Source organism: Sus scrofa, chromosome 2 (assembly GCF_054392235.1).
Source record: "Sus scrofa isolate SSC_HxYL_T2T_F1_AM1 chromosome 2, Sscrofa_HxYL_maternal_Yorkshire_Landrace_v2.0, whole genome shotgun sequence".
Classification (NCBI taxonomy): domain Eukaryota; kingdom Metazoa; phylum Chordata; class Mammalia; order Artiodactyla; family Suidae; genus Sus; species Sus scrofa.
The window spans coordinates 106,299,774-106,371,862 of NC_139384.1; the positions used below are offsets into that span (position 1 = coordinate 106,299,774).

The window sequence follows — 72,089 nt, forward strand, 5'->3', positions numbered from 1 at the left end:
TATCCATCACTAATTCAAACCAAAAGTCTATGTCAATTATCTAAATTTCTCTCAAGTATCTTAAAATGCAGGAAGTATTCTATCAGTTTCATCCTCCATTCTGAGTTTCTTTTTATGGAAATCTTTCTTGAACCCTTCCAACTTTTTTCCTTCTGAGTGTGTGGCTTTCCCAATGCTGCATTATGGTTGTTTGGGATCTTCCCTTACCCAATTTTGGGATTCCTTTTGCCTTATTCCTCTGCTAATTCTCCTCTATTCTCTTTTCTCTTTTTGATGGAGCAAATTTGCAGACCTTTTTCTGAGAAAAGGTACATCAGAAATAATTGAGATCTTACAGGTTGAAAATATCTTTATTCTCTCCTGAAGCTAAACTGACAGTTTTCTAACTATAGGATTCAAGTGTAGAAATCATTTTGCTTCCTAATTTTGAAGGCATTTTCCATTACCTTTGAATTTTAAGTAGGTTCTCTTTAGAGACTTAATGCTATTTTCAACTCTGATCTTCTGTTTGTAACATGCTCCTCAGTGGAAGCTTATCAGATCTTTCTGTGGTTCACTGTTTTCTGAAAGACTGACAAGGTCTATCTGTATCTTTATGCTGGCATTCAGTGATTTCTTCCGGTCTGCAAAATCATGTGTTTTAAGCCTCAATAACTGTCTTATATTCTATTTTTAATGATTCTTTTCTCTCCTGTGGTAGGCAGAATTCTAAGGTGGCTCCCATGAAGGGAGCCTATGTGCCCCCACAGAATCTCTTCCCCTGAAGTGAGGATAGGAATTCTCTTTTTCTGGTTGCACCTGCAGTATGCAGAAGTTCCTAGGCCAGGGATCAAACCTGTACGACAGCAGTGACCCAAGTCATAGCAGTGACAACAGCAGGATCCTCAACACCCTGAGCTACCAAGGAATCCTAGATATGACTTTCAATATGATTCTAACCAAAAGAATATGGCAAAAAGAATAAAATATTACCCCCACAATTATTTAATGTTATATGGCAAAAGTGAAGGGATTTTGCAAATGTGATACAGATCCCTAATCAGTTGCCTCTAAGTAAATCAAAAGAAATCATCCGAGTGAGACTGACCTGGTAGGTAAGCCTTTTAAAAGAGGATTTAGACCATAAACATGAAGAAAAGACAACCCACAGAATGGGAGAAAATATTTGCAAATGAAGCAACTGAAAAGGGATTAATCTCCAAAATATACAAATACCTCATGCAGCTGAACATCAAAAAATCAAATAACCAAATCAAAAGTGGACAGAATATAGAAATAGACGTTTCTCTAAAAAAGACATACAGATGGCCACAAATCACATAAAAAGATGCTCAACACTGCTAATTATTAGAGAAATGCAAATCAAAAAACTGCAATGAGCCATCACTTCACACTAGTCAGAATGGCCATCATCAAAAAGTCTACACACAGTAAATGCTGGAGAAGGTATGGAGAAAAGGGAACTCTCCTACACTGTTGGTAGGAATGTAAATTGGTGAAATCATTACGGAAAACAGTATGGAAGTTCCTTTAAAAACTACATATAGAACTACAATATGAGCCAGCAATCCCAGTTCTGGGCATCTATTCAGAGAAAACCATAATTTGAAAAGATAGATGCACCCCAGTGTTCACTGCAGCACTAATTAAAATAGCCCAAACACGGAAGCAACCTAAATATCCATCAAAAGAGAAGCGGATACATATATACAATGGAATATTACTCAGCCATAAAAAAGAATGCAACAATGCCATTTGCAGCAACATGGAAGAATCTAGAGATTATCATACTAAGTAAAGTAAGACAGTGAAAGACAAACATTATATGATATTACTTATATATGTAATCTAAAAAAAATTATTTGCAGAACAGAAACAGACTCACAGATTTTGAAACCAAACTTACAGTTACCAAAGGGAAAAACATGATGGATGGGAGGATAAATTAGGAGTTTGGGATTAATATACACACTACTACATATAAAATAAATAATCAAAAAGGACCTACTGTATAGCACAGGGAACTGTACTAAATATTCTGCAATAACCTATATGGGAAAAGAATCTCAACAACAAAGGTTGTATTTTATATGTAAAACTAAATCACTTTGCTTTGCACCTGAAACTGATACACCATTGTAAATCAACCGTACTTCAATATAAATAAAAAATTAAATTAAAAAATGTGTTTCTGGCTTTAGATATAATTCTCTAACATTATTCTGATCAACAATGAAGCAGGTCATCCTAATTCAACAGAAGCAATAATATTCATTTGGATACACAAACTCTATAAATGTTCACTTAAAATTAAACAAACATTTATTTTAAACCTGTTTTTTTTAAAATATTTAGAGGTAAAAGTTGGTTTTTCTTGCTGTCCTTGAAAAAGCAAGCTACCATGAGTTCTAGAGCTATAAAGAAATGAATTCTGCCCCCAAAATGCATGAGATTTAGAAGAAGATTCTGAGCTTCTGACGAGATCCCAGCCCTAGCTGGCTCACTCACTGCAGCCTAAGAGTACTGGACTCCTGGCCCATGAAAATTTTGTGATAATCAAAGTACAGTGTCTTAAGGTGCTATGTTTGTGGTCCGTTGATATGCAGCAACAGAAAACAAAAACATCTCCTTCCTCCCCCACCCCTATTTATTTTTTCTGTTCTCTATTTTATTGGATTTTGGATCTCCTGGGATAGACAGCTTTTTATTTTCACCTGTTTGTCTGTTCTACTTTCTGGGAAATTCCTCAGAAATTTTTATCTTTCAGTTCTAATAATCCCTTCTTCATATCTGCTAATCTATAAATATATATACATATATATATGTATGTATGTATATGTATATATTAAGTTCTGATACCTTGTTTTGTTCTCTGAATGTTCTGACTTACTATAGTATCCTATTCTTGTTTCATGGTGGCCATATCTTTTTTTTTTTTAACCCTTCTGAGGATATTAATGATGTGTTTTATGTTTTATTTTGCTTTTGGATTTTCTTCTTTATGTAGAACATGTGTTTCCTCCAATTTATTATTATCTGTTGCTTTATTTTGGTATCTTTACCTTTCAAATAAAAGATTTCTCTCCAGTGATAAAGACAGTAGCCATCTGGGTGCATTTGCATGTGTGTAGGGGTGTTGAGCTGGAAGTAAGGAAGTGGCTTATCCAGCAGTGTTACTTTACTCTTTTGATTTGGTTTGGCTGTTTAGTTGGGGGACCTAGAATATTGGTTTCTTTAAACTTTTTTTGAGCTAGTCAGACCATGTGGGTAAAGATTTTCTCATCTCCTGGCTGAGCGTAAAAGTCTGTCAGCTACTGTTCTGAAGGTGAGTAGATAAACAGGGTTAAGGTTTTCAGGATTTAGCAAGCATATTTCTGTTTATTTCCCCTGCCTCATCTTCACTCCCTATGCAGCCAAGAGACTGTATCCTACCTTCCCCAAAGACTAGATCTCCAGTCCTCTGACAGGGTTGGGGGGTAAGTGGGAGGGCTATGTTTGGAAAGGAGGTCTGTGGTTGCCTAGATGCTAGGAACTGGGCTGTCATTGAGGGATCTGACTGCTTTTTAGACTTACAGCAGATCCTTCTATTTTACCCACCTCTCCATCTCCCCTTCAGTCCCATTTCCAGAGACATCTAATGCTGCCAAACTCTGCTGTAAAATTGAGTGAGTGAGCCTACAGATTTCCTCTTTGCTGGCTTCAGGATCTGTATTCTCAGGTCCATTAAGTTCTCTTTACCACTCATTCACTTGCTTTCTAGCCTCTAGGTTGTTTGTTTGCTTGCCTGTTTTGTTCAGCTTTTCTGCGCTTTCTGTCCTTATTTGTTTGTGCTTCCTAAAAATGTCTCTCACTGCCATTTCTGGGATTTGGGACAGAAGTAAAAGTAGATTTATGTATTCTAAGTACCATATTTACCAGTAAGCCTATTTATATTTTGCTGGAGAAATTTTATAGTTTTGTGGGGAAAAGATATTCCAGTTAATAACTCTACTGAAAAACAAACATAGTGAAGACCCACCTGCCTTATCTTTTCTGAGATCTACCTGAGAAAGTACCTTTGCTTTTTTCCCCTCGAAGTTTAGACTCATGTCAGTAAATTGATTAAACAATTTTAGAGAATAGTCCTTTTCTCTGGGGAGATAAAGAACATTTATTTGTCAATAAATATATGGACTCTGAAAGAAGTAAATGCCTTTTCATTGATAATTAATTTTTCATGCTCACATAAAACTGACCAACTTCCACCTGCAGATAGATTCTTCTGGAACACCATTGCTGGAAGTTGAGGTTTCTTTCTATTAGTACTGCCTTTATTCCACTGCTGACAGCCTACTCCATCAAACCAGAAGAGCTTCTGACAAAGTGATGAAGAACCAGCGTTATCTCTATCTTCTGTGTTTTGTTTTTAGTACTTGTTCATGTAACAGCTATCCAAAACAAAAGTTAAGCCACTCCATAGTTATAGAAAAATGTTCATAATGTAATGAATTTTCTCCCTAAAAAGGTAGCCACGTGTATTTGACATGTTTAAGGATGAGAACATCAGCACAAAGACGAAATCAATAAGCACTTAAAAACTTTGTCTCTAGGGGCAGAACTTACTCAATTCTCCCAACATCCCTAACCTCGGCAAAGACAGTCCTGCTATATTTGTTTTTATTTTAAGAACCTTTATGAAATTCACTTCCTTAAGCAAAGTGTCCCAATAGTGTACTCAAGGGATTTTCTCTAAGTCGTAAATCGCCTCTATCTCTGAGTAATGTCACCTCCTCAGAGAAGCCTTTCCTGCCCACCCTATCCAAAATAGTCCTTTGCCTGCACCCTGTAACTCCCGATTTTATTTTACTTATAACACCTATCACCCTCTGAAATTATGTTACTCATTATTTGCCTACATTTAACTATCTAAATACTCCCACCAGAGAGGTAAACTCCACCAGAACAGGGACCGTGTTTGTCTTGCTCTCTCCAGGGCCCCCAGTTCCTTACTGTGGCCTTTGCACTTCCTTCTTCAGCCTCAGCTTTCCCCAGGCTGTTCATATTACTTGTTCCTTCACATTCTTCCTGCCCCACTTCAAGTGTCACCTTTGCTGAGAGACCTCACTGACTTTTTGGTCTCTTCTAATTATTATTTCCATCAGAGCCTACGGTTGCAAGTAATCAAAGGTGACTCTGGTTGGCTAAGCAGAAAAGTAGTCTAATAAAAGGATATTTTGTGGCTTGCCGAATAGTTGAAAGGGCTGGAGAGTTTGGCTTGAGTTAAGCTTTCAAATTAGTGAAGGGGTTTAGAACAAGTCACCCCCAAATGTGTCACTTTGGAATATGGATTACTTTGAACTGAAGTCAATGAAGGCCCAGACGACTCAGGAAGAATTTTTTTTTAACCTTCTCAACTGCCTAAAAGAGTTTAGACAGAGGGCCTGGTCCAGGAAGAGAACTATACAGAGATAATTACAAAAAGTGTGGGCTGGGAGTGGTAAGCTGGGGAACCTAGCAGGGCCTATTTATTCAAAGCCCTCTCTGAGTCTCATAGTCTCTGCATGGCAAACATGTATGTTCCAAACATTTGCTCTTCCCATCTTCCTGTGAATTGTCTTCCTCCTCTTTGAAGCCCTAGACCTCCTTTTTAGCTCAGAATGGCATATTAGCCTCAGTTGCCTCTCTGCCAAGGAGTATCTCTTTGTCTTTGCAGGGCTTCCATATGTATGTACTTCAACTTGTTTTTCTCCTATCAGTCTTATGCCAATTTAATTAATGGACCAACCAAAAGAATCTACAAGGGTAAAGGAAAAATTTTCCTCCCCTCTACTAGCACCCAAAACTGTGATATAGAACAGATTTGCTAAAGGAACAACTCTAGATGCTAAGGACAAGTTGGTTCCTTTGTGCCACATATCTATTACCTTGTAGCCTCAGCTACTATTACTAGGAGAGAGGGAAAGACAGAGAGGTGAGAGGAAGAGAAACTTCCAAACAGGTCTTTTTTGCATCACAGCAGCTGATTCAAATACCAGCATGGGTGTATCAAATTAGTGGAACCCAGGTCATCTGCCTGTGTTCTAGTCTTGATGCAAAGGAGATGGATTAAAAAACTATGTGGGGAGCTAGCCTTTACCTAACACCAAATCTTACCCAGCGGTGCTTTCTTAAAGCACTGAAATATTGAAAAGCTTTTAGATGTGTCCATTATAGTCTGTATTATGTTACTTCATTTTCATCACAGCCTCATTAGAATATCTAAACAGCCTATTGAATATTTTTATTGTGTCACATTGTATTTAATCATATTACCAGAAGGTAAGCACAAAGAGGACAGAGAGTTTATTAGTTTCCTAGTACTGTTCTGACAAACTACCATAGATTTGCTGGGGTAAAACAATACAAAATTTACTATCTTACCATTCTGGAGAACAGGAATCTGACAGGTTTCATTGGGTAAAATCAAGGTATCAGCAGGGCTCTATTCCCTTCTGGAGGGAATATATTCCTATTCTTACCTTTTCCTGCTTCTTGAAGCCATCTGCACTCATTAGTTCATGGCCTCTTCTTTCATCTTCCAAGCCAGAAACACCAGTTCAGTCCCTCACACATTTAGAGTATTTCTTCTCCTGGCTCACTTTACTTCCGGCCAGAAAGGTTCTCAGGTTTTTTAAAGACTAGTGATTAGGTTAGGTCCACCTGGATAATCTGAATGAGTCTCCCATCTGCAGGTCTGTACATTTTTTTTTTTCTGTTTTTTGGCCTCAGCACGAGGAAGTTCCCAGCCTGTGCCACAGCAATGACCCAAATCACAGCAGTGACAGCACTGGATCCTTAACCACTGAGCCACCAGGGAACTCCCTGTAGGTCTGAAACTTCAATCACATCTGCAAAGTCTCTTTTGCCATGTAAAGTAATATAAATACAGGGTCTGGGAAAGTAGGGTGTGGACATCTTTGGGGACCAGTATGCTACTTACTATTATGACATACACACACACACACACACACACACGCACACACACACACACATATATATATATATATCTCCTCCAAGTGTCAAATGATGTCTGCCACATACTTAATAAATATCAATGGGCTGAGGACCGTAGATAATGGCTGAGTTGAATCAAATTTTCCCTATTGTGTCATACACATCCCACTTTGTCTGGTAGTAGAGAAAGAAGTGTCGGATGGCAAAACTCTGCCAACAGCTTATAATGGAACTAGCTGGCAAGGATGCTTCATTCAGACTCATTTCCACACCTGCCCAGGGTGTCATGCTGTCTTTTTGATCCAGAAGCCTGGACCCCATATTTTCCCCCTATCCTAACCATCTGAACCCGTATTGCTGGCAGTTAGATGTATATCATGGAAAATTCTTGGAAACTTGGAGTCCCAGAAACTGATAGGAATCCTGAGTCAGATAATAAACCTTACAAGATGATTCAACAAATTAAACTAAATGATGGCGTTGTGACCTCTGAGACAACTTAAAACTTGCATTTAGTGTCCTTGTCAATGAAACCCTCTAGACATACCCATGAGCATGTGGGCATGTGCCAGCAGCCTGAAACCCACACAGTCATCACAACACTTCTTCCCAGAGAGTCTGTTTTACTCACAGCAAAAACATTGTTTAAGGCACTGTTTTCTTGTAAAATAAACATGGCCCTCTTATGGGGTAGTTTATAAAAATCTCTTAAATTTTCAAGGAAAACACATGTTTTTAATATTTAAAGACATTTTAGACTTGCTGCATTGGGTTACCCACAGCAGTACCCAGTTCCCTGCCATCACTAGTTTAATTTTGTTGATGTAATTTCACCACCTCAAACTTCTACCTCTACCACTACTTAAGGGATACTTTGGTGGAAAATGTCAGAAAAAATGCTTAAAACCTACCTCAAATATAAATTAAATTATCTGGCTTTTGATATAGTCTGTATAAGGGCATATAAGAGCCTTCTTTTTTTTTTTTTTTTTTTTTTTAATCTTTCTGAACTTGGAACTACCACCATGAAAGATGACCAAAAGGTACTATTTTGTAGATATCCCTCAAGGTTGATAAAATACAGAATTCTCTAATAATGTTTATAAAGTCACAGAGTTCTGGATCAAGAAATCGCTACCAAAACCCGTAGGAGACAAGACTCTATTTGGTCACCCTCCTACCTATTTTCCTCTGGATACCAAGAACCTAAGGTAGCCACAAACTTTCTACTGTGGTATCATATTCTTGTATGCCCTCCCCAAATTCTCCATTCTCTAAAATTGTCTCTCACTTCTTTATTGTTTTTCCTCTGTTTACTGCCCTGAATCCTCCCCATAAACAATAAAACTGACATATTGCTAATTAATATCCTCCTAGAACAAAGAATCAAGGAAACTAATTATTCATCTAAAGTAAATCATACTGAAATATGAATGGCTGATAAGTAAATTGCTTATACTTCGAAATCACCCAAATTAGTTTATTCAGCAGGGTGGGGCTTATGCCAGTTTTGTTCACTCACAGGACTCTACTGCAGTGCCTAGCAGGAAAGGGGTACTCAATATTTGTTGACAAGGAAAATACTTGGAGATGGCTGCTTTGAGTAAGGAAATCATTTTAGCGCCCATATTTTTCTTCAACTATCTATGTCCTTACATATTTTGACAGGCAGAAAAACAAGGCAAATGTTTTTTGGATTTGTTGTTTCTTTACTTCTTATAGCTAAAGATTTTCTTGAGCCTCATCTATGTGATTGCATAATAACAAATAGATGGTAGGGTTGTTTGTTTTGGGATTTGGGATTTTTCGACTTAGAATTTCTCTTCCTCCAAAAGATGTTTTAAAAATGTCCTTCTAGAACTGTTTGGGACATGCCCAAGTAGAAGAATAAGCCCATGAGCAAGGAATTCCTATGCAATCCTCTATAGCACTTAGCACTGACTGAATCGAATTTGGGAGCATTGTGTAGGGGGCAGAGTCTAGAATAAAATCCAGCATTCTAATTCAAACTCAGCCAGTTGTGTGAGTCCATGTGAGCCATTTAATTGCTTTAATCCCCCCCCCACTATTTCCACATCTTACCTCAAGCCTGCTAACCTATGAGGTTTAAGATCTTCCATTAACATGGGGCTAAATTGTTTTCAAACAAAATCAAAATGTCAGCAATGATACAGCTTATACAGATTACAACTCTGTTACATTTCCAGAAGGATGTTTAAGATGCAATATATAAAATATTAGTTACGTGGTTGCAATGAACAATGCTAGAATTTCATCCGGTTATACTTTTAAGTCAGTTCATCCATGTTCCAGGTAAAAGCTAAACACAGAAAATAGCACGGCCTCATGCTTAAGGGGAAATGCATAATAATGCCCACCGGGGAAATGGAACAACCCAGATGTGGCTTTAACAGTGATCCTGCTTACCAGGCCTCTCTAACCCACCTTCTTCTTCCTTTTGTCATCCTCTTCTTCTGGGGGTACACCCTCACTGGCAAGGAGTATAAAAAGCTATTACAAAAAGAAACTGGTAAAGTGATAAAGTATTGACCCAGTGGGCAAGGAAATGAATTATATAACTATAGAATGGTGTGTGGGAAAATATGTACCGACAGGAGATGAATAAAAAGAGGCACTGTGCATGTTATTAACTTGGACAGGAATAAAAGAAAAAAATCTTATCATCTCACTTTTTCTCTGCCCTATTTTTCTGGATAGATTTGACAGCTCCGAATTCCTCAGTGACTCTCCCGTCATTATTGCACATTTTCTTAGTTCATCTTTCTTCTTCCCCTCTTTCCACAGTTTTCAAGCCCCCATCTCAAACTCCAAAAAAAAAAAAGAAAAAGAAAAAAAAAATAAGAGGGGGAGAAAGAATCACAGGGCTGGGGCTTGCACATAACTCTGCATGACTCGGAGGAGTCTCAATTTCTCTGCACTTGTGTTTCTGCATCTGGAAAGTGGGCATAATAATTTTGTCCCAGCCCTGAAACAGGAACATGCAACTAGCAAGGGGGAGGGCATGTGTACATGTTAACCTCTATGGTGTCATCGCCACTTTTTCTCTTCTCAACTCTTTGATTCACTAGGAACCTTGGTGGCTGTGAGCTTCCAAGGTTCCATGACTTTTCACCCATAGCCACAACTCTTACTTGCCCACCCCTGTAAAATGAGTTAATTTGTCCATTGCAGCATCCAGTTTTAGTCTTTCTGCTCTTATTTTTAGTTCAAATGAACTAACAGTTCATCAATATCTATAATCTATTCATCTATTTTTTTTTTTTTTTGTCTTTTTGCCTTTTCTAGGGCCGCTCACATGGCATATGGACGTTCACAAGCTAGGGGTCAAATCGGAGCTGTAGCCTCTGGCCTACACCAAAGCCACAGCAACGCGGGATCCGAGCAGTGTCTGTGACCTACACCACAGCTCAAGGCAACACCAGATCCTTAACCCACTGAGCAAGGTCAGGGATCGAACCCACAACCTCATGGTTCTTAGTTGGATTTGTTAAGCACTGAGCCACAATGGGAACTCCCAATTCATCTATGACTTTTAAAAACGGCATAAAATCCCATTCCCATGTGAGATGAAAATTCCAATTCCTTCTTAAATTGGAATCATGTGACATTTTCTTTAAAGCCTATTAATCATACTTACAAAAAAAGAAGGCTCAATTTTTCTTTCTTTCTTTTTTTTTTTTTTTTTTTTTGGCCACATCTACAGTATATGGAAGCTGCCTGGTCCAGGGTTGAATCTGAGGTGCAGCTACAATCTATGTCACAGTTATGGCAATGCCAGATCCTTAACCCCCAGCATGAACTCCAGAAGGCTTAATTTTAATAAAATTTATATTTGTTACAGTTATTGATTTCTTTTTTATTATTATTATTATTTTTAGGATTGCACCTGTAGCATGTGCAAGTTCCCGGGCTGGGCATCAAATTGGAACACAACTGTAAGCTCTTGGCCTATGCCACAGCCACAGCAATGCTAGATCCGAGCTGCATCTTCGACCTATGCCACAGCTTGCAGAAACGCCAGATCCTTACCCCACTGAAGGATGCCAGGGATTGACCCCGCATCTTCATGGATACTATGTTGGGTCTTTGATCCACTGAGCCACAACAGGAACTCTTGATTTGTTTTTGCTGTCTCTGATCTCTTCTGAAACTTTCCTTTAAAAACTCCTCTTAGTGTTTGTAGGAATCGAGTAAGTAGGACAAATCCCAAAAACTCCCAATAATTTTTGTGGGAAACAAATTTTCTTGACACTATCTATACCAATTCAATACCACGAAAACCTTGTTTTCTTTCATCTCTACACTCTGACCAGAAAGTAAATAAATAAAAAGTTTGATTTCCACATTATTTCAAGAACATACATTTTTTTTGTGTGTGTGGGATGTGGAATTCTGTAACACTTCCTACAATAGAGTCCATATTCTTCCTTGTTTCATTCTTTACAATTATTATTTTTAGATGTGCAAATTAAACCAAAGCCATGGTGATATTGGACTAGAAGAGCTCTCTGATGCAAAATTATAGATCTCAGACGGTCTTTTAAATATGCCTTTCCTAGTTGCTATTTATCATCAAACATACCCAAATGTTTGTAGTTTGTGAATATTTTAAAACAAACCTATCACAATGTCTGAGTATAGCGTTAAGTCAATAGTTTCCAAACACCTCTTTGCTTCCTTATAAGCATTTAGCTACTGATATATCTTTTTCAATGAATGAAGGAGACCTGAGCACATACAATAAAGGAAAGCAAAAATTACCAGGTTTGGACTTCACTTCACAGCGAGAAAGATTCTGTTGAGTCTGCCAGCAGGGGATCTTGCGTATGAATACCCTACCTGGAAGAGCTGACACGTTGAAAATGAGATTAACACCATCCTGTTTTACATTAACTAAGGCTAAAGTGTCATTTGCCTTATCAGGAGGAAAAATTCAATGCTGAAATGATAGGGTTGCCAACAAGGTATGGTTTTAAGAAAACGTTAAAATATTAAGTAGGATTTTGTGTGTGTGTGGTGTTGGTGGTGGTGGTGAGTCTCTGAAGATAAATATGTTGTGCAAATAAAAGCCAAAATAATCAGGATGCTTCAAGAGCTGAATCCAAACACAAGTAACACAGCAACTCCTTTTCAGGCCCATGCTAATTGACGTTTGGCTCACAGTAAACAACTTGTCAGAGCACTAAAAAAATAATAAATTAATGAATACACTGTGTCAAAAAGTACTGATGCCATGGTATTTGTTGCCAATTCCAGACCAGCCTGGAAACAGAAGAGCTAATATAAATGATTTATTCGTTCAGATATCAGATAGCACTTTTTAATTCCCTCACTTCACAATCCATCTAGTTATGTATTTACTAAAGATGAGCATTTAGATGAAAAATTATTAAAAATCCTAATGCAGGAAAGTCTCAAAATCACTGTCAAATATAAGTGGCATTGGGGCAGGAGGAGTGGGCCAGGAGAGGTCTGATATCTGACCCAGAGGAACTCCAAACAGGACTTGGTGGGCTTCTCTCAGTCTTGAAGGCCAGGAGGTCACCCACACTTCATCCTCAGGTGACAGGGTCCCTCCGCTGTACCAGGCACCCTCCTAGCAGAGGCACAGGGTCCCAAAAGGAGGATCTAAGTTCTTTGTCCTCCACCTCATAATCTAGTTGTGTAGACATACATCAACAACAGCTGGATTTCAAAGCAGACTCCAATCAGAGCAAAGGCATAAATACCCCCAATGGGAGTCAGGAGGGAAGGAGAGGTATACTCCTGGGAGGATTCGGACAATTGCCTAAAAGAGATTTGACTGTGAGCTGGATCCTGCAGAAAAGGTAAGATCTTAACAGATGGGAAGGGAAAAATGGTGGAGAGGGCTTTCCCAAAAATATGGACCAATTCATTATATTTTGACACCATGATCACATAGAGCATTATAGTTAAATAGACACATAAAATACATCAATGGGAAACATGTTATTGAAAAAAATACTGTCAGCAATCCACTTAAAAATAAACTATTTACCCATGTACACTGAATATACAAATGGTAAAAGGGAAAAAAAAGAGACTTTATTCTGCCTGCTAAATGTCTATTCAAATCTTAAGAATAAAACATACCAGCAGCTACTGTTCCTATTCATTCCAGAGCTTCTAATTGCTGCTATCTTATGGGGTCTCAATGAGATGGGGTCTCAATGAGAAGGAAGGAGAAGAAGGGAATGAAAATGCAGGAGAGTTTCAGGAATGCCGACAATGTGAAGTTGGAACCCCACTCTAACTACTTTCATTCATTGTTCTGAAGATGACACTGGTCCTTGTGTTCAAAGAGAGCTGGAGGAGGACAAGCAGTTTTAAGGTAGCACAAAGGAAGGCAACTTAATGCCTCCCTAAGGAAAAGCTGTGCTAGTGAAGAATGATAATAACAATAAAAGAAAAAAAAGTGGGAGGGGTAGGGTGGGGTGGGGAGGAGTCCTGATAACTTGGGATAAGGAGGAAGGACAAGGTGGAGGTAACCTTTGCAGGTGATCAAGGAGGATTTGTAAGCAATGCAAACACAGAGACAACAGAAGCTGTGAGGCAGTTTGTAGGACCAGATTCAGGGAGCTCCCAGGAATAATGGAGAGCACACGTTGCATCATCAGGATCACTGAGACCGGAATCCTCTGGGGAAGTCATGTCTTTTTTTGTACAAAATGTTTTGAAGCTGAGCTTGGGGGTGGAGTAAAAGAGGAGGGGAAAATCACTAGGAAAAATTAAGCAGTCTGAAAGGAGTGTAAGATTATGAAGATAAATGTTTACCTCTCTGCTGCATTGTATCTCTTGAAATGAAACTGTTTTTGAATAGTGCTGCATCGGCGCTGCAAGAATGTGGGCATTGTGAACAAATTGACTGTCTCAGATGATTTGACACATTTTGATTTCTGCTTAGGAAAATATCTGTTAATCCTATTAGAAGGAGAAGGAGAGGGTCCTGAGCAGGCATGTAGGAGATCAAATCCCTTCACCATCTTGACCACACTCTCCCAATGCCAAGGTCTTCAAGCCTCAGCCATTTCTGCAAGACCTGATGCCTCATCCCTATCCTGCTTGGCACCCCCTGGAAACCCCCTCCTCTCCACCTCCCCCCATCCTCACCTCGGGCGCTCGCGAGGATCAAGGCAGGACTGGACGTCTGCCCTCTCCCTGGCAAGCTAAAGCAGAAAAGAGATCTTATTTTATGCTTTCTCTTCATTTACTTTTCCTTCTGTCCTTCCTATTCTCCTTTTCTTCCTTCTCCCTCCCTCCCTCCCTCTGTCTTCTTTATGTGGTTTGCTGTTTGCTAATATCCAACTCCAGACCATTCTTTGTGTTTGGCACAGGAAGCAGGTTTATTGTCTGGTAACTCCAGGGGGGATATGGTGTCTATGACGTTGTCCAGGCCGAGCCTCCCCCAGGAAGGTTAACTACCTCTGGCCTACTCTCCAAGGGGGAAGGATGGCAGACACACACTTGAGCACCAACTACCCTCTTCGGCGAGAAAGCAGCTCCGTCCCAGCCCAGAAGGACCTTTGCTTCCCACGATGGTGTGTCTCAATGTCACCAGGCCACTTATTGGGAACAGTTATCCAGGATCCAAATCAACAGAGTGCAAGTTAGGAATAGGGAAACAGAAGACATATTTTTTCCCCCAACTACTTTCTCAAAAATGTTCTTCTCTGAGCGACACCCAAGTCTGATCAAAGGGTCTGTTCATCCGTCTCAAGAGCCAACGCTAGAGCCCAGCATGTAGCTAAAAATATGCACTCACAGTCCTAGAAAATTGTATTCATTAAACTCTACCTACAGGTCCTCACCCAGAATCTGCTCTATGCCAAAGCAGCATGTTGCTGTTAATCCTCCTTTATAGATTAGGCAGTAAAATAAAGAGGGTGGAGCAGAAATGCAGGGGAAGCCTGCACACGTGTTTGGAAAAGAAGAAAAGGAAAAGCACAGGGATTTCTTGTTCTCTCCTTCATGTTCCGAGTTGCCAGGGGTGTCCAGACACCACTGAGAGATGCGGGGCTTTTTCGAGTTCACAGTATTTTCACTTCCACAGGGTAAGTGCTACATGTAAAATGGGAATTTAGAGACAGATGAAACAAATGCCTTTCAAACTGTAGCACATGACTGTTTCTGGATCCCTCTTCCCCCCTTCTTCGTATGTTAAGGAGGAAATAGTAATAATCACAGCTGACATTATTGAGCACTTACTATGTGCCAAGCACTGTGGCAAGTATGCTATGTACATAATCTCAGTTCCATCTAAGATCCCTATGAGGTACTTGTGTCACCACCATTTCACAGAGGATGACATGAAGGTTGTAGAAAGGTAAATTAACTCGAGCTAGTAAGTGACAAAGCTGGGATTTGAACCCTAAGCTTCCAACACCTTCCTTTAATGTCTATGCCATAATGCCAACTTGAAATAGTTCCTGTAAAAATATGTTCTGTGGTTTTTCATTTAAGATCTTGGTGACTGTGCCTTAATAAGAATTCTGTTATTATCTTAATCTTCACAATTTTCTGCAATCAAATAGTAGGGTTCCTGGAAGGCAAGGACTGTGTCTCCCTCACCTTTGCAGCCCCTGCAGCCCTTGAAACAAAGTATCTTGCACAGAATAGGAGTTAAAGAATTATTTGCTGAAATGCACTTTACATTATCTCTGTATCTAAATAAAGCCCATCTAAACAAGTCCATTTCCCAAACACTGGGTTTTTTCCTCTTCTTTGTAGCCATCCTCTTCTTCCTGTTTTGTTTTCAAAAGGTTGATTTTGAACTGGAGGGACATTGCAGTTGTCTTGTCACTTAGCGTGATTTGAAAGTGAGAGTCTGTGTAGTGCTTTAGCCTGCCCTCAGCAATCAGGCCTCACACTCGCAAGGCTCTGATTGTAGGAGTTGCCTTATTTGCATTGATGAGGATGAGCCAGCTGCTAGAGCATACAGAACTGCACCTGACACAATCACCGAGTTCAGGATTAGCGTGGGGAATCAGGAATCCACTGCGCTGCGTGGCAATCTCAGCCCTACATTAGAGTCACTCATGCAAAATGACCCAAATTTGCAATGAGCACAATTAGCAATCCAAAGATGCATGTTAATTTGGGGGCTGGAGATTTTCCTACATTTCCCTAAATTAAAAATAATAAATATACACTTTCCTAGACAAGTCTGGGAATGGAAATGATTCAGGGGATTCTGAGTTGGAAAGAAAAAAATGGGCAAACCCCAGAAAACGTGGATTTCTTTTAGTAATTCCCCCCCCCCCATACACATACCCAAGGTATTAAGTTTGGCATCAAATACGGTAAGGGCTTTGTCATGTCATGTTCCTTTTTGAATCAGTAGAGAATGGCTATTTATAAGGATAAAAATAATAAGAATAACAATAGCTATAATATGTAGAAAAGGATAATTTAAGCTTTAAAAAGGGATTTGATATTTCATATTCTGTATTAATATTTCTGAGACTATTTTGGGTCATACATCACCCAGATACACCCAATGATTTCAGGATTTCCTAAAAGTGTAAGAGATTATGTTGAATTTTTATTAAACAGAGTTTATAAATCAAATGGAACATTCACAAGCCCTGGGCTGTGTTTCCATGTGTCTGCAGTTTATAGGTATTGAAATGCTCACCTATACTTTAAGAAAAAAAAAAAAAAAAACACAACATTTTGCAAAAATTGAATAAATGATCATTCGAAGCAAAAGCATGCAGTTCAAAAGCTAAACCTCCCATTGGAGAACAGAAAATTTAATGAGCTTTTAATGGAATGCAATGCTCAGAGTAGTAAATTATTTGTTAGTTGACGATGCAATCAGCATGCTGATTAAGGTTGCTTGGTTTTTTACTAAACATTAACTGAATGAAAACGGGTAGTCCTTGTTCTGCTTGGGGGGCTTTAAGGAAGCAAATGGACTTTCAGAACAGAGATTGTCAATAAAGGTGAGTGCACTCCAGGTGTCATTTGAATATGATGATAAAATACTTCTGATAAATATTTAAAAGCATTTTAAATCCACAATGTTCGCCTAGTGTATTGTGGACTCTGTTTAAAGAAACAGTGGGCCTTAGCAGGCCTAACAACAATCCCTCTATCTCTCTCTAGAAAGAAATACCTAGATCTGCTTTCTTTTATTGCAAAAGGGAAAAAAGGGGGTGGTAGGCTTTGAAAATATAAGCCAGCATGGACTCTGGGATCAGGAACTGTTTGGGAGTTTGGAATAGAAGCCTAAGAAACGACAAAAAAGGACAAAAATCAAAACAAAGGAAAATATTCTGACAGCAAATAAAGGAAGAGACATCTGTTTCTCTGGATAGATTAAGATAAAAATTTAATTAAGCAGTTTTGATATTTCGATGCTTTAAAATAATTGCTATTAGAATACATATTTTTTTAAATTTATAAATGATGGCATTCTGAGAGCAAGAAGTATTGTGCTATCGGAGTGATAGTCTGTCTAACTTAGGAGGTCTGAAAGGGGAGTAAAAGAAAAAGAACAAAAATTGGAAATAAATTATGTGATGCTTATTTTTGTTGTTAGATTGTTAATACAGAATTTATAAGGTATATCATTCACCATATATTAATCAATATGTACATTAGCTATAAATTACTGTTTGATATTTTGTTACTAAATCTGTTTAAATTGCGAGATTTATTTTCCCCCCAAAAGAGGGGATTTTTGTTTATTTGTTTTTCTCCCTACCAATTGAAGAATTATGGGTTTGTAGGTTAATTCTCTTTGAAAAGCTACAAAGTTCTTTTTCTATAAATCCTAATTAGTTTCATCATCGGCGATTCTCTGGCAATGATCAGGTACCCTTAAAATCCGATAAATAACTACCTCTCACTTTTAACTATTCCTGTTTATGACCCAAGAGGTTAAAAGCCTTTGACTGGCATTTGACTTCTGACCTCATATAAATGTTATCTTATCAGTTCCTGCTTGTTAACTTGTATTGAGTGCTTGTCCCTGATGGCTTTTAGATAAAGGGTTGTGGGTTTTTTTCTTTTTAATATATTTCCTATAGGAACTAAACCATTTGCTTTGTTCTATGCCTAGTGCACTCCAGTCTACATAGCAACCTGCTATAAAGCCGTTATAAATCCCCAAATATACTTTTATTTATTCTCAGCATTATTTTAGTTTAGCTTTATGGGTGGGATTTTATTATTGAGAATATATATTTATTATAATTAATAGGAGTAATTACTAGTGCTCTTATTCCTTTAACATGTTAGGAAGCTGGTTGGCATAGCAGGCTGTCCTTTTTTAAAATGCAAAAAATTAAAAAAAAAAAACAATTTTAGCCTTGCATTTTGCACCAGCATGAGATGAGTTAGAGAGATAATTTATGGAAATCTTGTCTCCCCAGACTTCAGAAGTCCGCCTAATGAGAGAGTCATCAGTAAGATATATCTTTTTTAAAAAATCGGATCCAGACCATGAACAGTGCATTTTTGAACCTTTGGGGAGGAAGGTGGTGGCCTGGCACCCTCCTTTGCCCTTCTGTCCTAAGAATTAAGGAGGATTTCAGCCTTTTATTCCTTTTACAGCTGTGTGTGTTGTTCACACATTCAAGTGTGTATGTGTGTGAGTCCAGTCACTGTACAAATCTAAATACATTTGAATGTTTGCATTTTAATCTCCCTCCATACCTCAATGGCATCATGAGAGTGTTCTAGGCAGATGTTGGTGCCTCAGAGACTGCCTCATTTACAAACGACCTACAGTGTGATTTCCAAACAAAATATTACATTAATTTCTATGTGGAAAACAGGCAGTGAGGAGGGGGAAGAAGGAAGAGGCAGCCATCTTGGAGGCATTTTGCCTTTTAGCCTCCTTCTTTCTCCTCCCAAGGCTCACTAGTTAGAATATTATCTTTATTTTTAATTGGCCTTCAGCAAAATGCAGGAGGCATGTACAAGAGACCTTTGTATCCGTGTTTGGAGTAGAAAAAAGTTGTACCCTCTTTGGACTTTAAATAATAACTGCGACTATAGACAAAGTATACCTATTATTCTCTATCCTTCTAAATAAATATACATATAAATGAAGCATATGCCACAGCTTGTAAGAGACCTGTACAAAACCTATTAAGGGAAACAAATGTCTATCTGGACCATTCATTTACTGCTATCTAAAGAATTAATATGTCAGTAAAGTTATCTGCCCTTCCTCCTCCCCCATTCTTTCTTTTCTCCCCAAACACACACTCACATGCACATACACAAACACACATTCAGATACCCCCACTATGCAGCAATGGCAACCCTAGAAACTTGTTTTTGTTTTTTTTTTTAAAACAGGAATTCCCTTTCTCTTAGATCTTAAGTATTTAAGGAAGAATGGAAAAGACCAGCTTTTATTTATTTTTTATTTTATTTTAATTTTTCTGTGTGTCGAGAGCTGCTCTGGCTCTGTAATGTCCCAACACTGCTTTCATCATGCTCATATTCTGGCAACACACAGGTTTAACGCAATTTGTCCCAACTTTTCATTTCAACCATTGCTTTTCTCAAAGTGGCCAGAGTTTAAAGACTCAAAAGCAAAGGGAAAAGAAATACCACGGCAGGGGGAAAAACAAACCAACCCCCAAACTGGTGCTGGTATTCACAGCATTGACACATTCTCAAATGTTTTCTCTGTAGTTATAACACAAAAGCGCTTTCTTCCCTGTTTTGATGTGTTAAAGACGGGAAAGAGAGAGGACGCTTGGAAGTGGTAAAATAAGTATTTGGAAGCATAGGGAAGGTGTTCCTCCTTTGAATGTCCAGCATGTATCAATAACATGCAGATACTTACAGTTTAATATTAAATTTTTTAAAATGGAAAGGGGATGAAAGGTTAAATTTAAGCAAGTTGTGTCGAAATTGTTGAACTTTTAGTTATCAGTGTTGCCTTCATTTTTGTGTAATTAGATGTGTATCGGAAGCCAATCATTCTGTTATCTCTGAAATAAAGGTAACCAGGATTCTAAGTCCCTCTGAAAAGGGTGTGAGGGCATCAATAATGAAATCTCATTGCCTAATTCTGGTATTTGGCAGAAGAAACCACAAACTTTTACTCCTTCAGTGTCGGTAAACTGAACTAATTTTTTTCTAGCCAATATTATTAGCAGATTGTTGTACTGGGCAAAATAAATAAGGATTTAAAAGACAAATAATGATCTGATTCCTAAATACTCTCCTATTCTGACGGCTAAATTCTCTGAGTTGAATCCCAGAGTCCTTTACCATTGTATGTTGTATCCTGGCTTTAAAAAAAAAAAATAAGATTTAAACATGTGAGTTTGATTATTTCAAAACTGGTGCAAATTACACCACCATTCTTATTTATATTTAATTAATGTTTTAACATATAGTTGTAAGTCTTAGTTTACCTAGGGCAGAAAAAAGTGTTTACTTAAATCAGTTTCTGTACCAATGAAATGAACTCCCCCAACCATTTTTGATGTAATATTTTAAAATCATTGTAGTTAGTAATACTTATAAATCATTGTGAGAAGAAGAAGAAGATAAAGGGTAATTAAGGCCCTTCTTTTTCTGTATTATCAAACTTTATAAAGTTATCTAATGGTGTATTAAAATAGATTGCTTCTATATATTTATATGTTTATAAACTTAACCTAAGAATATATTATGAAGTACAGTCCATTTGATTTTTTTCTATTCCTTGCCAAAAAAATCAAACCTTCTCTATTTAGAAAAACCAGAGACTTCTGTGATATCATGGACCATTTTGTATTTCAGTAAAGAAGTTGAGGACAGGGAGTCAGAAATACCAACATTTTTAGGATCCAAGTTATTACTGTATATGTTTTATCTCTCCCTTTGTAAAGAGTGATCCAGATGGATGTCTAATTTCCCTTGGTCTCTGCCCCCTCTTTTTTGTGTGTTCTTTATTTGTATAAATTAGCTTTGTCATGTCTTACTAGATTGTTTAATTTGGGCACACTCTCCCAGATAGGTTCTCATTCTCACTCCTCCCAACTTGTCTGGGTTTTAGGATGGGGAGTGGTCATCCTTACTTAAAAAGCTTTGTAATTCAGACAAAGAGAGCCTGGACCTTTTTTTTTCTATCCATCTGGACATACTCAAAGGTCACACCCAAGATCATAAGCCATGTTTGTATCCTTCTTATGGGCAAATGATAAAATAATATCCACAGGCATTTGATACCAGGGGCATGGCCTGAACACACACCTTGCCCTCTTCCCCTTGGCCTCTCCTGCCCTGAAGAATGAATATATCCATCTCCAAAGTTGATGCTTCGAAGTGACCAGTCAGATGCTAGCAGGTCAGCTGGCCATCCCCTTGGACAGGGGTTCATAAATCAGAGAAATGTTGGTGAGCTTGAAAGAAGAAGGTAGCCCAGCCTGAGGGAAGCCACGTAAATCTCTCCCGGAGCATTGTTCCCAGTAGGGAGTGGGGGTGAGAGTTAGGGTAGCTCCTAGGGTCTCGGCTGTTATTAATGCCCCAGGCCCTCCTGCAGTGGGTGCTAACTTGTTGTGCAGGAGAGCTGCCACCACCCTTCCCAAACATCGGCCGCTTGGAAAAGTCAAGCACTGCTGAGCCCTGATTTTCATTTAATAGTCAAAACCAAGATGCATTTGGGCTATGATGATAGGACAGCTCCCTTGAAAAGATTATTTGAACTACAAAGGCATTCATTTAGGGCTAGCGATGTTGCAAAAGGGCCTGCTAGAAATTAGCAGCCTGTCCTGGTATTTGGAGAGCAAGAGTGACAACTTATTGGAAGTTCTCAAGGAATCATTTATATTTCACACTCCACTAGGCAGCTGATTTGAGATTGTCTGTTAGCATAACAAAGGCTCTGAGCCTGTGAACTTCAGAAACCTTTCGACCTCTTAGCTGCTGGCATGAATAGCCCCCAGTCCTGCCTATAGAGATCTCCCAAAGCTCCCCTGTTCGTGGCTAAATTGTTAATCAGGGTAATTTAATATAGTTTTCAATATGCCTCATCTCTTATTGGGAAAGGTATTCACAGCTCCCCTACCCCTGAAAAAAAAAGTTCTTTTATTCAAGTGTGAGAGGGGCAGCTGCAGACAGACCCCCATCCCTTGCTGCTCCCCCTAAACCCCCTCTGTAGCAGCAATAATGTTCTGAGCAGCAACCATGGTGAAGGGCCAGAAAAAGAAATTCAGAATGACAACGATTCCCCTGCATGCACTCCAACCTGAACCTGAAATTCCAGTCTGTTTATGCCCAGAACGGACAAAACAAAAACCCAAGGCTCAGCCATAACTGAAACCGCCGTGCCCACACACACACACACACACACACACACACACACGCGCCACACCTCCTTCTCCACCCTCTCTTTACCCCCAGTCTTCTCCTCCCTCCTCATCTCCCAACCCAGCTTCTCATCTGGCTCCCAACAAGACAAAACGCAGAGACCCCAGGGCCTGCTTATTTTCATTTCTCTCCCTCTTTGGAGGCAGCCCACACCAGCCTGCACGCTCCTTCACAGTCACCCTGAGCCTGGAGCCCGCATCCTCTCCCAGTCTCACACATACTTGCTCTCACCCGCTCCCTCGCACACTAACAATTCACATGCACATTAGTTAGCTGAAAAGAGCCAGAGCACAAATATATTCATTTTAATCCAGTTAAGACCTAAGAGGTCTCATAGGATATTCTTCAATAGTTTGGAAACCAAGTATAAAACTCAGATTTTGCTACACTGTTTCATCTCAAAGAGGCCTACAGCAGGCCTTTCTTTCACTTTCTACCAGCCCATCTTGTAAAAAAATAAATAAATAAATAAAGTGAATAAAAAACAATCACAAGCAAACCACCCAGCTTCAGGCAGACACTGCTCCAATATTATTATGTTGTCTTTTTTAATGACTGTGTTTTTTTGTACCCACATGCAAAGTCAGAAGAACAGTTTCATATGAGGAAGGGAAAAATAGAAAAATCACTATTTTTTTAAATTAAAAATGTAAGGCTACAATGTCTTAATCTCATTTTTCCACATTAAAGATATTTATCATCTTTCAGCTTTCGTTCCCACGTGAGAATTTTAAAACATCTCTAAACCTATCTGAATATTTCCTGATCCCTTTGGTGGTGATTTTCTGTGCAATTGTGCTCTGTCTTTGTGCTGGTTGAGGCCCTGTGCCTTGCTTCTTCCTGGAATAGCCATTTCTCGTGTGCCTTGTTTTGGTTGGTGAGCTTGTCTCAGCCTCCTGAAGTTGGATAAAGCCAGGATCTAGTGTCTGAAGTATTTTCTTTGAATTTGCTCTAGTTAGAGTGGTCTCTGGTGTGGGTGGGGAGACTTTCTTCCCTTACTTGGGATCATAATCTAGCATCTCAGAATTGCTGAGATGGGAGACAAATTTCTGTTTATAGCATCAAGGAAAGGATTATTAACCTCCAAAACAAGAATTACAAATGTAGACCCACCATTAATAAAACAAAACAAATAACCCAACCTATTTCTCAAGATAATTTTGCTTGGAGTTAAAAGAATAAAAGATTTTTTAAAAGAGATATTTTGGTCAATTTTAATATCTAAACAATACCCAGAGGTGACACTTTAGAACATAAAATAAGTGTAACTAGTTGTTGTATTATACGCCAATCCTAACATCTGCATTTTCCTTAAAATGAAGGATTCTGACAGCTTTCATTTCAATGTTGTGAAAGTTTTTAGATTATAAGCATTTTTGTCAATATCTGTTCATTATTCATTTTAACGATGGGCTTTTTAATTTATTTTATTCTCTAAGTAGTGATTTTCATTTTCTTGATGTCTTAAACCAAAATATTTGTTAAAATATTAATTGACAGTTACTACAAATCAGTGGATAAACATTTCTGGGTTCTCTTTTTTAAAAGCCAAAAATATATAATTCCTATATAAATTAACAGAAATTTAAATTTCAAAAGATGTTTAGAGAGAAAAAAAATATGGCTTTTAAACCCAAGAAGGAAAAAATACACAATTTGCATTTTTTCAGTGCTTTTGCTTAACACTTTTTCATTAGCTTTTTCTTCATTAGAATTTATGATCCATGTCCATCATTACACTTTCACATCTCTGATTTCTGTTAAATTTTCTAACAGAGGTTAATAAATACAAAGGGGTAAAAAGGCCTATTTGCTTTCCTCTGAAGTGCTGTTTCAAGGTTATTTGTAGTTGCATTAAAATTTTTCCATATTCTAATTTAAATGATTAAAATTGGGCTGAAATTAATTCTACTTGGAATTAGGAAGTAACAGGGGGATTTTTTAAAAAGGAATTAAATAACATGAGTTTGCTAAATTATAACATTTTCTTAAGGTTGGGCCATCTAATACCCTCTTTAGCATGGCAGGGTTTGGGCTTCATATTTATGGAAGAAATAGGGTTGGGGGGAGAAGGATGTATACTTGGAATGGTGTTTGACAGGGGGAATGAACGCAGACACCAGAACAATTATATTACAATCCCATTGGGAATGCCAGCACCAAATTTAGCCAGACTGATGGGGTACTGTCTAGACGGTCCCTTTTGTGTATCAGCTGTTTTTTCCCTGCTTTATTGCACTGCCTGAATGTGTGAGTTGAACATGCATATGGATCCCAAACATGACCATTCCTGCAACCATACATTGATGTTAAATTTCCTCTCATTTGGCTGAGAATCAAGGGTTGTGTATTCCTACTGCATTCTCTTTACACTATTTTATAATCGAAATGCAGCTTCTAGAATTAGAGGTTTAACAAAGGTCATAAGACAAAGTAGAAAGTGCCTAGGCTGTTTTTTTTAATTATGAAAAAAACACACTAGGTAAACATTTCTATCTTCTCAAACATGTCCACCTCTTTTCTACAGAAGTAAAAGAAAACCAGAAAGAAAAGAAATAAAACAATGAAAGGAAAGAGGCAGAGCACATGTAAATTACCACCTTTCCTTTTGAAAAGGGCAAAGGAGAGAAAGAAAGAATATTTATTAAATGTTTACAGTGTAATTAATGGCAATATGTGTGGTTTTCCTTTTTTATCCTCCTTCCTTCTCTTTATTTGGTAAACCAAACAGAGTTCAATAATCAGGGATCTTGTGAGGTCCTAGAAATAAATTCCCAAACTCCTTTAAATAAAAGCTTACAAGATTGTTGTACTGTTACTGGGCAGACAGGAAATCCCAGAGATGGTTCACATCTGGGCAACTATCAGGATTTTGCTTTGTTCATCAAGATAGTGCTGGAAGGCCAGGGCTTACTTATATATGGTTGCAATATCCACACAAAATATCCATTGTTCCAAGGAGCGGAAATGCACCCCTAAACAGGATATACATTCCACAGGTGATAGGTTTGAAGGTTGGATGGCATTGCTAACAACCAATAATTTGCAACAAGCATAAATGAATTATTCCAACTAGAAAGTGAGAAATAGGCACATTCATGATAATGAAAATAGGTATCAGATCTACCTCTTTCTCTGAAATTTTTTCACCAAGAATGAAAAGGTGTAAGAAAATGGAATTCCACAAAATATAAGATATCATAAGTAAAATTCTTGCCTTATGGGAAGCTCAAATGTATTCACTATTTCAGGAAAGAGAATCCCATGTTTCATAGCATATTAGTAACTTTCGCAAATATGCACATACAAATTATTTAGAGCAGAAATGCTACTTTCCCTTTGCTGAATTTTTTTCCTTAACAAAAAGGAAAATGGAAAAATGTTTGGCCTTAAGGAAAAAAAATCAAAGTTAGTGATAGAAAAAAACATTTTTAATAGGTATGTGGTTTCAGGTACTAAATTTTGTCATTGATTAACTAATGGATTTTTAAAATAATAATTTTCCATGCTTTACCACTGGAATTCAATAGCTACAACCTTCTGTAGACAATGAAGATTGTATCCACCTTTTGAGGATTGGGTATTGAGGAGAAGTCTAGAGGAATGAGAAAATAAATTTTGTTCCCAATTTTACTGAATAGGATAAGATGAGAAGTTATCTATTTTGAAGCTTGAAACATCAGATTGCAAATCAGCAACCACAGGATATGATCAGGGACATGAGGTTGGGAAAATTTCCTGGTTGGAGAAGAGTATGAGACTTGAACACTTGACGTTAAACATGATGACCTTGAGTAGGCACTTGTGGGCATTGATGTTAAAGACCTCTGAGATATAACTTTGGTATGACTGAGAAAAAAAAATTCAACCAAAGACAAGGACAGAGAGTAAGAGAAATCAAGACTAAGAAATCAAAAAGCAAGAGAAAAATGGTGGGGAGGGGGATGCAGGGAGTAGTGATGGGGGGTAGCATGCAGGAGTGGTGAGTGAGAAAGAAAAAGAGCAGAGAATGAATATTCTCAGCATTGTTTTAATCTAAAACAGGGATGCTTCCAGGAGAATGAATTTCAATGGAGCTGAGCCAAAAATAATTATAGAGATTTTCTTGTTTTGTTTTGTGAATGAAGAGCATCTCTTTTCTCTGAAGATGCAAGAGTGAGAAAGGACCAGAGCCAAGAGATTGAAGTGATGCCCCTCTGGCCCTTTACTTCCACACAGCACAGTAGCGGACCTTTCTTTCTTTCCTTTTCCAAAAGCTATTGGCACCGGATTGTGCTAGGAAGAGAGGGAAGTGGCAGCAGCCCTCCAACCTAGCTGGATTTTCTATTCTAACAATAGCTTGTTTACTTTGATAAGGCTGAAGTATTGAAATTGGATGCAAGATGGGGGGGGGCAGGGATACATATTTTAGGTTCTAGAGATAAAATTGAGCTATTTACAACTAAGAATATTCCCCTATTTGAAATACTTGAAACTTCCTTTGGGGTTTGTTTTACCAATTACTTTTGTTGCCTTGTTTTTCATCATCAATAGCAGGCTACTAAAGGAAATAAAGTATTCTCTCAATTTTCTTCCATTTTCTCTGCGATGTAAAATCTTTATCTTGGAACCTTTTTTACAAGGGAAAAAATTGTCCTTTGTTAAAACAGCTTAAGCTATGACTGGGTTTTTGTGAAAGCAATATAACGTACTATTTTTGAAAGCAGAAGTAAAAGGCTTTATACTAATTTGGAATACACCAGGATTGGGGGAGAAACTCAATAACATTAATAGACTTTGGGGAAGAAGCATTCATAAATAACTCATGATTAATACCTAAAGACTACGAATTTTCTTAACTTAAATTGACTTACATGCAATTCACACCATTAAGTACTGTCTGAACCTGACTATTCTTTCCAAATCTCTTGTTTTAGGTGTTGTGCCATGTTAAAGACCCTCTTGTCATTTTTATTATTCATGGATGGACGCTAATTCTACAAGTCAGTTTAAGGTATTTTATTTTTATATTACCTGAATTTAAAAATATATATATATTTCAGAAACCTGAGAACCAGTGCCTTTCCTCTACATACTTCAGAAATTTTTTTATAAAAGTAAAAATAACTTTTGTTTTTATAAATATTTGCCCTGCTAAGTTTAACACATTAGTTATCCAGTAGAAGAGCAGCAAGGAGTTCTAAGCCTAATGGATTAACATCAAAATGAATGTAGTACACATTTAAAACAAGAAAAACTATATAGTCAAGATTATCTATTGGCTTATGCATAAACATTTCAGAAAGAAACAAAAATATATATCATTTCCTTTAAAACTTTTACAAATTAAAATTGCTCCTGTTTTTCTTTTCAAAAACTATTGAAATGTATAGTGGCTGGCAATAAAGCTTTATAATTCTATTATATAGTTAAGTTTTCAAAAATTTTCTTAAAAATAGAATATGTTTTCATGTACATGGGACTTTTTTTAGGGATTTTCAAAACGTGTTTTAATGTCAAGGTGAATATATTGTGTAAATCTATGAATATGAGTTTTATGAATCCGCATTTAATTTAATTAATCATATTGATTCACTTGACATTTTTCTCCTCCTGAATTCCACCCCCCTCCTTTTCCATCTCTCTATTAAAAGCAATTCATTCACAGCGGTAGACTAATTTTTGAAGCAGATTTTACAAAATAAAACCGACAATGGTTTTAAGCATTCGGTGTAGATTTTGTTAGAAGTGGTTAAAATGAATATTTAAGAATTCAAAGTACTCAATCACACTAATCTTAACATTATATTTAAAACTCAATCCCCCAATAAGAGATGAACTTTTAAAAAAGAGCAATTATTAGTATTAAATATCCAGAATAATCACTAATATACTCTAAGCTAAAAAAGTATATGAGATTAGCAATAAATATTTTTCCAAGTTTTAAAATAAAACGTTAACTCTTTTAAAATAATTTGCAAAATCAGAAAATGTTTAGTAATGTTTAGTGTTAATAAAAACCCGATATCTCCAATTTGAGAATTTATGACTATGCCACATCATTAAAGTTGCTGAGGGAAACTATTTGTCTACCAAAACATTTAAAATACCGGTATACAGCAGTTTATTACTAACAGCAGTGATAGATATCACATCAATATTTGTATTTGCTATCAAACTCTAGAATGGATTAGGAAATGAGGAGGTAAAAATAGATTTAAAGCTGATAAGTGCCCCAAAGATATTGGCAATAATGGATACACTAAAATGAATATAGAGCCCTTGGTATGTGCACCAAGTTTCCTAAATTTTATGAGAGTACATAGATAGATGTATACAGATGTGCTAAATGTAGATATATTTATCATTTGTGTTGGTCACCATACTATAAAATAGAATTTCAAGAGTTCTATCTTGACCAATTCTTTTCTAGCCCCAAACTGCCAAACCAATTTCAGAGATTTTCTCAGAAAAGTTATGTTTCACTTGAACCCCACCACAGAAATTGCCCCAAAGGAAGCCTTGTTTGTTTCTTCTTTCACTTTTAGTGCTATGGAGTCCCATTTGCACCTGGAATGCTGGGAACAGGGGATGGAGCAGCAAGAAGCAATTGAAAGGATTAGGATGGAACCTTCCTCAAGCTTCACAGGCTTGTCTGCTGGCCACAGACACCATTATGGTATATGTTTAATATTAAGACCATAAAAAGGGCCTTCACACTCCTGAAAATTCAGAGGAAATGCTGAGCCTTTCTTTAGCCCATATACTTCACTCTGTTGGCCCAGGAATCTTGGCTAAAGATAGTTTCATCCAGCTCACATGCTTGGGTTTTGTCACTTCATGTCATAACCTCCACATTACTTAAATATAGTTTTAAAATGCATTAAACAGAAATGCTGATATAAGCCTAAATGTAGCTGTACTTGCTGTTTCTGCTCTAAGTTCATTCATGTGGTGGATTTAGTTCAAAAGCCCAGAACAGCCCTGCTTAACAGTAAGGAAACAAAATCCTCTTGGCCTCAACAGAGGCTAGGGAGATGTCAGAGCAGAGGGAACTCACTGCAGATATTTGAGATAAATACCTTCTGCAGAAATGTATACATTTCATTGATTTCCTATATAATGTAAAGGAAAGTATGCTGTGTTACAAATAAAGCCCTGTCAGGCTATTTTCCCCCTATACTACATGTTCTTTTATATATGTTGGACACAGAGAATATGTAGTAACATTTACGATAGTAACAGCTGACTTCAAAATAAGAACTGCTAGCGATCCTAGGTGTCTATTGAATCATAATCAAGGACTACCTGGTAAGAATTAAGTGACAGTAAAGGCTATTCTTGCTAAAACATTAGATGAATTGATAATTGTAAAAAGTAGTCACTTTGACAGAAAAGTCAACAGAATACAGCAGTAATTATATGTGCCTTGTATATGAGTATAGTGTATTACATCAAGGATGAAATGTGCTATTATAGAAAAAAGTATGGTACCTCTTCTGGATGATACAGCTGCATTAGGAAGTTTTATAGAATGGTTTATTTTCCAGAGCACAACATTTTGCCTTTCCACATGCCTTTTTGGTAGAATTTCTCCTCCCAGTTAAAAACTGGTTTTCATCACACAACTGCATAATTATTTTTCTGCAACTAGCGATAATTACTTGTTTTGTGTATCTCTACTAGAGTGATTCAGTGTTTGCTATTCTACCTCACAAAATGCATCTGCATTAGAGGCATGTGAAAAGGAGTATTGACCTTATATAATATATTGCTATATTGGTAGGGGCACACAGCTCTAATTCTTTGTAAAAGGCACAAAAGTCTATATTGCTTTGAGTTTTCCTTTTTGAATTGCTATGTGAGTTTTCTGACGAAAGCATAAAACTGAAGGTAACTGAAGACAAGGAACCTCACAACATGGAAATTACTCAGTACACAAAGAAACTCCCTCTCAGATGGACAATGGGTGACGGAATAAAAAAGGCTGTTGGAAGGATTTGTTTATAGTGGCATCATAAAAAACTCTGGAATCACTGTTTGCGAGATTTGTCACACCAAAAAAAAAAAAAAATCAAACACAGATTTCACATCATTCAAGAATATCTAATCATTTTCTGTCACTCACAAAGCTCTCCACAAAAAAAAGAGAGAAAATTAAGCAGAGCCCCTCCTGCCAGTCTTCTTTTATCTTCCAGCCGTCCTCCTCTTTCTCTCTTTTCCTTCCAACTCTTATTTGTCTGTGCTTCTCCTTTCTTTCAAGTTCTCTTTAATCCTTGCTTTCCCATGTCCCTCTTTAGTCTTATTCACCAGTGATGCCAATAAAAATAAACAGTCCATTTAAAACAAATGAGTCAATGCCAAAAAAAAAAAAATATGTGATTGGTGTGTGCCTTATTTTTTATTTTTATCTTTTAGTAAAACTACACCTGTACTATTCTTTTATTTCAAATTTTTTATAACTTTAAAAACAAAACACAAAATAGTGGAGAGATGAAATATGGTTTAATTTCTCTGGATTTATTTATAAATACATGTAATGTTAAATGCAGTGAAATCCTTGTGAGACTACTTTTGTGCTTACTGATCCCAGGGTGCAGAAGGAATTAGCTTATCCAGGAAAACTCAAAGTCATAATTAGTCTTGTGAATTATAATAATCGGGTTTCATCCTACATTTCTTTCTCCTGTGGTATTCCCAGTGGGAGTTCTACATGAAAAAAAGCTACAGGATTGGGCATTAATAATGCTATACCTGTGAAATCTGAGTATATTCCTATAGTGCCAATCAATGAAATTAGTAAACTGCCCCATCTTTGTCCCATACCCTTCAAACAGTTGAAAAAATAACATCAATAGATTTTTAAAATTTCAAAAAATTACTTTCTTAGTTTTTAGAATACTTCTTAAAATTTTAAAATAAAAATGGAAGTTTACCCCAATGAAATATACATTTTACTTTTGATTTTGCTGTAGATATAAAGCTATAATTTTTATTTTTAAAAAGTTAATAATGCTTAAGTTTTAGATAATTTCCTCCAACAAATAGAACCAAAGGAACAAATAAGGAAGAATTAATGAAACTCAGCAGAAAACCATATTTATTCTCAAGGCTCTGAGATAAGCCATTTTCTCTACCTTGATTACTCAATTCAACCAAACACCTTGTTGACTGATGGAGATGACCATTTTTAAAAGTATATAGACCCAGTCCAATTTTTAACAGTGTAATTTAAAAAGTTAAAAAGTATAATAATTCACCAATCATGAGACATTGTTGCTTTGTCATATTATGATGAAAGATGTTAGTAAAACAGGCTCAGAAAAGTAGGCAAAATGCAGTCATAGTTAGATGTCTATCTGACGTCCAAACCTGCATAGCTCTAATAATCCTAAAAACTTAGACAACTGTACATCAATAGGGGAACAGATATGCAAATGGTAGTATATTCAAATAGTGGAATATTACTCAACAATATAAAAAACAAACAACTAATAACGTTTTATGACATGGAAGAATCTCAACAAAATAATGATGAGTGAAAGAAGCAAGACCAAAAAAAAGAGTACCAATTAGTTATATAATAATCTAGGAAATTCAAACTAATACATAGTGACAGAGAGGAGATCAGTAGTTGTGTAGAAGGATCAGAAGGCAGGAACTACAGAAGCATGAAGAAACTTTGGGGGGTGATAGATATGTTCATTGGTTTGTGGTAATGGTTTTCATGGGTGAATACATACCAGAAAAGTTTAAAAAGTATAATATAAAAGAGCAGTGTGTTATATATCAATTTTACCTCAATAAAACTGTTAAAAATAAATAGACCAGTTAGAATGGATACATGAACCCATCAGAATGTTAACCAAAAAAAAAAAAAAAAAAAATTCAGCAGTATTTTAGAATTCTCTAGGTAATTGGGACCATGTGCAGCTGACCATAAAGAATTTGGGGAATGAGATTTTTCTGTTCATCTCCCTGCTGATGTTTATGATCTCTGGTTAAATTCAAATCATTTTCCATGTTTTTCCTCTTAAAAATCGATACAGTTGTGAAAGAGGTGAGCAGCACAAGTTTCAGATTTTGTCTCTAGCAGTGCTACAAACCATGTGACAGAGGACAGTTGACTAAGCCAGTATCGGCATACTTTCAGACAATTGTTCAAAGTAGATGTAAAATGAGAGATACTGCTTTCTAGAGACAATAGGATCCATCCAGCAAGCATTTCCATTATATAATTGTTTATAATAATATCTCCAAAGATTTTCTCTCCCCTTTCTTTATTATCATGTGTGATAAAAATGGAGTAAGGAGGGGAATTGGAGGCTACTGTTAGCAAAATTTAAAAACTACTTGAATATATTTATCTCAAGTAGGTCTCACTATGTGAGTTGATCAATTTCAATTAGCTTCAGCAAAAAAAAAAAAAAATTATTAAAATACACAATAGGATGCAGTTACCATCTGCACCTCTATTCTGGAATGGAGGATTACCGAGTTACCTTCAAGGTAACTTGTGTTGTACAGAGTAAGGGACTGAGCTGACTCCAGGCTTTTATTTTTATTGTTCTATTTTTACTATAGTGAATGTTGTGTTTATTTACTTAAACTAAATTTTTATATGCATAATTTGAGTTAGATCAGTACCCCTCTCCGGGATGAAGGAAAAATAGCTCTACATAATTTTTAAGAACCTCTGGGATTAAGGTAAAAGTCAATAAACATATGTGAAAAAAGACTGGAAGCAAATTGAATATATGTGCAAATTGACATTTTACTTAAAGAACATGCTTAAGGAGTTCCCATCGTGGTGCAGTGGTTACTATGAATCCAACTAGGAACAATGAGGTTGCGGGTTCGATCCCTGCCCTTGCTCAGTGGGTTAACAATCCGGCGTTGCCGTGAGCTGTGGTGTAGGTTGGACCCCTAGCCTGGGAACCTCCATATGCCACGGGAGCAGCCCAAAAAATAGCAAAAAGACAAAAAAAAAAAAAAGAACATGCTTAAAACTTTAGGTTTATCAAACATATGTCAATGAAATTGGAACTGAAATCTATTCAGCAAGTAAAATGTATTACTGAATGCAAAAAGAGACATTTCACATGACCTGAAATGCAAACTTTTTTCCATCTTGTCATATGATGATGTATTATTTTGATTTAAACACATAATATTAAAAATGTATTAATGAAGATATTTCTATTTAGAGACTTAGGTACATCTTAGTCAGTGTCCATCTTTCTTCCAGGGTCAATCCTCATGCCTCATAGTTAGCTTTCCAAAATAAGACATGCAAAAAGAAAAATGTGCCATTGATCTTGAACATAAACTATAACATATGTTGGTAGTAAACTCATGGATTTTAAAACTATGTATAATCTCTATGGTTATTATTTCTTTATGGTTATTTTTTTCAAAAAGGAAAAAAAAATAAGTTCAGCTTTGTTCTTTGTCCATGTCTCTCTTTTTTTTTTTCATGTATTTTTTTCTCCCTCCTTCCTTCTTTCCTCTCACTTCATTATGTAGCCAAAGATTTTTTTCTGCTATTATTGTCAGTCAGGGACCAAGACGTTAACTTACCCCTAAACATGCAGTTGCTTTAGGCAAGTCCTTTCACTATTTCTTGACCATTTCTTAGGGTTAAAAGAGCTCTTTAGATACAACATTAACTCTCTTGCTTTCTATAGCGTCTGTGAGATTGTTTTCTTTTGTTGCCTTTTATACAAAATGTTAGCTTTAACCTGGACCAGTTCAGTGATAAATGAACTTAAAGGTTTTAAGAGTCCCCATCATGACCTCCCCTCACCTGATTTCTCATATTCCATGTCTTCTAGTGCAATGAGTATACCTCCTTCCCCTTCAAAGGGATCTAAACCAAGCTGCTTAGAAGACAATTCAAAGAGAAAACAATACCTATGTTCCTGGAAGTGGGGGCTCTTGCTGGAAAATCACAAAGGACTTTTTGGTATTGAGAAGAAGATCACTGAAAAAGATGATGTCTTTTTTTGTGGAATCATCTCTTGGTGTTAAGCTGTGGCTTCCTGTAGATGAGATGCTCAATCAGCTTCTCATTCCTACCACACTCCTTAACTGAGGGGAAATTTAACACATTTATGATACTACGTGGCCACATTCCAGACATCTATGTTATTTATTGCTGTATCATGGCAAAAATCTGAGCTACCCATCTTAACGGAATTTTTTCTTTCTTTCTTTTTTATTTTTTGTCCACACCCACAGCATATGGAACTTCCTGAGTCAGGGATGGAACACGAGTTGTCCATGACATGACACAGCTACGGCAAACACTGGATCCTTAACCCACTGTGCTGGGTCGGGAATTGAACTGGTGCCTCCACAGAGACAAGCTGGATCATTAATCCATTGTGCCACAGCAGCAATCCACATTGGATTTTCTTCGGGGCCCAATGTTATATATGAAATCCTTTGCAAACTATGAAGTATATTTGTGAGATGGTTTTACTGGAAACAGTAGGACACTAGAAACAAATACGCTATAGCAATATCAGCCACGGGCATAATAGTTAGTGGTTAATTGATACTCTTTAAGTCCTGACACAACCACCATGCTGATGCAGATACTCTTTATTAGTACACAGGAAAATCAGATCATTATCTAAGGCCAACAAGCTCCTCCTTGAGATGTTCTGCCATATAATCTGGAGGAAATACTGTAAGACTTTGTCAGCACTGAGTCATTTGCACTGGGAGTCTTACCAGAAAAAAAAAATCTTGTCTTCTCAGAAGGTATGTGAAAATGTCTATGGACAAGCCATTTAGATGACAGATTTAACAAGTTCTACCCTCTATTAACTTCACACATACCCACCTTTCTGCAAACTAAAAGACACTACTTCTCTTATTGATCCATTAACATAAAGTCATTTTCTAATTTACTATTACAAGTAATTATAATTAGAATGGGTTTATTAATTAAAAGCTATTATAATCATTATTAATTACTCTTCAGTATATAGCATTTCATATGATCCATTCCCTAACTCCTCATCTTTGGAAAGCTAACACTCAGAGTTACCCCTGAGAACAATAGAGTCCACAAAGTCAGAGACTATAGTTAGAAAAAAGATATAAAAATATTTAGCACTTCAAAATGAAGAGCTCAACAGACCTTGCAATTCTCCATGTTTATTTTGCCCGCCTTAGGTGAAATTTCATAAAATTGGAAGAATCAATAGAACTGCAAATTCTACTTTATTCATTGCTTTTATTTATCAGCTATGCAAGGAATACGATTTCAAATTTTTATTTATATAGGTCTGTAACATTTGGAAAGGCAATGAACAATTTTATTTACTTTCACTACATTTTTTGTAAAATGTAAAATTAAGAGAAGGTAATTTTTTAACCCAGAGAATGAAAATTATTTGCAAGAAAGTGATATTGGTTGGAAAACAAAATATTACTTCAATCCATGTCCAAGGAAAGTTGTTGGAGTATTTTAGAATATTCAAAGTTCCTTGTATCTATTTTAACTAAAATGACATTCTTTGCTATACATATGATTGATCTGTAACTAATTATTTTTATAGGTTGTTTACTGTTCTATTCAAAGATCAATTTGTCATGTCAACCCTTTCTCTAATACAATGGCAAGTGGCAAGAACAAACTGTACAGAATCCTGTTTCCAAGTAAGCAAAAGTGCACTGTGGGGAAGACTGGTATAGCCTAAGCAGGTATTATAAGCAGAGACAGATAGATACGGGTTAAAGGCAAAGTTTTTTGCCTTACGAGATCCTAGAATGAAGGTGACATAGAGGGGACACAAAAGACATATAATTAGATATAAATGTTACCTTTACCCCAAACTCAGTCTTTCCTTTCTACTGACCACTTAGGGCTCAATTCACTAATCTCCCACTTTAATATACATTTGAATTTTACCCCCCACTTCTTGAGACCACTTATCTCAAGAAAGATGTTACATGACAGCTTTTAAGATGCCATGGTACAGAAACAATTAAGTATGCACCTGGTCCATTAAAAGTGGCCTATATAAGAAATAAGATATTCTACAGAATTCTATAAATCCTGCTACTGCCACTCCCTGCTCCCTGGTATCTGTTACCTTGTTTGTGTCAATAGTCGCAGATCCTATGTTCCTGTTCTTACCTCAGTCTTTGGCATTTTCTGTGTAACCCCTGGTAATCATATTTAGCAGCCCTCCACCACACCCCTCAATTTAATGCTCCTATTCTTTACTGGTGCTTTCACTGCCTTCCTCCTGAAGTCTTACTTTACCCTTCCCATGTTTTATGTGGTCTGACAGCTATGTCTCATGTCTTCTTTTATCTATGCTAGCATATGTATTTGGTCAATTCAGAAAAATAAAAGTTTATTTTAATATGCACTTGTCCACCTGGAAGGCCAAGTAGGAAATTGCTGCATAAAATAGTCAAAATATTATGGGATTTAGCATTAAGGTGGTAGCAGAAGAGTGGAAATAGGATGGGCTTAAGAGCTACTAAAGACATAGAATCAACAGGATTTAATGACTGATTGGATAATAGAGCTAAGGGAGAGGGAAAAGCCATAGATCATGCTTTAATTCTGGCTTAAGAAATGGAAATGATCATGGACAAATGGGAGACACAGGAGGAAAAGCATATTCAGGGTGAGTGAGAGATGATGAATTCGGTTTCTAATAACTGAATCATAGAGATATTTGTAAGACATCTAAGTTGTGATGTCTAGTGTGCAGATAAATTTAGGGTCTGCAGATCAGGCAAGAAATCTAGCTTAAGGATAGATATTTAAAAATAGAATATTTTTAAAAGACTAAATGAGCAAAGGTGTTAAAAAGAAAAAAGTCAAGAAGTCACTAGGATAAAGTCTGAAACCCACTGAGCTTACAAGAGGCTGCTGATGAATATGGCTGGTAGAGTTTTAATGAATCAGCACATGAGCCAGAATTTGGAGGATGGAATAAATAGAAAGTGGGGGAAAGAACTTCTTATCCTTACAGTGAGAACAGCTAGATTTGCATCTCGTTCAAGATTTTTAAAAAATTTTTTTAGTTTGTTTATTTATTTATTTTCATCCTTTTGCCTTTTCTAGGGCCGCTCACCCCTAGCCATGGAGGTTTCCAGGCTAGGGGTCAAATCGGAGCTGTAGCCGTTGGCCTATGCCAGAGCCACAGCCACGCGCGATCCGAGCCGCATCTGCAACCTACACCACAGCTCAGGGCAACGCCGGATCGTTAACCCACTGAGCGAGGCCAGGGCTCAAACCCGCAGCCTCATGGTTCCTAGTTGGATTCGTTAACCACTGAGCCACGACGGGAACGCCTTTTATTTTTATTTTATTTTTTATTTTTTTGTTCAAGATTAAGAATCAGAAGTACAGATTTTCAAAAAAATTGTAGATGAAGTCTTCTACCTCTCTTTCACATCTATTCTCTATTCTTCCTTCTAGGTATCTCTGCTGAGGTAGTTTAAAGACATAATGTGGGAGTTCCCGCTCAGTGGGATGGGGATCGCGGCATTGCCACGGGCTGTGGTATAGGTCGCAGACACGGCTTGTATCCTGCATTGTTGTGGCTGTGGTGTAGCCCAGCAGCTACAGCTCCGATTCAAACCCTAGCCTGGAAACTTCCATATGCTGCAAGTATGGCCCTAAAAAGCACAGACACACCGTGAGAGAGAGAGATAATGTATATAAAATATTTAGCACAAATCCTAACATAGTGAATGCTTCAGGAGTAAAACTACCAGCTTTCCTAACTATCTGAATATAATCTACTTCTGAAAACATGTGGGAAGGCAAACTGTGTGCAGCAAAATCAAATATTTTATTATTTTAAAAGGGAAAAATAATAATACATTCTTAGTACATGTAAAAAACATAACAGTACGTGTTTATTTAACATTTAATGAACACATTAGTTAATACGTTGGTGTGGATTACAGACAGTATCAAGTACAGATTGCATTTTCCTTCTACACTGCAATAAATATGTGTTCTAATGAAAATAAGGTAATGTGTAAAAATACATATTGAATGCAACAAATATAACAAATTAAACAAATGAGGCTTTATTTTTTTTAAATGGTTATTTTCTAGAGTGAGGTTTAGTGGTGCAGGAGACATTTTCACTTAACAATGCATAGCACCTTCAAACCAGGCAAACATAAAGCACTGTCTTATTCAGAGAATATCTGAGATGTGAATGCAATGTATTCTGCATCTTCTTGTACAACTCTCAGGAAATTACATAGAGATTCATTATAACAAACAGATTCAAACAGTAAATTGGGGGTTAAATGTATTTAAAAGTCATAATTATTACTAACAGTATCACGTGGATCTATGGTATAACTGAAGAGTGCTATTGGTGCGGGACATGAGCAAAGTAGAACAGTGGTTCTCAACTGGGAGTGATTTTGCCTCCCGGGGCCATGTGGCAATGTCTAGGGATGTTTTTGGTTGTCACAAAATACGTAGTCAAGGATGGTCCACAAATCAAAAGGTCAAGGATGCTGCTGAACATCCTACACTGCAACCCCCACAATAAAAACAATCCAGATGTCAATAATGCTGAGGGTGAGAAACAAAAGAACAAATCAAACCAATATTTCAGAGGAACTCAATTGGAACAAGGAACAGATTGAATATTGCAAAATCAAAAGTTGGAATGAAGTGATGTTATTAGTTTGAGAAACTATAAGGTGGCTCTTTTCATCAAAAGTGCTAATAAATGCAAGAAAAGGAGCTACTTTGGGAAGGGACAATGTGGAAAAATATCGTTTAGTTTTTACTATGTCACTTCAGGTATGGATGAAACATCAAAATATATGAAATAATTTTAATTAGTGCAGGAGGTTTTGTCTAAATTTTCTAGTTAATTTTTTAAAGCACTTAAATACTCTTCAGGTGTAAGAGTAAGTCAACTAACACATTTGAGCTCTAACTCTGTGCTATGTATCATACATTTTTCACATGCAATCTCAATCTTTGAGGAATTACTAGAGAATGCTATTACTACTCCATTTTATGGATGAGGGAAATGAGGCTTAGAAATGTTGAGTGACCAAGATCATATGGTTCATTATTAAATCATTGTACTAGGATTTAAATCAATGTCTTCTAACCCTAAGTCCTGGGCTCTTAGCTAAAATAATTTTCTTCTGTTACTCATGCATGCTCCAGTGATTTCAGACAATCCCCTACAACCATATCTTTACTGGGCTTAATAAGTAACTTCCCCCAGCTACAAAATGCACATATGCGTGCATGTACATGCGTATACACACACACACACACACTTTTTTTTTTTTTGGCTGCACCCATGGCATGTGGATTCCTGGGCTAGGATCAAACCCAAGTCACAGCAGTGACCCAAGACACTGCAGTAACAATGCTAGATCCTTAACCCTCTGCACCACAAGAGAACTCCCACACTCAAAAAAGTACATCTTCTTCTTCTTCTTTTAAAAGATTTTTATGTTTTCCCTTATAGTTTATTTACAGTGTTCTGTCAGTTTCTACTGTGCAGCAAAGTGACCCAGTCATACATATACATACATTCTTCTTCTCACATTATCCTCCATCATGTTCCATCACAAGTGACTTGATATAGTTCCCTGTGCTAAACAGCAGGATCTCATTGCTCATCCACTCCAAATGCAAAAGTTTGCATCTATTTCTTCTTTTTTTCTTATGTCAACAAAGAAATTTAGAAAACATAAAGCATAAGTCAGGATGATAAAATCATCATTAATTCCACTAAGAAATATATACTACTAAATAACTTTTAGCTACTGATTAGAATTTTTACTGTTTTTCTTTGGCTCTTTTTTCTTAGGCTGATGTATGTGATATTTCTAAAATGGGAATCATGAAGAATTAGAATGAGGGGAGAAAGGGGAAAATGGTACACAAGCTTGAGAATTAACTCTCAAATTCATAAAGAAGAAACTTGGGTGAGGTGGGGGTGGAGAGAGAATGGAGAGAGGGTAATTTCCAGAACCTCTTTTTGCCCAAGGAATACTAGGAAGTTAATAAATCTTAGTTCATCTGTCATCTCTATGTTCTGCTAATGACAAGATTAAATTGAAGCTACACTCTCCTGAGTGCTTATCATTTGCAAATGCAGTACTAAGAGCTTTACTCACATTATCTCATCTTATCCCTGCAGCAACCTTGAGTAGGATATTATTATATCCAACTTAGGGAAGAAATTTAGGCTTAAAGAGGTTTTAAAAACTTGCAAGACTCCACATCTGGTGAGTGGAGAAACAGGATCCAAAAAAGCAAATCTGTCTGGCCATGGATGCAGTGTTCTTTCTCTTTGCTAGGCTGCCTCCTCTCTCTGAAGAAAATCAGGCATGGAAAGTATATAATTCAGGAAAGCAGTGCTGAAGGAGATCTTGGGATCTCTGACAGAGGGTACTTTTTCATGGTTACTAGTTCCAACTTCCTGCTCTTTTCCATTTGTAAGAGTGGGTTAATATTTGGCTTCGGAAATGTGGTTATAAGCTTGAGTCATAGATGCTTTATATTCGATTCCACTAAAAAATATAGCATGATAAGGAATACACATAAGACGATCAATATGTGCCTAACACATAGCAGGCTCTCAACAGTGTGCTGGGAGTTTCCTGGTGGCCTAGTGGTTAAGGATTCAGCATTGTCCTGCTGTGTCTTTGGTTCAATCCCTGACCCAGGAACTTCTGCATGCCGTGGATGCAGCCAAAAAAAAAAGTGTGCTGAATTCATGACCAGATGAAGGGGACTCTAGCAAACTGGAGCAGCTTTAAAAATAAGCTGAGCCAAACTCCTACTGAAGTTTATCACTTCTTTATTTAGAATATTTGAATTTCAACAGATGTTGGCTGATGGAAATTACTACTCCCTGCCACCTTTCTTAAAATCAGACCACTGCTTTTGGAAAAAAGAAGGATATTAGCGTTTAAAATTGTGTAATTACAAATTATCACATTTTGGCTCAAATTTAAAGTAAATAAATATATTCCTTTGGTTTTGACAAATGATTTGAAAACACAGTCTTTGGCTTTGAGGTTTAGGTTGTAGGAAGGAGCTATTGTGGAAAAATAAATAATAGTTTAGGTGTATTTTCCCAGATAGCCCTCTTAGCTGGGAATATTCTACTTATCTGTGGAAACATGCTCTCCCAGTGAAGGTCCATGCAAACCACTGGTTTATAGGCTATATTAGTCTAGTGACTCACAGACATTTTTAAGCATAAGTGTTGTGTAATAGTCTGTATTTATTTTCATGATAAATGTTTCAGAGCTACTGTTCTCTGGGGTTTTCACATAAAGGAAGATACTTATCTCATTGGAATTTTAACCACACTACAATTAAAATCAAATGCAATCAATAAAATATTAATGCAAGTAGGTTTGAAGATCAGCCCCTTAAAGGTTAGGTCCATATCTATCATTCTTTAACTTTCTGAAGGTCAATATATAGCAGAGTCAATGAGTTAACCAGCAAATCAGAAACATAATATCTGTCTAATTGTGGGTCTATTAATAATTCCTTAGGTAAAGCACATGACTTGATGAGAGTGTATGCTGCCTCTTCTTTTAAACCGGCTGCCAGACTGGGTTGCTACTTCAAAGTCTGAGATTATTGAGCTATACATACACACACACACACACACACACACATATATATATATGTATATATATATATTTTTTTTTGCATTTTTTAGGGCCCCACCTATGGTATATGAAATTTTCCAGGCTAGGGGTCAAATTGGAGCAGGAGCGGGATCTGAGCCATATCTGCAACTTACACCACAGCTCACAGCAACGCTGGATCATTAACCCACTGAGAAAGGCCAGGGATTAGACCTGTATGCTCATGCATAGTCAGGCTTGTAATTCACTGAGCCACAATGGGAACTCCCTTGAACAATATTTTTAATGCTAGATATCAGTGTAATTCCATAGGGAGTAGACAGACTCATAGGATGTTAAAGGAAGAAATGGGGCTATACAGATTCCATCTCACCCTTTCTTTTAGAGAAGAGGACACTAAAAGTCAGTGACAACACTTGAGTTGCCAAGTCACACAGTTGATCGTGGAGCCAGACCTGGAACCTGGGTCTCCTGGTTCCCAGGGCCTTGCTCTCCCAAACACAAGCCATTGAATATTAAGATCCCAGCCCAGGATCTGGTTTGGCAGATACTGTGGGTAATTTGTGTTCATTCTTTTCTAAGCAGACTGAAGTAGGAATGAAGTAGGTGAAGGCATAAGGGAGCAACAGAAGCTTGCACTAACTGAAAATGCAATCTTACATTTCTCACAAAATTCAGGTGCCATAGGGACTGGGGGGCTATCTCTTTCCCACTCAGAAGTGAGTGCCTGAAGGGACTAGCACCAACTTTAATATCATGAAAAGTATCACCTCCTCTAAGTCCCAGGCAGATGGCTGGAAACTCCTTGGAGTTCCTGCCAAGTAGAATGGATTATTGAAAAATACTGCTATCTTGATTGTCAGGATGGTATTTTATGTTGGCAAAAGAAGTCAAAAAACAACAATGAATTTCCCCACTCATTTTCCATTGCAATTTGCTCTGTGAGTTTGCCTTTTTTTTGGTCTTTTTTTGCCATTTCTAGGGCCACTCCTGCAGCATATGGAGGTTCCCAGGCTAGGGGTTGAATCAGCCGGCCTACACCACAGCCACAGCAACACGGGATCTGCGCCACGTCTGCAACCTAACCACAGCTCACAACAACACCGGATTCTTAACCCACTGAGCAAGGCCAGGAATTGAACCCACCTCATGGTTCCTAGTCGGATTTGTTAACCACTGAGCCACAGTGGAGACTCCTGTGAGTCTGCTTTAATTGCTCATTTTACTTCATGCTGGATAACAAAGAGATTCTAAGCTTTTGTCATGGGTGTGACTCCAGCAGCACTCTACAAAGGCGAAAGCAAAGTTTTTGAACTGAGGTTTTACTGTGTCTAACTGTATAAGCTTATAGCAAAAAAGCCAAACACAAACAAAACTTTAAATGGAAAGGGCTATTCATTTCAGTGTTTAAAACATTCACTTTCAGAGTTCCCTGGTAGCCTAGAGGGTTAAGGATTAGACATTGTCACTGCTGTGGCACAGGTCACTGCTGTGGTACAGGTTCAATCCCTGGCCTGGGAACTTCCACATGTCATGGGTGAGGCAAGAAACAAACAAACAAAAAATTTATTTTCATCATGTAAATGATCACTGGGCAGTTAGAACAAGTTCAAGATGTTGGAATAAGTTTGGCAGTAGTATCAAAACTATATCAATTTACTATCAAAATATAGCTACTTTGTGAAACTGATCATAGCATTTGCCTTTCAACTCTGCCAAATATAATTTTGATTGATTTAATGACATTTTCCAATTTGATTGCTAGATAAAGGTCTTCTGTAATAACCAAATCAAGTTGACCACTTGAATCTGCACTCCTGCTCTTATTCAGAGTTCCTCATTACCTTTTCATGTCTGAACAAGGTACCCAGAGTCATCAGTAGAGAGAAGAGTCAGTTCTTTCTACAAGATGTATGTGGCTCAGCTTTTCAAAGCACCAGAAAAAGACTGTACCTCTGTATCCTTTGTATGTCTGTAAACTGAAGTTACTGATTTGCTGTGTAATAAACTGTTAGAGCTGGCAGAGGCCTTGGACAAATACAACTCAGTATTTCCCAATTTGAGGGATGTGTACCATTGGTGTATACAAGATAATTTTAGGAAGCATATCAATACTGAAAGACACAGTGAAAAAAGTCACTGCATTTTAGGAGTTTTGAGACTTCTAATTATATCAAGAAGGAAGTCTCAGGCTGGTTCTGATGAAAAACTATGTAACGGTTTTCTTCTTCCTTTTTAAAAAATAGAAGGCAGGCCTCAGGCTCCATTGTCAGCAGACAACGAAGTGGAGCCAGAACTTAATAATACTGTATGGTCTTTGTTAAATTAATTTTTTCTATTCCACTTCATTAAAATAATTTTTTCTATTTATGGCAGGGACACGAAACCTCCTTTTAATACATATACATTTAAATTAAAAACAAGTTAAAGCCAAAAAGTTAGTAAAAAGTGCCGCAGTGACATTTGCACAGTAGTCCAAATATTAAATAAAGGCTGTTGTCACTTTTATGGTAAAAATCCTGAAGCTTCTGTGGGAGCTGGAGACCAAATCCTTCAAGGGACAGATGGGAAACTCATAGCCTTTAGAGGGCAGAAAATCCCAAAGTCAGGACTGCAGTCCACAGTCTACTCATTCAAGTGGATATCACCTCTTCATTTGAATCATTTCCAAAAAATAACTGCTTTAAACCATTTTCCTCAAAATGGCCTTTCCCCCATCACTTTGTGAACAATATACATTAAGTTTGAACTTGAAAAACAATAAAACATATTTCTTCACTCCCTGACTGGATAAGGTTATTGAAGAGGAACTATAAATATTAGGAAAATTAAAGTAGATTAATGAGACATGAGTTAGTTAAAAAGAGAAGAGGGAAAAAAATTCCTCAGTATAAAACTTTAAATTCAAAACTGAACAGTAGGTTGTTTTTTTTTCTCTCTCTCTTTTGAGGCTGGTTTGCCTAAGTAAATCAAAATGTTTTATTTTGTTTTAAATTTACAAGTCTTGAATACTTGGAAACACAGCAAGACTCATTTTCTAAGCGATAATTTTTTTAAAACATGTACAAGCTTTCACTGAAATTCAAAACTAAATGCTACTAGGAAAAGGGAATATTTAAATTAAGAGGACATTATGCGTCTTGCAAATCTTTTTTTTTTTTTGTCTTTTTAGGGCTGCACCCTTGGCATATGGAGGTTTCCAGGCTAGGAGTCCAATCGGAACTATAGCTGCTGGCCTACACCAGAGCCACAGCAACATGGGAAATGGGCCTATGCCAGAGACACAGCCACATGGGATCTGAGCCGCATTTGCAACCTACACCACAGCTCATGGCAACACCAGATCCTTAACCCAGCAAGCGAGGCCAGGATTGAACCCGTGTTCTCATGGTTGCTAGTCAGGTCCATTAACCACTGAGCCACTACAGGAACTCCTGTCTTTCACATCTAACAAAATGTAATAAAACTTGCAGCCTGAGAAAAGAATCAAGATGCTTTTGTGAAATCCAAAGATTCCTGACAGAAAGTATTTCTGCAAGGTCTGAGCAGCATGCAGGCACAACCTCCTTCTACTGACAGAGACTCATGGCCTGTGAAGGTACTGACCACTCAACTGAGTAGATATTCTGCAGGACAAGGAACAAAATTTCAGAATGACAGAATGGTCACTGGACTAGTGACTTTTTAAAAACTTAAATAAAAGGTTTCCTTTTATCATCTTGTCCGCTTATTTTGTAAACTGACTCCTGTCTCTCTCATTGGGGGAGTGGAGAAAGAAGAAGTAGGCAGCAGGGTCAAGCTGGTTAGTCAATCAATTGGGTATTATGATCTATACTGCATATGCAAAGAGGTAAAAGATGGTATGCATTTAATATGCTTAAAAATTCCAGCCAGGTGGGAACTAATTCCTTAACTTCATTCTATCTCAGTTTCTTTTGTTCGAACAATGGGACTAATAAGCATCTGTGTCACTGAGTTGTCTAAAGGAATAACTTAAGAGCCAGTAATGAAGTATTTGGTCCAAGGTTTGAAGTGGGAAATAATTAGGCTGATTCTCTTCATGTCTAAATAACATCCAGATTGTGAATAAGGGGCAGAGGAAATTCACTACCTCCCATATAGCAGATTCCCGTTTGCAGATCTTTGATATTCTCCTCCTGATCCTGAGTACTCAGGTGAATAGCCATTAGGGGGGTTTTAGTGTCTGGGAAATTCCAAGAAGCCTTATTTTCTGCACACCATGGACTCAGTGAAAGGGAGGCTGCTGGGCATAGCTCATCAGGGAAGCAGAACTCTGCTATGTCCTCTTAGATTTCCTTCTACAGATTCATGAGTAGACTTGTTTCTGATGTAGAATATCTGAAGAGAGCAGAAATGACAGCCATGTGAAGCTGGGGAAGCACTTGTGAGCCATTGTCACAAGGGCCTGAAACTCATCTTTACAGTCCCTTGACTCAATCATGAGATGACCATTCACCCAAGAGTACCCCACAGCACACCTTGCACCCCACACCATGCAGGAATCCATCTCAGGTGCCCCATCTTTATAACCTTCCCTCCTATGATCTCCCTTGAAGAGAAAGAGGAGGGTAGATGGAAGCAACACTATTTGTGTGTGAAGATGCCGTTTTAACAATGCGTGTCAGTATGAGTCAGTTTAGCTTCTGTGACCCAAAAATGGTCTTTCTATCTTTGCTCTTGCTTAGAAGGTTCATCTGCTTTATGTGTCCTGAACAATCTCCCCTGGTTCAGCAGTGAGGAATCAGACACAAAGGGCTCTTTACTGATGTATCAACACCAAGTCATGTCACAGTTGCATCGTAATTGGAATAGACTCCAATACTCAGCCTTTCATTTAGATCCTTCCACTACAATGCAATTCCCAGTAGCATCTTCTATCTTAGTGGTTACCCTTTCCATGTTAGCTCAGTTCTTCCTATCCTCATCATTTGTGAAGGAAGTTCCAGTGGTTCCATTTAGAGATAAGGCAACTGAATCTCCAGGATCCAGGAGAGTAAAGTATATAAGGCATATTTCATTTTATTGCACTTTGCTTTATTGTTCTTCATCATATTGTCTTGTTTTTGTTTGTTTACAAATTGAAGGTTTGTGACAACCCTGAATGAAGCAAGGCTATCAGCATCATTTTTCCAATAGCATTTGTGCCTCTGTCACATTTTGGTAATTCTCACAATATTTCAGACATTTTCATTATTATTATATTTGTTATGGTGATCTATGATCAGTGATCTTTCATGTTACTATTACAATTTTTTTCAGGGCACTGCAAACCACACCCCTATGAGACAGCAAACTTAATTGATAATTGTTATGTGTGTTCTGACTGTTCCACTGACCCACCATTCCCCAGTCTCCCTCACCTGGGGCCTCCCTATTGCCTGAAACACAACAATATTGGAATTATGTCAATTAATAATATGATGACCTCTAAGTGTTCAATTGAAAGGAAGGGTCACACATCTCTCATTTTTAATCAAAAGCTAGAAATAGCTTAGTGAGGGAGGCATGTCAAAAGCTGAGACAGGCCATAAGCTAGGCCTCTTGTACCAGTCAGCCAAGTTGTAAATGCAAAGGGGAAGTTCTTGAAGGAAATTAAAAGTGCTACTCCATTGAACACATGAATGATAAGAAAAGAAAACAGCCTTTTTGCTGATATAGAAAATGTTTTAATGGTCTGGATAGAAGATCAAACCAGTCACAACATTCCAAAAGCCAGAACTTAATCCAGAGCAAGGCCCTAACTCTCTTCAATTCTGTGTAGGCCAAGAGAGGTGTGGAAGCTGCAGAAGAAAAGTGTGCAACTAGCAGAGGCTGGCTCATGAGGTTGAAGGAAGGAAGCCATGTCCATAACACCAAAATGCAAGATGAAGTAGCAAGTGCTGATGCAAAAGATTCAGCAAGTTGTCCAGAAGATCAAGCTAAGATCATTAATAACTGTGGCATCACTCTAAACAACAGATTTTCAATGTAGACAAAACAGGCTTCTTTTGGAAGAAGATGCCATCTGGGACCTTCATAGCTGGAGAGGAGAAATCAGTGCCTGGCTTTAAGGTTTTAAAGGATGGTCTGACTTTTGAATTAGGGGCTAACACAGCTGGTGATGTTAAGGTGAAGTTAATGCTCGTTTACTATTCTGAAAACCTTAGGACCCTTAAGAATCATGCTAAATCTACTCTGTCTATGCTCCATAAATGGCACAACAAAACCTGATGACAGCACATCTGCTTACAATATGGTTTACTGAATATTTTAAGCCCATTGTTGAGACCTACTGCTCAGAAAACAAGACTGCTTTTAAAAACTACTGCTCATCAACAATGCACCTGGATGAGATCTGCTGGAGGTGTGTGTATAAGATTAATGTTGTTTTCATAGTTGCAAGCACAATATCCATTCTGCAGCCCATAGATCAGGATTAATTTCAACTTTCAAGTCTTATTAATTAATACATTTTGTAAGGCTATAGCTATCATAGGTAGAAATTTCTCTAATGGATCTGGGCAAAGTAAAATGAAAAATTTCTGAAAAGTTCACCATTCTAGATGCCACTAAGAACATTCATGATTCAAGGGAAGAGGTCAAAATAACAACATTACCAGGAGTTTGGAAGAAGCTGATTCCAACCCTCATGGATGACTTTGAGAGCTTCAAGACTTCAGTGGAGAAAGAACTACAGATGTGGTGGAAATTGCAATAGAACTAGAATTAGAAGCTGAGCCTATAGACATGACTGCATTGCTGTAATCTTGTGATACAACTTTAACAGGTGAGGGGTTGCTTCTTATGGATAAGCAATGAAAGTAGATGAAATATATTCCTGGTGAAGATGTTGTGAAGATTACTGAAATGACAACAGAATTCTTGGAATATTACATAACTTAGTTGCTAAAGCAGTGACAGGGTTTGAGAGGACTCAGTTTTTAAAGAAGTTCTTCTGGGGGCAAATGCTACCAGACAGCATTTCATGTTATGGAAGAGTTGTTTGTGAAAGCAAGAGTCAATAAGGCAATCTCCATTGTCTCATTTTAAGAAATTGTTACAGCCGGTCCAACCTTCTATAGCCAACACCCTGATCAGTTAGCACCTATCAACATTGAGGCAAGATTCTTTACCAGCCAAAAGATATGTATGACTTACAGATGGGCAGCATCTTTTAGCAATAAGACAGTTTTTAATTAAGGTATGTACATTATTTTTTGTACATAATGCTATTGCATACGTGATAGACAACAGTTTAAACATAACTCTTATATGCACTGGGAAACCAAAACATTTGTGAATCGCTTTGTTGAAATACTTTATTGCAGTGGTGTAGAACCAAACCTGCAATATCTTCAAGATTTGCCTGCACCTTAGCGGATGGAGGAGAAGGCAGCTAAGTTAGCTATATAAAGTACTGATTCTTTTCAAGAAAAAAAAAATCACTTACTTTTGATCCTAAGGTTTCTGACTCAGTGGACACCCATCTTCCATGTCAATCCTCGGTAACTGGCCTACTGCTTGGTTCTTCTTAGCAAATACAGGTCACGTTACTTAGCTGAATTGAAGTCACCTGGATTTTTTTCTATTACCACCCCCACCCCTGCCAACAGCACACATACCTTTGCCCTTTCACCAATCACAGAATTTACTTGTTCTTTATTATCCTTTAAGTACTTGGAGAGTTTAAATAATTCTTTAAAGCACTGTCATTTGCAACTTTAATAATTCATTTGTAAAAAAAATTAAAAATTTGTAGTGAGATATTCTAAATGGAAAACATTATTTGATCTTTTGGTTTCATCATATTTGCTTGAGGAAATGACTAGGAGCTTAAAATCTATTCTAATGTCGTCCCCTCAGATATATAATCTTCAAAGAAAAAGTGAAGACCTTGCAATTGTTTGGCACTTGGTCTTGCTAAGCAGATGCCTTTACCTTTTATATGTTTTTCTCTTCTTTATTAGCGCTACAGCAGATAATTATAATCAAGTAGCCCAGGACCATGAGAATTAAATTATCTTGAGTAATAATGTGTTTGATTTTTGCCCACTCTGAAAGGACAAGGATATAAGGCCAAAAGGGACATTTTTCTTTCTTTCATCCCTCTTTGATGAGTGGTTTCTTTAATAATAATAAAGAAATATCAAATTTTAAGGCGACTTTCTTTTTCATGGTTTAATTCCACATCCCATTTTAGGGAGAAGGAGTCGAATTCTGAGAGATAACTAATGCATTCATTAATTATTGACACTGAACATAATGTTTGCTGAGTATCTAATATATCTAATCAGACACTCTACTCAATGTTATGTAGACATGTAGATAAATGTAGATGAACAAGACACAGGCCTTAGAATTTGACCAAGGAGAAATGAGGGTAAGAAATTAATTACAGGCAGGTGTTTTAATGACAAAGTTGGGAAAGATTTCACAGAGGAAATCTCATTGAATACGGTCCCAGAAACTGTTTGCTGTCTTTGAGGGGGCAAGAACATTCCACATAGAAGGAATAATTATGCAAAAGTATAGAAAGATGTTAAGCTGAAAACTTTAAGCTCAGGAGGTAAATACCTCAAAAACTCAAATTTGAAGTCAAAGTTCATCAAATTATTTTTCTCTCCTCAAGTCCTTTAAGAAGTCTAATTTGTTAAGATCGTGATGTCATTTTAATCGGATGCACTGTTTAATTGCTCCAATGATCAGACTTAAATAGTCTTTTCACAGTATCCCTCCTCCACAATCTCTGGTGGGCCACAAAGGTACCAGCAGAGAAATGAACTGACATTAGGAGCCCTGCTTGGTGACAGACTGGTCACTTCCTCCAAAACACAGATGTTCATGAAAGAACTATTATAAAACGGCATGGAATTGGTAATGAAACCTGAGCTTAGTGGGTCTAAAGAGTGGGGTTGAGGGAAGGTTTTAAAATTCATATAACCTCATATATCTGAGGCAGAGAGACAAGGATGTGAATGTGGAGGCCTGAGTTTCTTTTCTTTTTTTTTTTTTTTTTAATATTTTTTTAAATTTTCCCACTGTACAGCAAGGGGGTCAGGTTATTCTTACATGTATACATTACAATTACATTTTTTCCCCCACCCTTTCTTCTGTTGCAACATGAGTATCTAGACAAAGTTCTCAATGCTATTCAGCAGGATCTCCTTGTAAATCTATTCTAAGTTGTGTCTGATAAGCCCAAGCTCCTGATCCCTCCCCCTCCCTCCCCCTCCCATCAGGCAGCCACAAGTCTCTTCTCCAAGTCCATGATTTTCTTTTCTGAGGAGATGTTCATTTGTGCTGGATATTAGATTCCAGTTATAAGTGATATCATATGGTATTTGGCATCTATCCGGAAAAAACTCTACTTAAAAGAGACACATGCACCCGCATGTTCATTGCAGCACTATTCACAATAGCCAGGACATGGAAACAACCCAAATGTCCATCGACAGATGATTGGATTCGGAAGATGTGGTATATATACACAATGGAATACTACTCAGCCATAAAAAAAAAGAATGACATAATGCCATTTGCAGCAACATGGATGGAACTAGAGAATCTCATACTGAGTGAAATGAGCCAGAAAGACAAAGACAAATACCATATGAGTTTCTTTTGCAAATGATTGTGCAGGGTAGTGAAGTTGCCACAGAAGTGCCCTTTGTATCAGGAGACATTTTTGCATGGTGTGAAGTGGTTGTACATGTCTAAAAAGCATTAGGATTATGTTTTTACTTTCCTTATGATAATAATTTTACATTTAGGTAATTAAGTATCACTGCACAGCATATCATCTACTTTCGTTACCCTCATGCACTCATTTAAGATGATTCTATGAAGCAGACTCTTAAGTGCTCGGCATACCAAAAAAAAAAAAAAAAGCCATAATTCCTTCCCTTAATCTACCATCATGAGACTGGAAAGAATATGTTACTGTGCTGAAAGACAGTCTTTAGACTTTAGGAACTATGGTCACTTTGGGATGGTACTACAGCCATGGAAATGGCTAAAGCTCAGGGTTAAGTGAAATCATTCCAGTGGAAATTATACCCCATTTAGGTGTTTGAAACTTACCTCCTTAAGAATGGGTAAACTTTTTTCTCATAGGATATAGTAGCCTGGACATCTTCAGAAGTCTGGAAATCTCACGATGACACAGAAGTGGGTGTCCAAGAACATGAATAGAAAAATATTTCAATCTTCAGGACACTTGCCTACTCTTCCTTCTCCAGCCATACCCTTCAAAGTAGTTTATCAGAATTAGTGCTCTCTTTAATAAGGAAATAATGAGCTGACTCTAATTTTACTATACATCATAAGTAAACTATTAGGTACGCCCCTGATTAGCCTATCTTGTAGGCTATACATAGGATTGCCATGGAATTCCAGGAGTTCTTGGATCACATTTTGAGAACCACTACCCTACTGTACTTTACTTCACTGTGCTTTGTGCTGCTGTCTTATTGGAGAGTATACGTCTGGGATATGCAGATGGAAAGTTCATGCTTCTAATAAGACCTGAGATGGAAACTTAAAGTGTGCGACTTTTAGGAAAACTTCAGAAAAACTTCAGGCTGTTATGTTCACACTTCACTCACTAAATTGCATGGGAATGATTTTCTTCAGAGTAAGTTTTGGTGTTTTGGTATTTTGGGTTTTTTTTTTTTTTTTTTGAAAATTTAAGAAGTTTCTTTATTTTTCATCTTTTATATTCAGCATTCCAGCTATATCTGCATACTTTTATCAGAGATGCTTAATCTTTTGTGGTTCGCTTTTCAAGAAGGTTGAAATGAGATTGGGTTTTCTGTGACTTTGACTGGTAAATAAATATGCAACTGAGGTAAAGTCCACCTCATTTTAAATCTGCATTTTTCTCAGAGAATGCATATTTACCAGTCTCTAGTCCCAAATTTTTGTCATCATTGCAGTAGTCTCTGGTCAGGTGCAGAGGTAAACCACATGCACGTGCGTGTGCGCACACACACACACACACACACACACCCCATCTTGCACATCCTCCCCACCAAGATATAAAGTTGAGGAGTTTGTCACCCTAATTGCCACTTGTTGAAATTCTGATTTCAAAAAACAATGAAACAAATTGAGAAGTCCTTAGGTTTTACTTCGTCAAGCACTTAGCAAGAGAAATGAGCTTAATTTGAAAAATGGTGGTGATAGGGACTAGATTTCCTGTCCAGCAGGGAGATTTATAGCATGAATATGATGCCAAGAAATGAAGCAATAGGGTACTGTGTGTGATTTTTTTTTAAAAAAAAGGTAGAAAATATGCTACAGGACTCCTGGACCATTATTTTAACTTCTTATATAAATATGGTTTAGTTCACCATCACCTTTTCCAATTGTTTTTATGTTCAGGTCCAAAGCACAGCCTCTGCTTCCTTGTTTGAAATGCTACCAACTGAACCAGGATTTTCACTAATACAATGTTTACAGTGTCCAGAAGTGATGGTAGGAATATAGGTGTCTTTTGTTATTTGTAACTAGACATACCTCAAAGAGGTGCCCCGTTAGCGCTGGCTTAGCTTTTGAACAAAGTCAGTTAAAATATTATACTTTTTAGATTCTCCATGAAATTTCAATATTTCTACAGAATTATTATAATTAGGTAGATAAAATAGTATTATCTTTTTATTTCTAAAACTATAATTTGCCTACCTAAATAGATTAGGAATTAAATCACAGTTTCTGAATAAAAAGCTGTTTTATTTTTCAGGCCAGTTATAGAACCACTAAACATTTGGAAACATACCTAAAGCTTTTAAAGTAAATTTTATACTTAGAAAACTTTAAAATATTTTAACTGCATTAAATATGATATAGTGGTTAAGAGCAAAGACTCAGAAAACTCAAATTTGAGTGTGAATCCTAGTTTCATGAATTATCTCTATGAACTTGGAGAGTTGCCAGACCTCTCTATGCCAGTCTCCTCATCTGGAAAATGGGGATAGAAATAGATCCTATCTCAGAGGTTTGTTGCAAAGATGAAATTAGTAAATATTTGTTAGAGAGAACAATGAAATTAAAATGTTTACTCTTGCTGATATGGCTTTTCACAATCATAAACAGTAGTTTGAGAAGGAATAAAATAAGAAATATGAACAGTATGGCCCAACCAAACAGAAGGAAGCCTTTGCAGATGCTAGGCTGCGAAGAACACCTTTACATCTTTGCTCCACTCTAGGAACCAGGATGTTATCTGTAAATATTATTTAGTATTCCTGATTCAGGCATCTTTCCTTAATAATATCTGAAGACAAAGTTTTTAAATACTTAAAGATCATCAAAAAGCTAATTAAGAATAATTTGTGCTGGATTAACTGACCTTCCACATTATTGTCCAGGCTTCTCTAGTCTTCAAAGTTGATACATTTGACCCTTTTCCTTCCCATGCTTAGCTGTTGACCTGTTTCATCATTCTTTCTGGTCTGATTTAGTTCAAATCTGGATCATCATTATCATACTTCTTTGTCAACTACCCTTTGCTGCTCTTTCTCCCTATCATCTTAATTCCACTTTCCCCAAACTCAAAATGAATTTTTTAAAGGAAAATACACCATCCCACTTCACCTGGTTGCTTTTATCCAGCTGCCCTGCTTCTAACCACATAAAAGACATATTAGGTGTCAGCACAGTGTATGATGGTCAATGTTCTGTCAGTTCTCAGTGGTAACAATCCTAGTTAATTCCTCACCAGCACCTCTATATAAAAGTAGGAAAGGACGGTTTTGTAGTACAATATAGTAGTTTAAAGATTTTGGTCTGGTCTTAGAGCTTGAAGTCACAGGTTCGAAGAAAAGACACCATATATCTTTGGATCTGAATTGGTGACCTAGACATGAGCTCTAGCACCTGCTAAATACCCGAGAGCTATTCTAACCCATGAAGTGGATACTCAGTACTTGAAAACAGAAGAAAGAGAAAAAGGACACAATGAAAACCAAGCTTGAACTAAGGACCTTTAGAAAATCACTCTACTTGCCCAACCAGGCTCAGCAGGAAGACCTGCTTTATTGAATCCATACACCATCAGAATTCCTTCTGAAAAGACACTCTGTTTAAAAAAAAAAAAAAAAAAAATCCTTGGAGTTCCCATTGTGGTGCAGCAGAAATGAATCTGATAAGGAACCATGAGGTTGCAGGTTTGATCCCTGGCCTTGCTCAGTGGGTTAAGAATCTGGCGTTGCCATGAACTATGGTGTAGGTCGCAGATGCAGCTCAGATCTGGCATTGCTATGGCTGTGGTATAGGCCGGCAGCTGTAGCTCTGATTTGACTCCTAGACTGGGAACCTCCATATGACTCGGGTGTGGCCCAAAAAAGCAAAAGAAAAGAAAAAAAAATCCTTGTTCAGCAGAACAAGGACCAAAGATGGTAATAATTCATGTCCTCATCCCTTTCTTTGTCCTTTTTTTTCACTGAAATTCAGGCAAAGTAGCATGGAGAACAGAGTAAGGCATCATGGTAGAAAGAACTCTAGACTAGATGATGCGCTCAGGGTGTGGCTTCAAGGTCTGTTACTTGGGAGAGTCATTTCTCGCCTTGAATTTCAACATCTATTCTTGGGAGAAGGTAATAGTATGTACTTCACTGAAATGTGTAGATTAGATGAGACCTCCATTTGTTGCCATAGTAATTTTAGACCTTATTATTGTTTTTTTACTAGCAATAATTAATTTTTATGTTATAGATATGAACAATTAAGGTCCCCAAACTAAACTAGATATATGATTTCCTTGTCTTTTTGTCCCAGAAATTCATAATCTGCCTATTTTCTGAGATATGGTATATGGTATGCACAGGGCTTAAACATTAGAATATGAGAGGTCTGAAGACAAACTCTGGTTAAGGCACTTTGAATTCACTTATTAGTCAGTGCTAGTCAAGTTTCTGATCCTTGGATTTCCTATCTGTACTGTGGGGCTTTACAACACTGATTTTGCAGAGATGTGGAGAGGATAAATGATAATGTAAGATGGTGAATAGCATAGTGAATAGCTCACAGTAAACAACCACTATATTATAGGATATTTTTTGGTTTCTGCTTTTTTTATACCCCCTTATTACCACCCATAACATGGGGCTGCCTTTGTTAGCAACTGCCTTATAGTTCCTCGAGCACTGTGCTTAATATAGTAAGTGCTGAAAGAATGGGCCTTGAAAAGATGAGTCATTTTGATGGATAAAACATTAAGTGTTAACAGAGTGGGCTCAAAAATTCTTTTGCATTCAGATATCCTAACTAGAAATTCTTTAGAAGCTCAAGTTTCTGAGGAATATAAACACTAGTAAGATGTGTTTACTACCTTCAGGAAGCTTACAGTTTAGTAGGAGGCATTTCTTTTACTGCTATCTGTGTCCAACTGAATGTTGTGTTTATATGGTGACTAGGCTGTGAAGTAAGAAAAGGGAAAATACTTTCGGAGATGAGACTGAAATCTTTGAAATCATCCTTCCGTCCAAGGAGATGAGTGACTAGGAACTGGGTTGGGGGGTGGGGTGGGAATTAATGTATTCTATATGTCAGTCACAGTATTAGGCAATTCTCAGTCACTGTATTAGTTAATTCTAGAAGCAATTCTATGAGATGGGTTGCAAAATGTTGACTTTGTGGTTGAAAACAGTTGGTATCTCAGAGAAGTAAAATAACCCTAAGATCATAAACCCAATGAGCACTGGAGCTGGAATGTCAATCATTAACTCAGGAAATGGAGTTGAAAGTGGGTTTTTCTCAATTTAATATAAAAAATTTTAATCTGAGTATCCCACCTTCTCCAAAAATTTCTTGTTTTCCCTTCTGGATTTTTTTCTTCCCTTTTCTGTTGGCCCCAACAATGAGTTCAATTATGGATTTTGGCACCTTCTGATCAGGGCTATTTGCAGTCTTCTGTGCATGTAATCCAGAGGGCTTATCTTATTTTTAACCTGCATACCTACAGCAATACAAACTGAAAGATATTTCAGATGTGCCAGTATTTAGCATACATATGAAAGGAAACTCACCCATCTACATTAATTTAATTGTAGAAATATAGAACAGAAAACATCATAATTAAGATATGACTCAACCATTTATCTTTTTATTTAACAAATACTAGTGACTATCACTCCCACACTCTCAATAAATCACAAATTTTTATTTATTTTTTTATTTATTTATTTGTCTTTTTTGCCATTTCTTGGGCTGCTCTTGCGGCACCTGGAGGTTCCCAGGCTAGGGGTCTAATCGGAGCTGTAGCCACCAGCCTACGCCAGAGCCACAGCAACGCGGGATCCGAGCCGCATCTGCGACTTACACCACAGCTCACGGCAATGCCAGATCCTTAACCCACTGAGCAAGGCCAGGGATCGAACCTGCAACCTCATGGTTCCTAGTCGGATTTGTTAGCCACTGCGCTACAACGGGAACTCCCACAAAATTTTAAAAAGCAGTTTTAAGTAGTCAGTATAGTCAGCCAGAAGTACCAAATTAACATGGCTTAGCAGAAAGGATATTTTCCCCTTCTGTATCAACAAATTTGAGGATACCCTAGGATAGGTAAAGAAGAAGGAAGGAGGGGCGAAGAGATTGGGAGTCTGTTTCTTTCTCTTGTTTTTCTTTTCCTTTCCTCCCTCTTTCCTTCCTTCCCCCTTTTCCTCCCTTCCTTCCTTTTCTTTCTCTCTCTATTTCTCTTTCTCTCTTCCTTTCCTTTCCTTTCTTACTACTAAAACATTTAACATGAGATCTATCCTCATAACTAGGGATCTGCTGTACAACTGAGTCTCTCTTTAAAAAAAATTCTGGTAAGCCCCTACTACCTACTTCACCTTCTCTTTGGGCAGGATCTATCAACCTGGTTACTTCTAGGAGCAAGGAGAGCTATGCTGTGGTTTGGATTATATGTGGAAGAAAAAGAAAAATACTATCAGAGAAGCAGAAAGAGGTCTTTTTAGAATATCAAGAATTTTAGTTTTCCAGCCTCCTAATAGAGGAAAGCAAGGGAGAAAAGGGCTACAAATGGCTTTGAGGAAGCTCTTAGTTTATCCACAATGTTGGCACAGGACCTTGGATCATGTTTGATGCCACAAAGGGCATTCTGGTCTTTCTACTTACTATGAGTTTCATTCAAGTTTCTTGACCTCTGTCAAGTGTAGCTGCTCTATTAATAAAACAGAGATAATTACAGTGCTGATTTTAAAATATTCTTATGACCATTTTATAAGATGGTGAATGAAAAAAAAAGTGCTTAACCTCGTGCCCGGCACACAGTAAACTTTAACAAATATAAGCAACTAAAAAATATAATCACTGATATTATAAATTATAACATTCGTACTTCTTGACTAGAGCAAGCCTTTTTACATGATCTGCATATTGCCTTTAGTTTCTTGTTTTGTTTTCTTGTTTTTTGTCCTAGGAATACCCTTCCTGAGGCCAAGATGTGTCCTCTGGAAAGATACCCATGACACAGACCACAGTGGACACCAACTCAGATACTGAGGGAAGGTTCCACGACAGCTGAACATGGACAGCAGACATGCTGAACACTGAGCCCCTTAGTACAGAGCTGCTAAGCTTTCCTCTCAAGCTGACGGGGGCTGGTACTGCCTTGAAGCCCTGGGAGATGCCATGCCAATTCCCAGCAAGGTCTTTATTGTTGAAAGTCTTGCACGATGACATCTTTATTCATGTGAAAATACAGGATGAATTTCAACTATATGATATTGTTTATGTTCATTAGAAATGTTATTTGTCTTTACCAAGTCTGGTTTCAATGAACCGGCTATGTAATGGATATTAAATAAACATGGAATTTTACATGTTCATAATATTTGGTTTCTTGTTGTGATTTTGATGAACTACACTTTCAAGCACTGTCAGTTCATCCTTATTTACAAACGAAACGTTCGCTTGTAGCGGAGTGATGTAGTGACTTGCTTTATTTTAAGATAAGTCAACTTTTCTATTCAATGTTTAATGTGAAACTGACTCAAAATGTTCTTTTAGGTCATTTACATTTCTCTCTGTATAACATGCATTATACTATTTTAACTTAATGCTGTGAGCTATATAAACCAAAGACATTCTAATTCTGTTTTTAATGTACTTTTCCAAGATAAATAATTTATAACACACTAATAAATGTAAGGAGCTCATATTAAAAGACTTATATTATATGACCTATTGAAATTGATCTATGGAAACTGACTCTCTTAAAAGTAATTTTATGAAATTATTTTGTATAAAATTGACTTTCTTATATGAAATCTTGACAACAAATATAAAACAAAAAGAATTTGAAATCTCTCTCTTTGCCCTTTTACACATTGAAGAGAAGTAAGTAATCGAATACTTTCTAACTTTATGATTTGGGTTTTTTTTTTTTTTTTTTTAAAGAAACCAGCTGAATAGTAAACATTGTGGTTGCACGTATCAGCTCTGGCTACCTATTTAAAATAAAAATTCTTTTCAAAGTACACCTAGTCTTATGACATTTTTAAATTGATAGAGTGGATTAATTGGAAAATATTTTCATTTGCCATTTCTTGGGAAGAAAAAAAATTTTTGGAAGACTGAAAATAAGTAGTCATGAGCCTATATTCCTTCATTCTGAAGCCTCACTTAATAACATGCATCTCGTAAGCACTCACATGCATCACACAGATCAGAAAAGCTATGACAGAGCAAACACATATTGCAAGTATTAAAGTTCCTTTAACTTTGAAAGGGCTTATTTAAAATGGGTGCTTATGGCATACTGACCACCTAATGTTATAACATACATATCAGTGTCTTTGATACTCTGTCTTTTCAGGGAGGCACCAGGCAAATGTTGGGGGAAGAGAAAGCTGATTAGCTTTCAGAGAGGTTTCAAATAACAGGGTGATGGTGTCAGGTCTTTAGTTTTGAAGTTGGTGTGGTGTTACAAAGAAAAGAAAAGGAAGGGAAAAGGGAACCGAGGAGCCTGAAAAGGAATAGTTGAAGTCTGTAGGAATTTCAGTGACAAAATGCTGATTCTCATAACCATGCTTCAGAGCATCCTAGCAGCAGCTTGCAAGGGACAGCAAGATTATTTAAAAGAGTTAGAACTTGGGAGTCATAAAAAAATGACTTTCTATGTCACTTCTTAGATTGGGCTACTCTTGTGGGTGACTAACCTCACCCATTCCTAGGATTCTTTCCATTTGACTGGTTTCATTTTTCAGGCAGTGACCTTTCCCTGACCTCAGCCCCAAACTCTGGGTCACCTTGCTGTAGCCTTGGTGTAGTACTGAATAGAGAGCTTACCAGATTGTTGGCACTGGATAAGTGGTACTGAGCACAATCGTCCTCTTTCATGAGCAGGAGGGAAGTTGCCTTTCCTAGGGTTCAGAGATCTGGGCTGACTTATGCCTCCTTTTCATTTTGTTGTCCAGTAATTTTCCCTCTGGCTAGAGCTGCAAACGGGTTGCCTTGCAGGAAGGTGACACGCACCACTGATGCAAAAAGAAAAAAAAAAAAAGACTATTGGCATCAGCACAACATTCAACGGTACTTCCAGACAGTTTCGCTGTATGGTGAAATAGGTCAATTATTTGCCCCAAATAATTAAAAAGTTTCATTGCCTAAACTTAATCTCATATGTTTGCATTTCTATGTTGTTATCTAATTAAACAGCTCTTCTGAGTGGAATCATTATCGGAACACCTAGCTTTCCCATTTACCAATCCACCTCCCAAATTATCTTAGGAAAAGACCTCCCTTTTCCTCAAAATGCAAACTATCTGTATATTCCAAGTTTTTAAATACTGAAAAAATAATTGTTTGATTCTAGGTCTGTAAGAGACTCTAAATAACCTCACTTATCAGCCTCCATGTTGCCACCTCACCATGGCCCCAAAAGGAGGATGGTCACTGCTGATGTTCTAGACTGTTTTTTAGGACGAAGCCTAATGGATCCTAATGCTAAGCTTCAAGGGCTGCAGTGAAGGGCAATTCTGAGATGTCACATAGAAAGGCAAGGCCAGTGTCCCAGCCTATTTTGCATATATCAATATGGTAATACTGGCAATTTTCTAGACACCTCTCTATATTCTGTATCTGCTCTCATTCTAGGGATGTCAGAACTAGAAAAGGAAAAAAAGAAGGAAAATAAGAAGAAGGATTTCACTGGCTAACGGAAAACATCAAGCTAATTTCTTAACTGGGCATCCAACTTTGCCGGTTCTTGGAACAATAATGCTTCAAATTATTTTTCAAATGAATAGACTCATGTCTTATGTTTGGACATTTGATTAGGCCTAAGGGGAAAAAAAGATGGAAGTTTTTAATGCCATTTTGTTATACAAAATAGTCATGAATGTTTCCACCATATTAGGTAATTCTCTATCAAATATACTTGTGATTCCAAGTGGCCTGGTCTCCGCGCCACAGCGCAAACCCATCAGTCAAGGCTCGCTCCGCGTAGAGCATTGTGCCCTGTGCGCTCTAAAGCAATCAAACGAGTTCTTCAAAGAATACATCTAGAATGTTACTTCGTTAAACATCTCCTTGGCATTCATTCTATTTTCCACTTTGAATTGCTGCATTTAGTTTTGTAATGACCTTCTATAGCAAGGAGGTTTTATTAACTCTTTGATCTTCTAGCTTTGGGATGAAAACAAAGAAAATATAAATGAGCACTTTGTACACTGTCTTACAGAGGAGACCAGAGGGAAAAAAAAAAAAAAAAGGAAATATGTTTTCATCAAACGGATTGGTCTGTGTGGGTACTTTCAGCCCTTCCTGTTCTTTTCTCCCTTTAAGCAAAATGCTTATCAATTTTGTGCATGTGTTTGTTTTAAAGTTGTCTGAATAACTAGATCTTTGTTTCTCCTCTCTCTAGCGCCCATAGCTGAGGTGAAGGTCAGATATCTCTTTGTAGATTTTCTTTTTAAGGCATTCTCCACCCTTGGTTTTCTCTAATCCGAAGTGCCATTTTTGGGAAAGCTGCCATAGTCTTTATTGGATGGAGGCAGCCCTGCTCTGTTTCCAAGGGCTCTTTTGTGTGTGTCGCCATGAGTAGGGAGGGGGAGGGCATCTGTGGTCAGGTGGTTGCCTAATACCGTGATGGGAAAGATTGAGAACCTCGCCTCCGAACCCTGGTTTTGTACTTCAGTGTAACTGTGTCTATATATTCTGGAATGAAATCTCAAAATGTATTTATCTTGCTCCTCAAGTCCTAAACTCACAACATTATTAATTTATAGGTGAGACACTGCCTTTCACATCGGCTGGCAGTACCTCTACTTTTTGTCACCCTTTGCTTTGCTGCCTTTTACGTACTCTTACTCATCTGATTCTATGTTTTGGTCTTTTTCACAACTTTGGGAGGAAAATTTTCGGGCAAATATTATAAAATCCCAGTATTTTATGATAAAATTAAATCCAAAGTATGGAGATAGTTAGTAACCAGAACAATCTATTTTCTTTTCCCAATCTTCTAATCAGCCATTTATTATATGATACACATTTTCTTTAGCATCTTGAAATTTGAAACTCTTGTTGTTAAATCTAAAGCAACTTGAACTAAACACCTAGGGATTTTCTGGATATGCTCAATTGAGACTCCAGAATAACAGGTGATCTGGTTGGATGCTGATAATGTTATCTGGTCCTTTTGTAGGGCCTTACGTTTAATGGAAATGAAAAGCCATTATTTTAGTCTCAAAATGGCTTCACTTTGTTTTGGCTAAGTTTTTTTTTTATTTTTTTCACCTGATAACTATGTTACTGGCATGCTAAAAAGCTGACAAGCTGTATAATTCACTAGCCTTACTTTAGAGATGGAAAAAAAAGAGAGAGACAGAAAGACAGAGAGTGATAGTTTACCTAGGTGCTTTGACCAAGTAAAACAGGCCCATTATTAGAACTCACACCTTTTAATTTCCTGTTTGCTTTCATTTGCTTTTCTGGGTCAGAAAAAGGTTGGGGAAAATGATCAACTATTGAAATGGGAGATATTCAGTTTTACATCCTTGGTGTTTTCTCAAATAATGGTCTTATCTGTAAGAGGAGTGCCAACCAGCTTGGTCAAGTCTTTTCACATCCTTACTTATGATCCTTTTAGTTGTTTTCTTTCTTTTTTTTTTTTTTTCTAAATAATGATTTTTATTTTTTCCATTATGGCTGATTTACAGTGTTCTGTCAATTTTCTACTGCACAGTAAGGTGACCCAGTCACACATACATATATACATTCTTTTTTCTCATATTGTCATACTCCATCACAAGCAACCAGACATAGTTCCCAGTGCTATACAGCAGGATCCCATTGCTTATCCATTTCAAAGGCAATAGTTTGCATCTGTTAACCCCAAATTCTCAGTCCCTCCCACTCTCTCCCTCTCCCCCTCCATCTCTCTCTCTCTTTTTTTTTTTGGTCTTTTTAGGGCTGCACGCACTGTGTTTTCTTTTCAGAGAATATTTCTTCCTCATCTTAGCAATTCTTTATATTGCTTTATGTTTGTCTTATCATACTTCAAATTATAATTTCCCTGAGATGAAACCTTGCTTATACTCCAGTATATGTTCTAAAAATATTTTGCAATGATATTCCTAACAATAAATTGCTGAAAACTGTGAGACTGCTTCTATTGGGAAATTTGTATTTATAGATAAATTACCAACTCTGAAAGACTATCAGTTTGACAGTTGTGATCAGAACACAGACTAAATTTACATACACATCAGGAATATTTCTTACCATTCTAGTGAAAAAAACTTTTCATAACAAAACAAGTAAGGGAGCAATCAATATTTACATATATGCAATGCTTTAACCTTGGGTACAGGAATTCTCTTGTAGTTCAGTGGGTTAAGAAACTGGCATTGTCATTGTAGTGGCTTGGGTCACTGCTGTGGCACAAGTTCAGTCCCTGGCCTGGGAACTTCCACATGCTGTGGATGTGGCCAAAAAATAAAAATAAAAAATAACCTTGGGTACAAGTAAGATGATGAACAAAGAGAATAACTTAGAGTAATTATTAAATGAAAATTAGAATGAATACATGTATGTGTAACTGAGTCACCATGCTGTACAGTAGAAAATTGATAGAACACTGTAAACCAGCTATAATGGAAAAAAAATAAAAATCATTATACAAACTAAAAAAAAAAGAAAATCACACACACACGATATGCTGAAATTTGAGATCTTGAAATACTTATTGTTTTAAATGGTTCCAGAGAGATTGAAAAAGATTGGGAGGAATCAAACTACTTACAAAATTCTATTCTATTTTTAACTTTTGGTGATCCTAAAAAAATAATTTAAAAGAATATGACATCTGTTCAGAGGTTAATAGCATTTTAAACCTATTTGATATTTTACACTTGTTTCAAAAATCTTAAACTACATAATCATACAATAATATTGTGGTGGGCATACTATTAAACAGTTGAAGAGGAAGGCCATTTATCATGGACAATTTTTTATTTAGATTTTTCATCCATGTGACTAGGTCAGAGAGTAAATTCATTTTTCTACTTTGCAAAATTTTGGAGGGAAAACAAAATTCAAGGATCAAGGACTCTTGTGAAAAGTTCTCGTTGCCTTGATGCTTGTGGGGAGAAAACGTAAGGGGCTCTTGGTTAAAAATGGTGAATTAATTGCATGCACTTATCTCTTCTTCTTCCGCAACCTCTGCCAAAATGATATTAAAACAATAACAAATGTATTCACCACTAAGAAAATGAGAGAGAAAAAAAAATGGTGAACATGGGCTTTCAACAACTATTTGGAAGAAGTATAAGTAGATCAGAGGAACACAGCTGGGAGATGTGCCAAGAAATCCTGAGAGACTGGATGCAGGAGGCCGAAGTGCAGGGCTGAAAACTAGAGGAGTGGTGGAAAGTTTAAATACAGACAAGGTGATCTCCAAAATCTCTTCCTTGCTTTCACATACACAATACACACACACACACACATACACACACACACACAACTCTTCACAGTCTACCCACCAGGAGACAGGAGGTTCTTCTACTACAAAGAAATGAACTGTACTGGCTCTGGTTTCAAGGATTCTAGGCATAGTAGAGGCTGAGGTTAACATACAGGACTGAAATGAATCAAAGTTAAATTCTAAACATTAAAACTTCTACCCCCTTATCTGGCTCTGCTCTCAAAACACTTGCAATCAGGAACATGCCTTCCTAGGTAGAAGAATTCAAGAAATTGAATAATCCCCAAGGAAAGACCTACACAAACTGAAATTTGGAGTTCCCCCAAGAAAATGCTGGTTTAGCAGGCAATTTCCCTATAATGAGGTCTAATCATCAGTAAGCTCTCACAGCGCATCCAGAGCTTTCACTCAGCTTTATAATGTTCTATTCTTTAAAATATGATTGAGCAACTAAGGATCACCAGACACATAAGCAAAGTCTTCTACATGAAAGACAGAGATAAAAATAACACAGAGGGAAAGATAGTGGCCCAAAGAACATAGAAAAAAAATTAAAATTATTATACTTAGTATCCTCAGATATATGAGAAAAAATTGTGTCCACAAAACAAGAACAGAATGTTAGGAAAAAAGAACAATAAGGGAAATAACTTTTGAATATGAAAAACATAGTTACAGCCTTAATTTAAAATTCAACAGAGATATAAAAAGATAAAAGTTAAGAAAATAATTCATGAAGTAGATAAGCCGAAGATTGGAAACTAAGAAAAGATATGATCAAAGAATTATCATCTACTTCAATATAATGAATACACAAAGAAAATATATTCCTTTTATAATTGCATTCATAAGCTAATAGTAGATATACCATGTGGCTGGTGATATGGCTCTGACTGAATTTTGCAATGGGAGAAAATGCCACAACTTATAAGGAAGGGTCTTCAGAGAGTTGAGAAATGGCCAAGCTCACTAAATGACAAATTCAGTGTGGTCCAAACTTGAATAAACATAATTTTCTGTGGGTTCAAATATTCCAGACTGACCAAAGTCACTCCTAGTACTAAGCATTCCAGGAAGGGTAGACAGGCAACAAAAGAGACTATTACAAGGATTGGGTCAACTACATGGTCCTGGAGCCACCTACAACCATTAATGAAATACACAAAATTCTAGGGCTTCATCCATTCATCCACTGATTCTTCAAACATATAGTTACTATCATCCTTTCCTCTTCAATGTGCCTTAAAGCATTTTGTCTTTAATACACAAAATAACATATAAATGCAGTTAATTGTCCTTGTAAACATTTTTGGTCCTTCTGTACTCTCTCTGCTGCATTTTGTCTCCATCTCATGCCCTCCCAGCTCTGCTGGAAAAAGTCACATTATAAGCTGCTCTGACATAGCACTGCTCGTATAGTATACTCATACCAAAACTATCTGATATTAATTTGTATACATAGTGTGGCAAATGTGCTGTTAACCAAATACTCTTCTTGTATACAAAACAGGATTGTATTCCCTCTTCTTTGAAATTAGGCATGGCCATGTGACTTCTTAATCAATGGAATTTGAGTAAAAGCGAATATAAATTTCTATAGCTTTTTCCTTCTGCCATGATTATGGGAAATATTCCAATTGCTTTTCTTTCTTTCTTCCTTCCTTCCTTCCTTCCTTCCTTCCTTCCTTCCTTTCTTTCTCCCTTCCTTCCTTCCTTCCTTTCTTTCTTTGTCACACCTGTAGCATATGGAAGTTTCCAGGCTAGGGGTCATATTGGAGGTGTAGCTTCCAGCCTATGCCACAGTCACAGCAACTCAGGATCCAAGCTGCATCTGTGACCTACACCACAGTTCAAGGCAATGCTGGATCCTTAATCCACTGGGCAAGGCCAGGGATCATACCTGCATCCTCATGTATATGAGTCAAGTTCGTTACCTCTGAGCCACGACAGGAACTACTCCAATTGCTTTTCTATTAGACCAAAGTGAGGATGATACAGAACAAAATTCCAAGTCAATCCATGGATAAGTAGAATGAACAAGAAATAACATTTGTTTTATAAAATCTTGAGATTTGGGGGTGGGTGTTGTTTATATTACAGCAAAATCTATTCTAACTGATACAAATGTAATATTAATATAAAATATATATAGTTTTTTCTCTTTAACAGTGAGCCAATGTATATGATGGGTGCCATTTTAAGCTTTCAGCCAGTGAACACTCACACGTCATTCTGTGTTTGCTTTAATGGTATTTCCCTGTGATGTTTTTAGTCCCACTGGGAGTTTGTTTCTGGTGATTAATTTTGACTAATATTGACAGACCAAATGGTGCAAATAGTTGTTTTGGAGGTTTCATCTAAATTTCCTATCAGGCTAGATGTTAAGATGTAAACTTTCAAGGAAATGGAGGAAGTAGAGACTGAAGGCCAACATGCAGAGATTGGTGGAAGCATTGGACATTACGAAGGGCAAGCATCACTGCAACATAGATGTTATTAATTAAAGAATAATAACTGGAAGAAACCATGGCCAAGGACAAGCCACGATGCAGGTGTTTTGAAGATAGAGAATGTTAGTTATCACTTGCTGTGTAACACATTTCCACAAACTTAGTAAGAATTCAGAAGTGGTTTCGATGGTTGTTTTGGCTAAGGGTCTTTCAAGTCTGAAGAGTTGTTTGGAACATAGATCTCATAGTGCTTCCTTAGTGTCTGTACAACACAATAGCTAACTTTTTCCAGAGCAAGTTATACAAGAGTTTCTGACCTAGACTTAGAAGTTACATTGTCATTTCCACAATACTGGCATACCTCGTTTTATTGTTCATCACTTTATTGCACTTTGCGAACACTGCTTTTGCAAATTGAAGGTTTGTGACAACTCTGCATTGTCAGATGACGTTTAGCATTTTTTAGCAATGAAGTGTTTATAAATTAAGGTATATACATTTTTTTAGACATAATGCTATTGCATACTTAATAGACTATCGTGTAGTGTGGATATAACTTTTATATGTATTGGGAAACCAAAAAATTTGTGCAACTCACTCTATTGACATATTTGATTTATTGTGGCTGTCTGGAACCCAAACCTCAGTATCTTGGAGGTATGCCTATATCCTATTCACTACAGGAGTCAACTCTATTCATCCTGTGAGGAATTAACATAAGGGCATAACATCAAGAAACAAGGATCATTAGACATTATCTTGGGGGCTGGGTACCACAGTGGGAGAGCCCTGGTCAAGATGTAACTCAGGAATTATACCTCCAGGAGTTCCCGTCGTGGCGCAGTGGTTAACGAATCCGACTAGGAACCATGAGGTTGCGGGTTCGGTCCCTGCCCTTGCTCAGTGGGTTAACGATCCGGCGTTGCCGTGAGCTGTGGTGTAGGTTGCAGACGCGGCTCGGATCCCGCGTTGCTGTGGCTCTGGTGTAGGCTAGTGGCTACAGCTCCGATTCAACCCCTAGCCTGGGAGCCTCCATATGCCGCTGGAGCGGCCCAAAGAAATAGCAAAAAGACAACAACAACAACAACAAAAAAAAAGGAATTATACCTCCAAAGGCAATTCTTCTCTTGCTGTTTATTGACTTAGTGTTTCCATTCTATCCCATCCCATCTATATGTATAAAGTGGGATATAATGAATAAACACATTTAAATAATACAGAAGAAGATGGATCAAGATATCTCATGAGCTATTAGGGTATTCTACCCCAATATTCCATTTATTACCTGCATAAAATTGAAAATAACTAGAAAGATTGAACTTATGACATCTTAAACTTTTCTTAAGTATCCTGTTTCTCTATCATGTATATATCAAGATATATTAACCAAGAAAAGTAAAATTATTATTTTTCTAAAAGTAAAATCTGAAAAAAAATAAGAACAACAATTTATGCTGCATAGTATTTACTGTCAGCTGCAACTGTACACTTCTGGACTAATTATTTTCTCAGATTATTCTGTGAAGATTGATAATTATCATCTTGATTTCACTCCTTTTCTCATGTCTTTAAAATTGGAAATATTTCTTGATTTTAATTGTAATGCCAAATTCAATATATACTTTAAGATATCTCATTTGAAGAAAAGTTTAAAGCTTTTATTATTCCAATAGAAAGACAAATATAATGAAGTATTTCAATTACAAATGTTTAATGAAGGCATTATTTCTACCTGTGTTTGAAATTGAATTAACATTTTAAAATTCATGTTGATTTCTTTTTCATAAAAAAGTTGAAGAAAATGCCTAGCATGATGGTGACAAAAACATAACCATTTTGGAGTTCCCGTCGTGACTCAGTGGTTAATGAATCTGACTAGGAACCATGAGATTGCGGGTTTGATCCCTGGTCTTGCTCAGTGGGTTAAGGATCCGGCGTTGCCGTGAGTTGTGGTGTAGGTTACAGACGCGGCTCGGATCCTGCATTGCTGTGGCTCTGGTGTAGGCTGGTGGCTACAGCTCCAACTCGACCCCTAGCCTGGGAACCTCCATATGCCGTGGGAGTGGCCCTAGAAAAGGCAAAAAGACAAAATAAATAAATAAATAAATAAATAAATAAATAAATAAATAAATAAAATAAAATAACCATTTAATGGCACCTACATTATTCCTTTCTTCTCCTTAACCAGAAATATACTTTCTTGGCTGTCTTAGTACACTGGTGGGTCCCATTTCAAAAGCCATTTTTTGCTTTTGTTTCTGTTTGGTTTATTTATAATCTGGAGTGCATTTCACCATAGAAATAATGTTGAGCACAGTAGTGAGTTAACCAAATTAGTCCTTGGAAGCCTTCTTAAGCATAGAATTCCTCAATTTAGCATCCTCTAACTATAGAATCAAATCCTCTTGTGTGGGAAAACTCAAAGATAGAGCTTGGTGGAAGGATGTGTTACAGCTTCTTGTGGCTTAATTGAAAAATAAAATATTGCCTTAAGCTTTTTCCTTTTCTTTGCTTCTTAGTGACCTTGATATATCTGCTTTTCTTCCTACTGTTTCCTTTGCTTCTGCCCAGTGTTTATCTCTTTCTTTGTTTCATAAAAGACATAGAACTTACTTCTTAATAATCATAATAAGAACAATAACAAAAAATAAATAGTTAACACTTATTGAATGCTACTACAAATTAGATGCTGGCCCAAGAATTCATTTAACCCTACAACAACCCTAGATGTAAGGCATTAATATTACCTCCATTTTACAGGTGAGATAACTGAGAAATATAGAAGATGAACAACTTGCTTAGAATCATGGAGTTAGAAGATACTGGGATAAGAATTTAAATTTAAGCACTTTGACTCTGGATCTTATCTCTTATTAACATGAGAAAAGAAGGAGAAGGAAGGAAGGAAAGAAAGAAAGGGAGGGAGGGAGGAAGGAAGATGAAGGAAAGAAAGGGAAAGGGATGGAAGGAAGAGAGGGAGGAACAAAAGGAAGGAAGGAGGGAGAGAGGGAGGGGAAGGGGGATGGGAGGGGAGAGGAACCGGGGAGAGAGGAAGGGAGGGAAAGAGAGAAAGAAAGAAAGAAGATGGATGATAGAAAGATAGATAAATACAAATTTACCTTTACTAAAATTAGAAACAGATGGAGATAAAACCATATATATATTAATTCAGTGGTGATAGGACACTTGTCTACAGAAAGACGACAATATTGCTATTAAAGATTTCTAACATTTCTTTAAAAAGTCAAGACATAGTATAACATGTGGAGATTTAATGCATATAGAACAAATATGAGATGGCAACTTGGTCTGTTAGTGCCAGCTAAATACTTTTGTTAAGAGAAGGAATGAATGAAAGCTTCAGAGGACACCAATAATTTGTACACTTCCTCTCCATTTCAAGGGAAAAAAAATCTAACTTTTGGAAACTGAGGCGGTAACTCTGGGTAGACAAAGAAAGAAATGCACTCTAACAGTGGCTTCTGACCTGGCACAAAAGGCACAGCAACTTGTTGGAGAGATTGAAGAGTGTGACCCTGCCTTCTCCTTTCATGAAGGGACCACTTGGTCCCCACCGAACTTACTCCGAAGCAGCCCTCAATCAGCACAGCAAGGATGAAAAGGAGGCTTTGGGGTTCTGAGCTTGCTGGGTGTCGGGGGGAAGCCCAGCATCAGGATACACTTGGGTTGGCAACATGAGGAGCAAAGAAAAGTTAGGAAGATAGAAAAACACCAAGTGGCATTTATTTCCTTTTGTCCTTTCGCAAACTAATTGACAAAATGTATAGAGTGAAATTTGTAGGTGTCATGTTTTACATAGAATTTAACACAGTGAAAATTCCTGAAGTCATTAATCCTAATGTATTACTTCATTTCTTTAATCCACCGCAGATAGCTGGGAACAGAATCAAACAGACACCTCTCGAAAAAGTCACAAGAGGCTAGGAGACTAAGTTGTTCTCAGTCCGAGAAACCAGAAATCCTTTTCCATTGTGCATTCTTACACCCTGGCCAAGAAAATGGATATGCTTTTCCACTAGGAAATGAACACGGTCACCTTGGCCCAGGTTGTCAAGATCTAAAACAGTCACAGACACTTGTCTACAGAAAGACGACAATATTGCTATTAAAGATTTCTAACATTTCTTTAAAAAGTCAAGACATAGTAACATGTGGAGATTTAATGCATATTGAACAAATATAAGATGGCAACTTGGTCTGTTAGTACCAGCTAAATACTTATGTTAAGAGAAGAAGGAATGAATGAGCAAATAAATAATCAGTCCAATAGACAAGTAGTCAATTGACTTCATCTAGCTAGACAGTAAGGAAGTAGTTGGAATTGGGAATAAAATCCAGGAACTCCTGTCAAGACTCAGTAGGTCAAGGACCCGATGTTTCTCTAAGGATGTGGGTTCAATCCTTGGCCTCGGCTCAGTGGGTTAAGTATCTGGTGTTGCTGCTAGCTGCAGTATAGTTCACAGATGCGGCTAGGAGTATTGCTGTGTCTGTGGTGTAGGCCAGCAGCTGCAGCTCTGATTCAACCCCTAGCCTGGGACTTTTACAAGCTGTGGGTGCATCCATAAAAAGAAAAAAAAAAAAAAATCCCAGATGGCAGCCCGCTGGGCACAGATAGGAACTGGGCACATCTTTATGGAAAGGGTGTTAAGGCTGGCTATTGTGGGGGAAGTTAGACACCCATAATAAAGGTGGAAGTTTTTATTTAAACACATTGCAGTGAGAGTCTG

General features: G+C 37.2%; 1 long non-coding RNA gene across 17 annotated transcripts; it reads left to right on the plus strand.

Moving 5' to 3' along the window:
* Nucleotides 1-16,804: 16,804 nt before the first annotated feature.
* Nucleotides 16,805-59,444, plus strand: LOC106509498 (uncharacterized). Of its 17 annotated transcripts, XR_014838237.1 has the most exons (8): nucleotides 16,805-16,958; nucleotides 27,255-27,331; nucleotides 34,931-35,085; nucleotides 35,889-35,988; nucleotides 43,730-43,921; nucleotides 45,894-46,139; nucleotides 47,747-49,165; nucleotides 58,385-58,793. It is a non-coding gene; the product is annotated as an uncharacterized LOC106509498 (long non-coding RNA). The 17 variants fall into 17 exon arrangements; XR_014838240.1 differs by lacking the exon at nucleotides 58,385-58,793 and having other exon boundaries at nucleotides 43,828-43,921; nucleotides 45,894-45,989; nucleotides 47,747-50,121; XR_014838241.1 differs by lacking the exons at nucleotides 43,730-43,921; nucleotides 45,894-46,139.
* The last annotated feature ends 12,645 nt before the right edge of the window (nucleotides 59,445-72,089 follow it).